Raw genomic sequence first — 72,089 nt, 5'->3', positions numbered from 1 at the left:
ATCTCTCCTAGCCTAGGCAGCAGGAGATAAAGAGTCTGTGTCATCTGTGTGGGTAAGATGATATTTATGTAGTGCATGGGGGTCATTTGTTAAAGGGGAAAATGGCTCATTACTGTAGCTGCATGATTAGGTGATTCATCCCATGAGCAGAGTTTCTCTGCTCACACTGATTTACTCCCAGTACAAATTACAGCCGGCATCTATTAGTGCCATTAAGGTGCTTGGCCCTATTGAGCTATCTGGAATAAAATACTAATAAACACCATGACCTAGCCTGGGAGATTTGGATTCTGTAAATTTACTGAGAAGGAAGAGGCGGACATGCCTTTGTAGTTGTCATTGTTCAGTAATATTTTGATAAACTCTCTTTGTGTATCTTGTGGATAAAATTCTAGGCATTTAACTGCAACCTCTTCTTTGATGACCAGTTACATGCACTGAGGCATGTCTGAAATATGTAGCTATGTGTGTTTGTGTGCGTACGTGTGTGCGCGTTCGTGAGTTTTAGTCCACCGGCATATGAACGTGGAGTGATATCATCTCTCACACAGCGAGCACGTATGGTCCTGCATTACTCATTCATTAACTCAGACCACACATTTTAACTAGAAAGCAATTTTGAGGGGCAAATATTCTCAGACTGATCTGCTAGTCTCTCTCCATGCCAATCACTGTTTCTCTGTTCATGTACTGTACTGTGTGCGTGTGTGTGTGTGTGTGTGTGTGTGTGTGTGTGTGTGTGTGTGTGTGTGTGTGTGTGTGTGTGTGTGTGTGTGTGTGTGTGTGTAGGTCAGTCTGTGTGTGTGTGTGTGTGTGTGTGTGTGTGTGTGTGTGTGTGTGTGTGTGTGTGTGTGTGTGTGTGTGTGTGTGTGTGTGTGTGTGTGTGTGTGTGTGTGTGTGTGTGTCATTAACATCTGCTATCATGAGTGCTTAGCAACATGGCGACAGGCGATGAGAAAATAAGCAAGGATGGTCAGTGACACCTGACAATGTACTAATGTACTGTAGAAGGGCAACCTCTATAGGTTGGTTACAGAACTGCAGCTCTGTCCACACACACACACACACACACACACACACACACACACACACACACACACACACACACACACACACACACACACACACACACACACACACACACACACACACACACACACACACACACACACACACACACACACACACACACCTCCTCACCTTCTAGTGGATAGGGAGCAGAGAGCGAGCGAGCATGAGACGGAACCTTCTCCTGAAGTCTGGGCTCCAGTCTCCGCACCTGAGAAAGGGGGTGTGATGTCTACCAGGGCATTAGCTAGTCTGTTTAATCACAGCATCTCAACTACCAAAGGAAACAAACAAACAGGTTAACCAGGGGAGAGAGGCAGACAGCGGGAGTCTCTCTCCGGGTCTCTGACTGTTTCACTCCATCACGGTGGAGAAGAAAGGGAGTTTGGTGTTTTTGGGATTATGGGTATCTCTTTATCTTTCAATCATTCTCATTCAATTTATAATTTGGAAGGTTGTATAAGAGGGTGTTGGTGTATCTGTTTCTCAGGCACAGAATTCTGTTACCGTACAATAATCGTGGAAATGAAACTGTGTGTACATGTATATATGTGTGTGTGTGTGTGTGTGTTTGTCTGTGTGTGTGTGTGTCATTTGTGGATGCTGCTCTTCTAAGTCCCCATGGAAACTGCCTCGGGCCCCCCTGCTGACATCACTGGGCCTCACTCACCGCCCTATTTCACATCAAATACTGTTCATCAACACACACTCCACTCCCTCCATTTCACACACGCTCGCTTCCTCTCTCACTCACACACACTAACACACACACACTCAAACACACAGCTAAAATACATCTGGTGGCATTGGGATGCTGAGAGAGCTGAATGGCAACTGATGACTATCATCATTAACAGCTACAGTACGTGAGCCGGCAAAGCGACTTACAATCATTTCAATCAATAAAAAGATCAACAAAAACCAAGTCTGGGACGCATTACAAACTGCTTCATTGGTGCGAGCGCGTAACCGCTATTGGCATTTTTTGTTGTTTTATAATAAAACACAGGAGTGTTTCTGTGTGTTTTTTTTTGTTGCGAGGGTTTGAGACAGACGAGAGACAGAGAGAGAAAGACAGAAGAAACCACCCAGCTGGGCTTTGTCACAATAACATCTCACAGTTCTGTCAACACAGGCTGACAGGTGAGAGAGAGGAGGAAGATAAGATTCCTCCTGCCCGCCTCTCTCTCTCTCTCTCTAGCTTTCTTTCTCTCTTGTCTCTCTCTCTCTTTCTGCCTCTCTCTACCCCCTTTTTTCTTTCTCAGTCCACTGCCTATCTGAAGTGAGGTGTCTTAGAGCGACCCTTCAGACAAACTGAATTGAGGAGCTGTTTAGTATGGGTAATATGTACAATGTTCTCAGGTATATTACATTGTATTGAGAAGCACCTGAGAAAAAAGGACAGACTAATCCCCAGATTTTCAACCCAGCAAAGTGTAAAACCGTGACTCATTGGGTAGTGAAGTGAAGATGATAGTTTTGAAAAAAAAGAGAGCGATTATTTCTGAGTCTGACTGGAAAATGGATGATTCAGGGAACAGGGTGGTATGATTCATGGCACCTCTTCAATAGGTGGAAATATTGGAAAACTAAATCAGGAATAGCATGCTGAAAATTGATTAGACCATTCAAATGAGTGTGTTATGTATTTCAGACACTATATCCACACCTTGCCCACATGTACACACTAGCTTTACAGCGAGATCAGTTAATACAGTTACCAGTTCTTTCAGACTATGAGTCAGAATATTGTTCAGAGGGATTACTTCAAAACCCTCTTTCTCGAACCTAACTGAGTTACTCAAATCTGTTTTGATCTTCCATTCTACACAGTAATTGCAATAATGTGGGAACTGAAATCTCTCTCTCTCTCTCTCTCTCTCTCTCTCTCTCTCTCTCTCTCTCTCTCTCTCTCTCTCTCCTGAGATCTAAAGTGTGACTGGAGGGCAAAACCAGGCAGAATGAAAAACAACAGTGCTGCTGAAGACACGGACAAAGAGCTTTCCCCCTCTCCCGTTCCCTGACATGGCTAATAAATCACAGAGGTGCAATCAATCATCAGGCATCAATCGCGCCTCAAGATCGATTCCCATGCCCTTACCTCTGGAGGAACATGAAACACACACACACACACACACACACACACACACACACACACACACACACACACACACACACACACACACACACACACACACACACACACACACACACACACACACACACACACACACACACACACACACACACACACACACACACTAGCATATAAACAGTCACTCACTGACGTGTCAAATCATATGACGGACTCTTCCTTTACTAACACCTTACTTGTCTTGGCTCGCGGAGCAGATACTTAAATCTCAATGTGACATACCTGGTCAGAAGAAGGTTCAAATAAATGCCTATACACTCTTAGAAAACAAGCTGGTAAGTAGAATCATAATGGGGTTCTTCGGTTGGTCCTCATAGGGTAAACCTGTGCAGAATCCTCCAACCGGGGAAAGTTCTCGGAATTTTGCAACCCTAATAATGACACATGACTTGACAATGGATGAAACGGTAAAATATAAGAATAACATATTCCCCCAGTCACATTAGCCAAACTATGGCCATATTAGCCAATTAACTTATTCCTGCTAAGATTACGGTTAAAAACAGATTAAATGAATGTTTCCACTGTCACAGATCTCCCTAGTACTGATGCTCATACTGTTCACCGGTTCTGGAGGTTTACGTCACCGGCTTTCAAGGCTTCACTGAACAGGATTCATTATCATCAACCCCGAACTGTCTTGTCTGATTACACACACCTGGTTCCCATTTCCCCTGATTAGTATGTTATATATGTTCCCTCTGTTCCCTCTGTTGGTTATTGTTCCCATGTCTGTTGGTGGTGTGAGTACCTATAAGTTGGTGCAGCTGTTATGCTGTGGGCTTTATATATTGTGTATTACGGGTATCGTCCCGTGTCATTCAACGAGGTTTACCCTCGCTCTTTTGTTTGGGTACAGCCCAGTGTTTTGTATATGTGTTTGCTTTGGGTGTAGAAACAACTCCTATTGTATATTCCTGTGCCTGTCTCCAAATCTTTTATACTAGCGTGACAGAATAACCGACCCGCAAAACGGAGACAGCAGGAAAGACAGAGCTGGCGACCATTGTAAGGACAGTACAGCACCGCGAGGACTGTCTCTCCAGACTCCGTATCACCATGGACAGTGTGCAGACAACCATCCTGCGCTTGGAGGGGAGTGCGCAGTCCCTCCGGTCTCCAGCACCGATTCCGGTACCAACTCCCACACCACAAACTACCTCCGTTCCATCGAAGCCGTTCCGTGGAATACCCCTGTCCCTCCTGGAGCGCTTCGACGGCTCACCAGCAAGATGCAAGGGGTTCCTTCTACAATTCAACCTGTACCTTGCTTGCAGTGCCCAGGCTGTTTCCGGAAGAGACAGGGTTGTCACCATCATCTTGGCACTGACCGGACGGGCTCTGGACTGGGGTGCCTGGGCTGTCCAGGAGACGTGCGGACCCGAGGTCGAGTCCTACGAGCGCTTCACCTTCCTCTTCCGCTCGGTGTTAGATCATCCTGTGGAGGACCGAGAGGAGGGTGAGCGTCTACTCCAACTACGCCAGGGATCTAGGACCACCTCGGAGTTCGCCCTGGAGTTCCAGACCATTGTGGCCTCCACCGGATGGAACGAGTTGGCTCTGGTCACCGTTGGAGTTAGCCTGTCGTGATGACAACCCGTGATGACAACCTGTTATTCGACCAGCTCATCAGCATGGCAATCCGATTGGACAACCTCCTGCAGCCCCGAAGAAGACCTGCGCAGAATTCAGAGTCCATGGCTACCCCTGCTCCATGGCCAGATCCGATGGAGGTAGGATCGGCACGTTTGCTGAGGCAGAGTGTAGGAGAAGGAGGAATCTGGACCTATGCTTCTATTGTGGAGAAATTTCTCCCCGACCTGCTCTCTATCCACTAGAAGGTGAGGAGGTGACAAGCCAGGGAATTCTCCTGTGCAAACCCAGGTAGAAGGTATAGTCTCCTCTCCTTGTCTGTCAAATCAACCAGTGTGTTTTCCCATTAAATTCCCCGAGTACCCTAGCCCTTCACTCCCGTTAGATCTGATTGATTCCAGAGCTGCTGGGAATCTCTTAGATAGCGCACTGGTCACTGCATTACGCATTCCGTTGGTTCCCCTAGTCAAACATTCCAGTTAGAGCCCTGGATAATTGTCCAATAGGGACAGGGCTCATATATCACATTACTGTTTCTTTGCTAAACCATGACACTCATTCAGAACAGATCACTTTCTTGATTATAGATTATTGATAATAGCACCCCATTGTTTTAGGTGTCCCCTGGTTAAGTTTGCATAAGCCGGTTATTTCCTGGTCTGAGAGGAGACTGCTCTGTCAACACCACTACGGTGGAAAGAGTACTAGGATCTGCACCGGATTTTCTCAAAGACCCAGGCTACACGCCTGCCTCCCCATTGCGACTGTGCCATTGACCTGTTGTCTGACTCAGCCCTCCCAAGAGGACATGTCTCCTCTTCTATGCCGAGGCCATGGAGACCTATGTACAGGAGAGTCTCCAGCAGAGTTTTATCCACCCCTCTAAGTCACCAGCATCCTCAAGCTTATTTTTGTCAAGAAGAAAGATGGGGGACTGCACCCCTGCATTGATTATCGAACATTGAACCAGGCCACTGTCAAGTTCAGCTATCCTTTACCCCTCATCCCAACCCTCATCGAACAAATGCACGGGGTGAGGTACTTCCAGAAGCTGGACTTGAAGAGCGCCTACAACCTGGTGCACATTCATGCAGGCAATGAATTGAAGACTGCTTTGTCTACAGCCACGGGTCATTATGAGTAACTTGTAATATCCTTTGACCGGTCTAATGCTCCTTCAGTCTTCCAGGCCTTCATCAATTAAATGTTTCGGGACATGCTTAGATTGGGTGTAGTGGTCTATATAGACAACATTTTGATCTAATCTGCTGACCACGTCCAGCATGTCTCGTTAGTCAGGTCTGTGCTGAGAAGACTGTTGGTATATGATCAATATGTTAACCAGGATAAATGTTTGTTTTTCCAGCAGTCTGTGTCATTTTTGGGCAGAGGGAGTGGAGATGGAGGAGCAACGTGTCAGCGCAGTCCGGTCATGGCCCATCCCCAACTTTATGAAAGCAGTCCAGCGATTCCTGGGCTTCGCCAACTATTTCTGGAGGTTCATCCGTTGGCTTCAGCACAGTGGTCTCGCCTTTGCCCCTGCTAAAAGGTGGTCCCCAGTGGAGTCGGGGCAGTGCTGTCCCAGCCCACCGGAACCCCTCCAAAGCTGATGCCTGCGCTTTCTACTCTAAGCAGCTGAGCCCCACCCAGAGGAACTACGACATAGGGCACCGGGAACTCTTGACGGTCAAGAAGGCTCTGAAGGTGTGGAGGCACTGGCTGGGGGGGGTCCAAGCACCCTTCCTGGTGTGGACGGACCACCGCAACCTGGAGTACATCAGGGCAGCGAAGTGTCTAAACCCGAGACAGGCCAGATGGGCTCTATTCTTCACCAGGTTCCAATTCAAGATTTCCTATAGGCCAGGCTCGAAGAATGTGAAGAAGGATGCCCTGTCTTGCCTCTATGACGCAGAGGAGAGGCAGGGAGAGGAGACCCCCATCATCCCTCCGTTCCGCATTATCACGCCAGTGGTATGGGACATGGACGCCGACATACGGCAGGCCCTGCGTCCGGAACCCGCACCTGCACAGTGCCCGGAGAACCATGCCTACATGCCCACAGGTGTGAGGGACCGCCTCCTTTCCTGGGCGCACACGCCGCCTGTGTCGGGTCATCATGGAATAGGCCATACCATCACCTGCCTAACGGAGAAGTACTGGCCCACCTTGGCTATAGACAGTTTCCGTCTCTTCCTGCTCGATCTGTGCTCAGTCTAAGACACCCAGACACCTCCCTTATGGAAAGCTCCTTCCCCTGCTGGTTCCACACCGACTCTGGTCTCACCTCTCGGTGGACTTAGTCACTGACCTTCCCCCCTCCCAGGGGAACTCCACCATTCTCATTGCTGTGGACCGGTTTTCCAAACCTTGTCGCCTCCTTCCTCTGCCTGGGCATCCGTCGGCCACGCAAACCACGGAGGCTCTTTTTACGCACGTCTTCCAGCACTATGGGATCCCGGAGGATATTGTGTCAGATCGTGGCCCTCAGTTCACCTCACGGTACGGAAGGCGTTCATTGAACACTTGGGGTTCACGGTCAGCCTCACCTCTGGGTATCAGCATCAAGCAAACAGAGAGGTTCAAACATGAGGTGGGCAGGTTCCTGCAGTGTTGCTGTCAGGATCGGCTGGATATTCTACCTTTGGCGGAGTCCGCACAGAATTCCCTCCGCCACTGACCTCACTCCTTTCCGGTGTGTGTGTTGGGGTATCAGCCGGCCCTGGCACCTTGGCATCCGAGCAAGACCGAGGCTCCTGCAGTGGACGAGTGGTTTTGGCCGCACATCGGCACACGGATCATGCCAACCACCACCGCAGTGAGGCACCCATTTTCTTCACCGGCGACCTAGTCTGGCTCTCCACCCAGAACATGCCCCGCCGGAAGCTGAACCCGCGGTTTGTGGGGCCGTTTAAAGTCCTGAGGACGGATAATGAGGTAACATACCATAATAACCGATCTTTCATGTATCTCTTCTCAGGCCAGATTTGCCTGGTCCCCTCGCTGAGACTGGAATCCGTGAGGCCCCGTCTCCTCCTCTGGACATTGAGGAAGGTCTGGCGTACTTGGTCCGGGCGGTCCTGGATTCAAGGTGTTGGGGGGAGGCATACCTGGCTTCTCCAGTACCTCATCAACTTGGAGGGGTACGGCCCAGAGGACTGGTGCTGGGTTCCTGAGGTGGACATCCTAGATGCTTCGCTGACCAGGGAGTTTCACCCTCAGCGCCCAGACCATCCCACACCCCTGTGGTCATCCCCAAGGCTGGTGTCGTCTCGCTGCAGCACGTCAAGGGGTACTGTCACCGATCCCCCAGTACTGATGCTAATTCTGTTCCAGAGGTCTACGTCACTTGCTTTCTAGGCTTCACTGAGCAGGATTCATTACCTTTCGTTACTAGTCTAACGCTCTAACCACTAGGCTACCTGCCACCTCTGTTCCATCTGTCTTTGTCGGTTATTGTTGCTATGTCCGTTGGTGGTGTTAGTACCTATGCACTGTTATGCTGCGTGCTTTATATATTGTGTATAACGGGTATCGTCCTGTGTCGTTCAACAAGGTTTACCCCAGCTCTTTTGTTTGGGTACATCCCAGTGTTTTTGTATACGTGTTTGTTTTGGGTGTATTAAAAACCCCTATGCTGTATTCCTGCGCCTGCCTCCAAATCTTTTATACCAGTGTGACACCCACAAGTCAGCGTTGCGGTTAATGCATAAGAAAGTCACTAAATTAATTTTTTGAGGGGATCAAATTAAAAGCTTTTTAAATACATAGCTTTTCCATTCGGTTTATTGACAATTCATTGAAAATGTATGCCCATTTTTTTTGCAGTGGAATTTCAGCTTCAGACTTCAATTGGAATTGAGTAAGAGTAAACCTTGCTCATCTACTAGACACAAGCAAACACTATCTGAATCCAGGTCTACACCACACAAACTTGACAATAGATGAAAGGAAAGAAGAGGAACACTTCCTCCCTGCGGAGGCACATTAGCCATTGGCAATGATAAGATGCTGATCCCACGGCTCAACTCCACAGCAAAACTTCTTAAAAACTTGACTGGCTCCTTTGGTCCTGACTCTCAGAAGAGTCCTAAACTAGCACATTGATACTTTGTGAAACGATTGCCCGCCGCCTTTCCGTCCAGCGAGACGCCCGCTCTATCTGGGCCTCGGTCTGCGGGGGAATTTGTGTTCAAACACTCAGATCCAAGCCCTGAGGATTGTGTAGGACTTTTATTTTTAAAACCGCTCCATAATTTAATTACTTCAGCTATTAATTAAATCACCCTGACTTCAGTTTGAACTCGCAAAAGGGCTACAGATTCTGGAACATTCGAATTTGCCTTGGCTGCAAAACACTATATATATATTTTTTACTTGTGTCTGTGAGTCTTCCTCGGCTTTCAAAGAAGGATCTGATACTTCAGCAAGGGAGACTTATTCTAAAGCCAGCATCATTTAATAGGATGGGCATTCATATTAATTTACTGTCTCAGAGAGAGTGCTGAAGACATATGTAATAATTATACACCATAATATGTCATATAATCTGCTCGAGACCTTCAACAAGACATCTGAGGCACATGGCTCATATGCATACATGCATGCATATCAGCATCACTTAAGTTGTTTTTTGGGGTATCGGTACGTAATTTTAATATTTACATTTTTTACAACTTCACTACATTCCCCAAGAATATAATGTACTTTTTACTCCAAACATTTTCCCTGACACCCAAAAGTACTCGTTACATTTTCAATGCTTAGAAGGACAGGAAAATGGTCCAATTCACACACGTATCAAGGGAACATCCCTGGTCATTTCTACTGCCTCTGATCTGGAGGATTTCACAAAACACAAATGCTTCGTTTGTAAATTGTGTGTTGGCGATCCGTAAATACATTTTAAAAAACAAGAAAATTGTGCATTCTGGTTTGCTCAATATGAGCAATTTGAAATGATTTTTACTTTAACTTTTATTTTGATACTTAAGTATATTTGAGCAATTACATTTACATTTGGAACTTAAGTATATATAAAATCAAATACTTGAAGAAATGTACTCAAGTAATGTTTTACTGGGGGACTTTCACTTTTACTTGAGTCATTTTCTATGAATGTCTCAACTTTTATTCAAGTATGACAATTGGGTCCTTTTTTCACACCACTGCATATAGGAAAAGCATATGTTCTCTCTCTCAGAGAGCTACAAATGGCTTCCAGGCTTTCCATCAGTCAGTCTCTTGTTACATTGTAGCAGAACACTCTGTGCCTGCTACAATGTCAAAGACGAGCTGATTTATTTCCATGGACATAACATTATAGCTCCTGATTAACACACACTGGCCGACTCACTTGCGAACACACCCACACACACGCACACACATACACACCCACACACATGCTCAAATGCAGGCATGAGCATGCAGATGCATACATACACAAATGCAGACAGACACACACAAACACTGCGGCTGGTTTCTATCTTCACTGGCAATTTTCCCCCTGCCTGTCAGAGCAGCGGGGTATTGAGAATAATGAAGAGGGAACATTGAGGGCATTGACTGACAGGTGGAGTAATACACATGAAGAGGTGACCAGACTGGGCTGCTATCAGAGCAGCAGGTAGACATCCCGGAGAGAATGTAAACAAGACTCCTCTCCATATGTCTCGCCTCATTCCAGGCATCTGGAGGAGAGGTGGAGAGCCGGGTTACAGGAGGATGAAAGAGTGGGGGAAGTGGAGGAGTGTCGTGTGGTGAGGGCGAGATTGACAGCAGGGAGAAGAGAGATGTCACTTCTGAGCACCTGTACTACATTTTCAATGTTGATGACGCTCCTATCTGGTGCCACTCATAAAGTATCTCATTCTCCATAGCTCACAAAGTCAGCCGTATGGTATTATTGCCAGTGTCATAGAATATGACTGCATTTCATAATGACTGGAACAGAGAGAGAATTCTGCCGTCCCAGGATATTTTGGGATTTATTATGGATCCCCAAGGCAGCGGCTACTCTTCCTGGGGTCCAGCAAAATTAAGGCAATTTATACAATTTTAAAAAACATTACAATACATTAACAGATTTCACAACACACTGTGTGCCCTCAGGCCCCTACTCCACCACTATCGCATATCTACGGTACTATATCCATAACGTGTTTTTTTGATCTGTTACTTGATGTGGAATAGAGTTCCATGTAGCCATGGCCCATGTCCAAGATGGCGTAGCAGTGCAGACATGTTCTGTCATTGTCCCGTGTAAATTGTATTTTTTAAATGTATTTATTATTTCAATATATTTCAATCTCTTCAATTTTTTTAAAATTAAATATACCTTCCGGAAACACGCCTCACCCAATGTGATACAGATCAGCTACTTTTAGACCGTATAGCTAGAACCTCCATCAGAAGCTAGCCATCAGATGCTTACCAGCTAAGTATCTACTAGCTATTTAGTCATTGTTGGCCACTGCTAGCGGCATTTACCTTTAGCTCAGACACCAGTCGGTTTTAGCCTGGACAATACCCGCCAGTTTGCACAGCACGATATTAACCCTGAGCATATCGGACTGCTTTTCTCCACTACATCACCAGATTCCTGCCATAAGCTCTGGACCATTACTCCAGATCATCGAAGCTAGCTAGCTGCTACCAAGTGGTCCAGCCCCGAAGCTAGCCTTGAGCCGGGCCCATCTCCTGGCCTGCTCAGTGGACCCTATGATCATTCGGCTACACAACTGATGCCTCTCGGACTCTTCACTAACACGACTATAAGCCACTACATCAACGGATTCCTGCCATAAGCTCTGGACTTTTGCATCGGATCATCACAACTAGCTAGCTGCTACCGAGTGGCTTTCACCAGTTAGCCTCGAGCCAGGCGCATGTCGTGGAATTATCAGAATTTGTTGGTAACATTTGTAAGATGTTTAATATTCATCAAATGTGTGTAAGTTATTTCTCATAAGAATGTATTTTGTTGTACTATAGTGGTGGCCATTGGCAGTTATCTGTTCCATTTCAGGACTAAGTTGCATGGGCCGCTGAGAGGGGAGAGGTCAAAGTGTCATCATGTGTAAACATATCTTTTACTCCCTACCTTTCCCAGTGGGGAAAGGAGGGTTTGCAGTGTCTGGAATCATTCTATGCTCCCTCTTATGTTGTTTCTATCTTAACCTATAGCCTCACCCCCTCTCCGTGAGTTTGTCCAGGAGTTTGTATTTAGAGTGGGTTGTATATGAATGACAATTTGATATATGCCAGTTGATATGGAGGAATTGGTTTATGGTTCTGTGGTTTGGGAAAGGAGACAAAGCTGAACGATGAATTATGTCTATGCTATCTGACTATGTGTGTTTTTGCTATTAAAGGAACTCTGTTGCATTGTAAATGGAATCTCAGAAGATTCACTGGGAGACACTGAATTTATCTGAGAGTCACAGGATTGTGATAAGAGCTCATATAATTAAAGATGGACTTTTATAACTAACTCTGACGTGTGTGTGTGGTTTGCTCTCTCTAATGTCAATATGCCTTGTATACTGTTGTTTAGGGTAGTTGTGATTGTTTTATTTTACTGTGGAGCCCCTAGCCACACTACCACGCCCAGAAATCAACTCCTTTAATTCTCTGTCCCCAACACAATAGACGACCAATTTTGATAGCCATGAGCCATACCCTCATCCTACTCCTCCTCTGTTCATCTGGTGATGTAGAGGTTTAACCCAGGCCCTGTGTGTCCCCAGGCACTCTAATTTGTTGACTTCAGTAACCGTAAAAGCCTTGGATTCATGCATGTTAACATCAGAAGCCTCCTCCCTAAGTTTGTTTTCCTCACTGCTTTAGCACACTCCGCCAACCCTGATGTCCTTGCCGTGTCTGAATCTAGGTTTAGGAAGGCCACCAAAAATTCTGAGATTACCATACCCAACTACAACATTTTTCCGTCAAGATAGAACTGCCAAACGGGGAGGAGTTGCAATCAACTTCAAAGATAGCCTGCAAAGTGCTGTCATACATTCCAGGTCTATGCCCAAACAGTTTGAGCTTCTTATTTTAAAAATCTCCAGAAATAAGTCTCTCACTGTTGCTGCATGTTTTAGACCCCCCTCAGCTCCCAGCTGCGCCCTGGAAACCATATGTGAATTGATTGCCCCCCATCTATCTTCAGAGTTTGTTCTGTTAGGTGACATAAACTGGGAAATGCTTAACACTCCGGCCGTCCTACAATATAAGCTAGATGCCCTCAATCTCACACAAATTATCAAGGAACCCACCAGGTACAACCCTAAATCCGTAAACACGGGCACCCTCATAGATATTATCCTGACCAACTTGCCCTCCAAATACACCTCTGCTGTTTTCAATCAGGATCTCAACGATCACTGCCTCATTGCCTGCATCCGTTATGGGTCTGCGGTCAAACGACCACCTCTCATCACTGTCCAACGCTCCCTAAAACACTTTTGAGCAGGCCTTACCTCCAACGCTCCCTAAAACACCTGTGAGCAGGCCTTACTAATCGACCTGGCCCGGGTACCCTAGAAGGATATTGATCTCATCCCGTCAGTAGAGGATGCATGGTTGTTCTTTAAAAGTAATTTCCTCACAATCTTAAATAAGCATGCCCCATTTAAAAAATGTAGAACTAAGAACAGATATAGTCGTTGGTTCACTCCAGACCTGACTGCCCTCGACCAGCACAAAAACATCCAGTGGCGTACAGCACTAGCATCAAATAGTCCCCGCGATATACAACTTTTCAGGGAAGTCAGGAACCAAAACACACAGTCAGTTAGGAAAGCAAAGAGCTAGCTTTTTCAAGCAAAAATTTGCATCCTGTAGCTCCAACTCCAAACATTTCTGGGACACTGTAAAGTCCATGGAGAATAAGAGCACCTCCTCCCATTTGACCACTGCACTGAGGATAGGAAACACTGTCACCACCAATAAATCTGCGATAATAGAGAATTTCAAGAAACATTTATCTACGGCTGGTCAAGCTTTCCTCCTGGCTACCCCAACCCTGGCCAACAGCTCTGCACCCCCCGCAGCTACTTGTCCAAGCCTCCCCAGCTTCTCCTTCGCCCAAATCCAGATAGCAGATGTTCTGAAAGAGCTGCAAAACTTGGACCTGTACAAATCAGCTGGGCTTGACAATCTGGACCCTCTATTTCTAAAATGATCTGCCGCCATTGTTGCAACCCCGATTACTAGTCTGTTCAACCTCTCTTTCGTATCGTCCGAGATTCCTAAAGATTGGAAGGCTGCCGTGGTCCTCTCCCTCTTCAAAGTGGGTGACACTCTAGACCTGAACTGTTACAGACCGAAATCAAACCTGCCCTCCCTTTCTAAAGTCTTCGAAAGCCAAGTTAACAAACAGATCACTGACCATTCCGAATCCCACCGTACCTTCTCCGCTGTGAAATCCGGTTTCCGAGCTGGTGACGGGTGCACCTCAGCTATGATCCAGGTCCTAAACGATATCATAACCGCCATCGATAAAAGAATGTACTGTGCAGCCTCTGTCAATACCCATATTCTTATCGGTAGACTCAACAGCCTTGGTTTCTCAAATGACTGCCTTGCGTGGTTCACCAACTACTTCTCCGATAGAGTTCAAGGTGTCAAATCGGAGGCCTGCTGTCTGGACCTCTATTGGGGTACCACAGGGTTCAATTCCTTTCTCTGTATTTATCAATGATGTCGCTCTTGCTGCGGGTGATTCCTTGATTCACCTCTACGCAGGTGACATCATTCTGTATACATCTGGCCCATCTTTGGACACTGTGTTAACAAACCTCGAAACAAGCTTCAATGCCATACAACACTCCTCCCGTGGCCTCCGACTGCTGCTCTTAAACGCAAGTAAAAATTAAATGCATGCTCCTCAAACCGATCGCTGCCCGCACTCACCCGCCCACCTAGCATCACTACTTTTGACGGTTCTGACCTTGAATACTACAAATACCTAGGTGTCTGACTAGACTGTAAACTCTCCTTCCAGACTCATGTTAAGCATCTGCAATCCAAAATGAAATCTAGAATCGGCTTCCTTTTTCTCAACAAAGCCTCCTTCACTCACACTGCCAAACATACCCTTGTAAAACGGACTATCCTACCGATCCTCGACTTCGGGCGATGTCATTTACAAAATAGCCTCCAACATTCTACTTAGCAAACTGTATGCAGTCTATCAGAGTGCCCATATACCACCCACCACTGCAACCAGTATGCTCTTGTTTGCTGGCCCTCGCTACATATTCTTCGCCAGACCAACTGGCTCCAGGTCATCTTTAAGTCTTTGCTAGGTAAAGCTCTGCCTTATCTCAGCTCACTGGTCACAATAAAAACACCTGCTCAAGCAGGTATATCTCACTGGTCATCCCCTAAGCCAACACCTGATTTGGCCGCCTTTCCTTCCAGTTCTCTTCTGCCAATGACTGGAACGAATTGCAAAAATCGCTGAAGTTGGAGACTTCTCTCACTAACTTTAATATATATATCTCTCTCACTAACTTCAAGCATCAGCTATCTGAGCAGCTTACCGATCGCTGCAGCTGTACACAGCCCATCTGTAAATTGCCCATCCAACTACCTACTTTAACCCCATATTGTTTTTATTGACTTTTTTTTGCTCTTTGCACACCAATATTTCTACTTGCACATCATCATCTGCCCATCTATCACTCCAGTGTTAATTTGCTAAATTGTAATTACTTCGCTACTATTGGCCTATTTATTGCCTTACCTCCTTATTCCATTTGCACACACTGCATATAGATTTTTCTATTGTGTTATTGACTGTACTTTGGTTAACCCATGTGTCACTCTGCGTTGTTGTTTTTTTGTCACGCTGCTTTGTTTTATCTTGGCCAGGTTGCGATTGTAAATGAGACTGTGAAGAGACCTCTGGTGGCATGTCTTGTGGGGAATGCATGGGTGTCCGAGATGTGTGCCAGTAGTTCAGACAGACAGCTCGCGCATTCAACATGTCAATACCTCTCATAAATACAAGTAGTCATGAAGTCAATCTCTCCTACACTTTGAGCCTGGAGAGATTGACAGGCATATAATTAAACGTATTCCTTTCCACCCTCTCTGAAACTAACTGCAACCCTTTAAGTGTTGCAGTCTTTTCAGTCGCTGAGGTAGCTGATGTGTATAGTGTCGAGTCATTCGGATACATAGACACTCTGGCTTTACTCAAAGTCAATGGCATGTCGTTAGTAAAGATTGAAAACAGCTGCCCTGGAGAATTTCTGATTCTACCTGGATTATGTTTGAGAGGCTTCCACTAAAAGAACACACTCTGTGATCTGTTAGACAGGTAACTCTTTATCCACATTGTAGCAGGGGGTGTAAAGCCATAACACATATGTTTTTCCAGCAGCAGACTATGATCGATAATGTCAAAAGCTGCACTAAAGTGTAACAAGATAGCCCCCACAATAATTGTATCATTAATTTCTCACAGCCAATCATCAGTCATTTGTGTGTCCTTCCCTATAAGCAATCAATCAGCAATCAATCAGTCATTTGAGTGTCCTTCCCTATAGCGTGCTGAAAGTCTGTTGTCAATTTGTTTACTGTTAAATAGCATTGTATCTGGTTGTGCACTATTTTTTTGAAGTTTACTAAGGGTTCGTAACAGGCTGATTGGTCGGCTATTTGAGAAAATGAAGGGGACTTTGCTATTCTTGGGTAACGGAATGACATTAGCTTTGTAGAGTTCCACATATTTATTAGACAGTAAAGAATAAACAAAACGTGACTAACAATGCAACTAAACTTAAATAATATTCCATAACCCACAGGTGGGAAAAATGCTACTTAATAAGTATGATCCCCAATTAGTTACAACGATAGCCAGCTACCTCTAATTGGGAATCATCCAAATCACCAACATAGAAAATCAAACCTAGAACCCCACATAGAAAATATAAACTAGAACAACCCCCCAGTCACGCCCTGACCTAAAACAAAAGCTTTCTATGGTCAGGACGTGACAGAATTCAAAAGTACAATTCTTGTCTTTCATAATTTAATAATAATAATAATATAATAATGATAATGGTCCGTCTGTAGCTCAGTTGGTAGAGCATGGCGCTTGTAACGCCAGGGTAGTGGGTTCGATCCCCGGGACCACCCATACGTAGAATGTATGCACACATGACTGTAAGTCGCTTTGGATAAAAGCGTCTGCTAAATGGCATATATTATTATTATTATTATTATTATTATTATTATTATTTCATAATTTGGTCCAATATACTTGGATGTCAGCGTTTGTTACTGGCATGTCATCCCTAAGTTTGCTTAACTTTCCAATGAAAAGTAATTAAAGTAGTTGGTAATATCATTGGGCTTTGTGATGAATGAGCCATCTGATTCAATGAATGATGGAGCCGAGTTGGCTTTTTTTCCAAACATTTGTACTATCGTTCTTTATATAATTTATCTTTGTTTCACAGTATAGTTTCTAGTTTAATTTAGTCACATGATTTCTTAATTTGCAGTAGGTTTGCCAATCATTTGGGCTCCCAGACTTATTTTCCATACATTTTGCCTCATCCCTTTCAACCATACCATTATTAAATTCCTCATCAAACCAAGCTGATTTATCCGTTTTTACAGTTTCTTAGTGGGTGCATACTTATTAGTAACTGGAATAAGCAATGTCATAAATGTGTCAAGTGCAGCATCTGGTTGCTCCTCATTACACACCACAGGCCAGAAAATATTCTTTACATAGTTAACATATGAGTCACTATGACCTCTTATACACTATATTAGGCCCAGTATTTGGAATGTGGTTTTCCTAGATATGGCTATTACATTGTGATCACTACATCCTATGGATTTGGATACTGCTTTAAAGCAAATTTCTGAAGCATTTGTAAAGATTTGATCAATACATGTTGATGATTTAATTCCTGTGCTGTTTGTAACTACCCTGGTAAGTTGACTGACAACCTGAACCAGGTTGCAGGCACTGGTTACAGTTTTCATTTTTTTCTTGAGTGGGCAGCTTGATGAGAGCCAGTCAATATTTAAATCACCCAGAAAATATCACACACACTACTGTTCAAAAGTTTGGGGTCACTTAGAAATGTCCTTGTTTTAGAAAGAAAAGCACATTTTTTTTGTCCATTAAAATAACATAAAAGTAATCAGAAATACAGTGTAGACATTGTTAATGTTGTAAATGACTATTGTAGCTGGAAACGGAGGCCCATTATCAGCAACCATCACTCCTGTGTTCCAATGGGGCGTGGTGTTAGCTAATCCAAGTTTATCATTTTAAAAGGCTAATTGATCATTAGAAAACCCTTTTGCAATTATGTTAGCACAGCTGAAAACTGTTGTCCTGATTAAAGAAGCAATAAAAACTGGCCTTCTTCAGACTAGTTGAGTATCTGGAGCATCAGCATTTGTGGGTTCGATTACAGGCTCAAAATGGCCAGAAACATAGACTTTATTCTGAAACTCATCAGTCTATTCTTATTCTGAGAAATGAAGGCTATTCCATGTGAGAAATTGCCAAGAAACTGAAGATCTCGTACAACGCTGTGTACTACTTCCTTCACAGAACAGCGCAAACTGTCTCTAACCAGAATACAAAGAGGAGTGGGAAGCCCCATTGCACAACTGAGCAAGATGACAAGTACATTAGAGTGTCTCGTTTGAGAAACAGATGCCTCACATGTCCTCAACTGGCAGCTTCATTAAATACTACCTGCAAAACACCATTCTCAATGTCAACAGTGAAGAGGCGACTCTGGTATGCTGGCCTTCGAGGCAGAGTTCCTCTGTCCAGTGTTTGTGTTCTTTTGCCCATCTTAATCTTTTATTTTTATTGGCCAGTCTGAGATATGGCTTTTTCTTTGCACCTCTGTCTAAAAGGCAAGCATCCCGGATTGTGTTTTTCTTGCTCTTATTTCCTTTCTTTCTGACTAAAAGAGGCACTGGATGGAAGGAGATGTTGAGCATTTGCCATACCAGGCGGTGATGCAACTGGTCAGGATGCTCTCGATGGTGCAGCTCTAGAACCTTTTGAGGATCTGGGGATCCATGCCAAATCTTTTCAGTCTCCTGATGGGGAAAAGGAACTGATCGTGGACTATAGAAAAAGAAGGCCTAACAGGCCCTCAAGAACATTGATGAGGCGGGTTGAGAGTTTCTAGTTCCTTGGTGTCCACATAACCAAAAAACTATCAAACTATGTACGGCCCAGTACATCACTGGAGCCAAGCTTCCCTGACATCCAGGACCTATATACTAGGCAGTGTCAGAAGAAGGCCCAAAAAACTGTCAAAGACTCCAGTCAACACAAGTTCTCTATACCTCACAGCAAGTGATACCGCTTGACCCCCCCCCATAGTCACTGTACAAATTACCTCGACTAACCTGTTCCCCCACACATTGATCCGGTATCAGTACCCCCTGTATATAGCCTCATTATTGTTATGTAATTTTCTTGTATTACTTTTTGATTTCATTTGATTCGTTTATTTAGTAAATCATTTTATGGGCTTGTAAGTCAGCATTTCACAATGTTGTATTCGGCACATGTGATAAATACAATTTGATTTGATCCTGTTGAGGACGACAAGCACGCAGATGAGCTTCCCTGAGACGTTTCTGACGATTTGTGCAGAAATTCTTCGGTACTGCAAACCCACAGTTTCATTAGCTGTTCAGGTTTCTAGTCTCGCAAGATCCCGCAGGTGAAGAAGCCGGATGTGGAAGTCCTGGGCTGGCGTGGTGAAATGTGGTTTGCGGTTGTGAGGCCGGGTGGACAGACTGCCATACTCTGGAGGTTGGAGGCGGCATTTGGTAGAGAAAGTAACATTTAATTTTCTGGCGACAGCTATGGTGGACATTCCTGCGGTCAGTATGCCGATTGCACGCTCTCTCAAAACTTGAGACTGTCACACCCTGATCTGTTTCAATTGTCTTTGTGCTTGTCTCCACCTTCCTCCAGGTGTCGCCCATCTTCCCCACTATTCCCTGTGTATTTATACCTGTGTTCTCTGTTTGTCTGTTGCCAGTTCATTTTGTTCGTAGAACCTACCTGCGTTTTGTTTCCCTGCTCCCGACTGTTTCTTGCTCCTGTTTTCTAGTTTTCCGGTTCTGACCGTTCTGCCTGCCCTGACCCTGAGCCTGCCTGTCGTCCTGTACCTTTGCCCCACTACTCTGGATTACCGACATATGCCTGACCTTACCCTGAGTCCGCCTGCTGTCCTATTCCTTTACACCGTCTCTGGAATATTGACCCCTGCCTGCCTTGACCTGTTGTTTGCCTGCCCCTGCTGTAATAAACTATGTTACTTAGACACAGTCTGCATCGGCGTCTTACCTTAAACGTGATAGTACGAACTGGCCCCGCCTGACCCAGCAGACCCTGTCCAGATCCGCAATGCCCTCGCCTCCCAAGAAACCATCATTGTAAGGCACGAAGAGATGCTTCATTGTCTGATGGAAGGGTTCCAGGCCATGGCCAAACGTCAAGACCAAGCATTGGACACACTCATCGCTTTAACCATCCAGATAGATGGTCGGCTACGGGAACGTAGGAGGGAGAAGAGGTCTGATTGTGGTCCCAATCGCTCACTCAAGGATCCCACCTTGCATCTGATGAACTCCGATGATACAGCTCGGCAGTGCTAGGCTGTCTCCAGTCGAACGCGTATGCAGACTTGACACCCAGAGCTGTCTGTATTGAGGTCATTATGTGTCTACCTGTCCCTTCAAGAGACCTAGCTCATTTGTTGGAGTGAGTACTCTGGTGGGTCTTATCGATCATTTTCTTCTCCCCTTACTCGTCCCCCTCTCCATGCCATCCTGCTGTGGGGCGACCAGTCCAAGTCTCTCCAGGTACTCATCGACTAGGGGGCCGATGTGTGTCTTATGGACGTTAATTAACCTGGCGTCCGAGCTGGGCATCCCCACTCAACCCCTGTCCATTCCTATAGATGTTAGCGTGCTGGATGGGCACTCTGTAGGTCGGGTCACCCACCATACCACCCCCATACAACCTACGAGTGTCAGGGAACCACAGCGAGACGATCCAATTCATGCTAGTTGAGTCTCCGCAGGTTCCGCAGGTTTCTCTTGGCTCCAGTGATACAATCCCTCTATTGACTGGTCCACTGGTGCCATCGTGGGCTGGAGCCCATCCTGCAACACTCATTGCCTGAAGACAGCTCTGCCTGCCTCGGGATGTCTTCCTGTGGGCTTGGAAATTGCCTTGGACCTCTCCACCAGCCCTGCGAAGTACCAGGACTTCCGGGAGGGGTTCAGTAAGCACCGGGCCACTTTGCTTCCGCAGCACTGACCGGTATCCAAGATGGATACACCCCCAGAAGCCGAGACCTTTTCCCCCCCACTCCAAGATCATTAACCCCTCTGTTGTTCGTCCTCTGTTTCCCCATACCCTCCGTATACTTAGTAATTCTCCTGTGCCTACAATCAAAACCATGTCTTACAGCCCTTTATGTCCTGTTTCCCCCTTCGCACACACCCCTATTAAAGCTATAATGGCCGACTGAGTGCACCGAACTCATCTCCTCTCAGCTGATGGGGGTACGCTGCTGATAAAGATTTAAAAACAACTTTTGATGAAGGGAAAATGCCATGTTTGTTCTCTTCACTCCTGTGCTCTAACCACACCAATAATGAGTGTGAGAACATCTTCACCAGCAAGGCTCAACAAGAGTTAGGATTCCTTTAATGCCGACCTCACACACAGCTAGACTCGGAAGGACACACACGCGCACACACGATAACGCACACACACACAGTTAGATTTGCAAGGACACGCATGCACACACACTCTGCAGATCCACTAATATGGATATCAGAGGCAGTTCACTACTAATTGTAATGAACATGCTTTCCCAGCCCTGTAACTGATAAACAACCCAGTTCTGTGTGCTGCTTTTTGAAGACTCCCTACTCTTCCATAGGCCCTTCTGAGACTCATAAAACATTTATACCAGTCTGGAAAACTTTATTATAACTATATTTACACATACAACTGACCTCAAAACAACCCAATACATTTAGGAGGGGGCAATATGAAGTTCAGACTAAGCTACTGTTTTATCAATAGATTCTCAGCTATATATAATGTTCTGTGGTTATTATCTTAACATTAAATATAGATAGTTAAATGTCGAACAATTGTTCCAGTTCGTAACCATGGCAGAAATGTTATTATTTAGGAGAAAAAGCAGCCACGGCTGTTAAGATATAAAGGACTACCGTTGAAGAGAGTGTGGAAATTATGCACACTGGTTCCCATAAATTAGAGTGGGAAAGGAAGTAGATTCGATTCTGACTGAGGACAGCAGTGTGGAAAGTTTTAACTAAGTAAAGATACAAGGTGATTTTATGACACCATTTCATTGAATCGAACACAATTTCGTACGTGTTTTAGAGCCAACAGACAGCCATGGATGTCTGCACTGAGCAGACTGCAGGAGCAGAAATCAGACTAAGCACTCCAGTTCAAAGTTCAGAAGCTCTTTCATGTTTTATACTCTCCATTATTATCCAGTGACTTAATAATGAGTGCTTTAATTATGAAATTGGCGGTTTCTTTGTCAGTAATCTGTCTCCTTTGCTATTCTCCACTTAAGCCATTTTGGTCTAACAGATATTAAAATATGTACCTAATAGGCATTAATATTGGATGAGGTGGGAATATTCTAACGTATGCCCCCACTGGAGGCAAGTCAGGATTTCACTCCGCCACAATATATGGATGCGGCGATATATGGAAGAATATTAATTTGTGTCACCTCATTATTATTACTCTCTCTCATTATGTACTGTCTGAGTAGCGCTGTGGAGGGATTCTGAAGAGGTACCAGCCACATTAGCAGGAAAAACAACAACGCCGGATGGCGGTCACCCTCCCACCACCAAGGAGAGAGGGGTGGTAAGCTGATAAATACCATGAACCAAGGGATCTGGTGCAGTGACTGTATCCAGCACTTTACTGTGTCACATTGGTGGCCGTTCTCATTAAAAACGCATTAACTCCCCATCTCCAAAGCCGCGGATGCCTGCCCGCCGCAGGGACCTATTTAAAGTGGCATCAGGAATGGAGAGTGAGAATTCCGGGCTGGCTTTCTGGCCGAGGAGAGGAGGGGTCCTGGAGACAGAGGAAACTAGCCCTGCCTGTCCCCTCTGAGACCCTGGTGTGAACATTTAATTGATACCGCCAATTAAAGGAGCTCATCTAACCTTGGTACTGGGGAAAATACCGGAGTAAGCATTTACTGTAGATAATTAGTAAATAAGTGTATGGGGGAGGAAAGAAGGAGAGCGGAGGGTGGAGGACAGCTTCAACACATAAAGGCACTGCAGATTGAGGACAGGAGGGCGGAAGAGAGAGAGGGATGTATGGATGAGCGGAGGGAGTGGGGGAGAGAGGGAGAGAGGGAAAGAGGGAAGGAAAGAAAAGCGAAATGAAAATGGGTTGAAGAGGAGACAGGAGGACAGAGGAGATGGCAAGAGAATGAGAGAGAGAGTAAGACAATAAATAATAAAAGATGGGGCCTGGATGACAATAGGATAGATACATGCTCAGGGGAATTAGGTAGAGAGATGGAGATGGCAGCAGAGCGCCACAAAATGTCTGACAGGGAGATAAGTAGATGTACGGCGTGGGCCAGATGGAAGTAAAATGACAAAACTATGTTTATGCTCCGAATGGTTGTCTTATGCAATAGAGAAGGGTTCTTAGAACTCTCTCTTTTACTTCTGACTGAACTGAGAGGAGTCTTTGAAGCCTGGGCTGGCAACTGTTTAAGAGATGGCTTGGTGATAAAAACTGTCTGAGGAGATGCAAACAAAGCTCTCCCTCCCCCTCCATTTGGCAAATTTGGCCATAATTCTATCCTCCTGATTCCTGCTTACTAGCAAAAACTAAAGCAGGAAGTACCAGTGACTCGCTCAATACAGAAGTGGTCAGATGATGCGGATGCTACGCTACAGGACTGTTTAATATTCATCCAATGGCATTGAGGAGTACACCACCCCAGTCACCGGCTTTGTCAATAAGTGCACCGATGACGCCGTCTCCACAGTGACCGTATGTACATTTCCCAACCAGAAACCATGGATTACAGGCAACATCTGCACCGAGCTAAAGGCTAGAGCATCCACTTTCAAGGAGCAGGACACTAATCCGGACGCTTATAAGAAATCCCGCTATGTCCTCAGACGAACTATCAAACAGGCAAAGTGTCAATACAGGACTAAGATTGAATTCTACTACACCGGCTCTGACGCTCGTCGGATGTGGCAGTGCTTGAAAACTATTACGAACTAGAAAGGGAAACCCAGTGACGCGAGCCTACCAGATGAGCTAAATGCCTTTAATGCTCGCTTTGAGGCAAGCAACACTAAAGCATACAATGAGAGCACCAGCTGTTCCATACAACTGTGTGATCACACTCTCCGTAGCTGGTGTGAGCAAGATCTTTAAACAAGTCAACATTCACAAAGATGCGGGGCCAGACGGATTACCAAGATGTGTACTGAAAGCATTCGTAGATCCAAGTGGCAATTGTCTTCAGTGACATGTTCAGCATTTTTCTGGATGTTTCAAACAGACCACCATAGTCCCTGTGCCCATGATAGTGAAGGTAACTTGCCTTAATAATTACCGCCCCGTAGCACTCATGTCAGTAGCCATGAAGTGCTTTGAAAGGCTGGTCATGACTTACATCAGCACCATCATGCCAGAAACCCTAGACCCACTCCAATTCACATACCGCCCCAACAGATTCACATTGACCACAGCTTAGTGTTCAACACCATAGTGCCCACAAAGCTCATCACTAAGCTAAGGACCCTGCTACTAAACACCTCCCTCTGCAACTGGATTCTGGACTTCCTCACGGGCCACCCCCAGGTGGTAAGGGTAGGCAACAACAGATCTGCCAAGCTGATCATCAATACTGGGCCCCCTCAGGGGTGCGTGCTTAGTCTCCTCCTGTACTCTGTGTTCACCCACGACTGCGTGGCCAAGCACGATTCCAACACCATCATTAAGTTTTCTGACGAAACAACAGTAGTAGGCCTGATCACCGACAATGATGAGACAGCCTATAGGGAATGAGGTCAGAGACCTGGCAGTGTGGTGCCATGATAACAACCTCTCCCTCAAGGTGAGCAAGACAAAGGAGCTGATCGTGGACTACAGGAAAAGGAGGGCCCAACAGGCCCCCATTAACATTGACAAGACTGAAGTGGAGCTGGTTGAGTTTCAAGTTCCTTGATGTCCACATAACCAATAAACTATCATGGTCCAAACACACCTAGACAGTTGTGAAGAGGGCACGACAACAGTTTATCCCCCTCAGGAGACTGAAAAGATTTGGCATGGGTCCCCAGATCCTCAAAAAGTTCTACAGCTGCACCATCGAGAGCACCCTGACCGTTTTAATTACCGCCTGGTATGGCAACTGCTCGGCATCTGACCAAAAGGCACTAACAGAGGGTAGTGCGTACGGCCCAGTACATCACATGGGGCCAAGCTTCCTGCCATCCAGGACCTCTATACCAGGCGGTGTCAGAGGAAGGTCCCCAAAAATTGTCAAAGACTCCAGTCACCCAAGTCATAGACTGTTCTCTCTGCTACCGCATGGCAAGCAGCACCCGAGTGCCAAGTCTTGGACCAAAAAGCTCCTTAACAGCTTCTACCCCCAGGCCATAAGACTGCTGAACAAGTGAAATAATCAAATGGCCACCCAGACAATTTACATTGTTTTTACACAGATACTCGGTGTTAATTATCTATGCATAGCCACTTTACAAATGACCTTGTTAACCTGTACTCCCACACATTGACTCGGTACTGGTAACCCCTGAATATAGCCTTGTTATTGTTGTGTACTTTTATTGTGTTACCTATTCATTGATTTGATTAGTTTTACATGAGTTTATTTAGTAAATATTGTATTAACTCTGTTTCTTGAACTGCATTGCTGGCTAATGGCTTGTAAGTAAGCATATCACGGTATTCGGTGCATGTTGCATTCGGTGAATGTGAAAAATAAAATTGGATTTGTACATCTGGCTGATTTAGGTAGGAGGTAGAGTGAGCTGTCCAGGTAAAAAAAACATGCAACATCAACAGCTCGCTGCTTGTCTAGCTGGTGGGCTGAGGTGGGCTGAGGTGGGCTGAGGTGGGCGGAAGTGGAGGTTCTGTGGCTGGAAGAACAAAAGGATGGGGCCAGAGAAACAGCTGCAGAAAGCTGCTGTATAGCCTGATGGTAATGAGATGATGGAACGCATTTCTTTTCTTGACGCCTATGGAATTTCCTCACTCAATTAATAGTAAAACTCCCATCCTTCTAAACCTCCTTCATTTTGTGATGATAATATGGGTACTTCTTGCTCTGAGGGCTGTGAGTTCCCATGTGGACTCCCGGAGAGCTCTGATAGAGGTGAGAGGTCTCTAACTCATTCTTTCATTGTTTACTGCTTATGTTTGCATACAGGTTCGTCTCTAGAGACTCCTATGTCAGTATAGACCTGGTGGACAGAGACAGGTGAAATGGTTTCTGACACAGGGGTCAGTGTGTGTGTTTTGTGGAAATGTACCTAATGTAGCCTGACAGAGACTGATAGCCTCAGTGCTATCTTCCATGTTGTACACTCTCCTTTTCACCCGGAATAAAGTGTGGTCCAAAGGTAAGAGAGAAATACAAGACTTGGAGCCAGAAAAAATGGAGGGGAAGGAAACCCAGGAAAATAATACAATATCTTCTGGCCATTCTGCTGCCCTAGGCAAGACAAAAATACTCCTGCCCCCACTAGAATAGTCCCACTAAGAAACATTTGAAAAGACATTTAAAATACTCATTTTTTTCCAGGCTTTTAAAGCTAGGTTTAATTTAGGGTCTGAATGAAATGTGAAAATACGTATTTTCCGGACATTGAAAATACGTATTTTTCAGGGGTTGAAAATCAGGTTAATTTTTGGTTCTTTATGATAGTTGAAAATACCTTTTTTAGACATCGATGTTTGGACCAAATCAAGGCTGGTCCAGACCGGGCAAAATCTGAACTAAACGTAGATGTCTGCACCAAAGAAACATGTCCAGAAGGCGTCAGCGTCTATCCGTGCGTACTGACGTATAGCCTACAGTGTCACCTGAAATGTCATTTTAGGAAGGCCCTTCTATGTGGTAGGCCTACCATTTGTAAAACACCAAAAAAATAAGGACCCTGAAAAGTTGTTCAAAAATGACATTGGCGGTGTAACCTACCATGTCAGCCAGCAATGACATTTTATGAATGCCCATCCATCTGGTAGGATGTGCATTCACCATTTGTAGAACTGGGTATTGCGACTAATCAATTTGGCTACTTAAGCGCTGAATGCCACCTGCCGGAGGACCTATCCTGATTCTATTTGCAATGCATTTACACAGCAGAAAATGCAGAAAGAAGTCCATTTAGCCCAGGGTGTGAAACTCCTGGACATTCACAGTTTAGATGCTTTCATCCAGAGAGACTGACAATCGTGAGTTGGGATACATTTTTCGTTGTACTGGTCCCCCATGGGATTCGAAACCGTAACCCTGGCATTGCAAGCACCAACTGAGCCACACAGGACCTGCTAATCCATTATAACAATCATCTTTGTAAACAGGGCCAGAACAATGAGAGTATTTGCAGTGTGTCTGCCATGGGAAAAGGATCCCACTCATCTTTTACTCCAAAGCTCACTTAACACCCTGTAAACCCTATAAATCACACACACGGAGAGATTAGACCCCTCGGGAGACGTTCACCCCTTGTAGGAAGGCTCCAGCTAAAACCGCCCTATTCTACCACATCGCCAGAGGTTATTTACATGAAGGGCAAAGACTCTAGTAAATTGCCCTGGAGGAGGGGCAGAGTGACATTCACCCAAATAGTTGAAGGACAAAAACCTTTGAAAGGGAACAAAGATAAGCCTGGTGGGTCATGATATTGTACAAGGTGGCCACGGGAGAGGCTCCTAAAAATACCTGGCCTCGCAAGCCGCCTGATCTCACGAGCTTACGGGAATGTCCATGTAAGCTTGGATATCAGTCTGGTAATTATGAGGCTAATGGATACCTGTGTCAAAACCAAATGCTCAGTATTGACAGTGTTGGAAATAATAATTAGAAGGCCAGAGATGACAGAAAAAGAGAGAGACCGTGCCTCCCGAGTGGCGCAGTGGTCTAAGGCACTGCATTGCAGGACTTGAGGTGTCACTACAGACTCAGGTTTGATCCCAGGCTGTGTCACAACTGACCGTGACTGGAAGTCCCATAGGGCGGCACACAATTGTCCAGGTTAATGGAGGGGTTGGCTGGGGTGGATTTCCTTTGCTCATTGTACTACAGCAACTCCTAATGGTGGCCTGGGCGCCAACAGGTGACTCCGTCATCAGTTGAACGACGTTTCCTCCGACACATTGGTGTTAAGTGTGGATCGAGTGTGGTTTGGTGGGTCATATTTCAGAGGACGCGTGACTCTCCTGAGCCTGTTAGGGAGTTGCAGTGAAGAGACAAGATGAAAAAGGGAGAGACTCCCTAATGTTGTCGGGGTGGGCCTCTCTGGTCTACTTATTGCCCCCAGTCAACAGAGGGTGCCTATAGGCCCACCTGATAGTCACACCCAAAAAGCTTAGGTTTCGTTCATCAAGGTTTTAGAACATTTGGTAAAGCGACATTTGTATTGTCTTCATTATTGTTCACAAAGTGAATTGCACACTTCAATTCCAGATAACCTTCATCGAGACATGTTGATGACTCCCTGTGCCAGCACCATGGAGAGCATGCAAAAAGAGCCACGACATGAGTCTCTCCATCCATCACACCCTGAGACCACACTGAGGTAGGCCGCTGTCATGAGATTTGACGCTCATTTCCTTTGTAGTTCTTTCTCTGCAAGAAAGACATCTCTGCCCAAACAAACAAGGTAATTTCGCATCACCCCAATTTGATATTTGTGGTTTAGTTGGTCCTACTGTAAATTGCTGGGGGAAATGATTTTGACGCGTCATGTGTTATTGTGTTGGATCAGGGCTATGTATTGCAATGCAATCTTGTGAATAACATGTTTATTCTTCGCAAACAGACACCTGCACACTAAAATAATTTGTGACAGTCTTTTCTTAGAAAGGAACTGCAGGGTTTTCCTTGAAACAGGAAAACTCTGTGGTGGTCCAAAATGAGAAACCAACATGAACTGAAATGTTTATTTTATTGCAAACAATGACTGCTACCAAGGGAGCTACCAAGTTGCTGTTGGTAAGTAGCATGTCATTTATAGCTACATTGTTAAGTAATGCTGCTGTAAAACGTGACTAGACTTGTTTCAAACCTGTAACATGAGTGTTCTGCTGAGACTAGGCTACAAGAGCAATGACTATACTGACGGGTGAAATGTGGGTCCTTTTCCTTCCAGACACGCAGCCCAAAGAAGCAATGAAGCTTATATTTCTTTCTTCTACAGTATGTAAGACTATTTAATCAATTTGATCTCAAAGTGGATTATTCTGTGTTGCAGCTCCCTCTGTAGAGTAGAGACTTTTAATTAAAAAAAAAGAATAAAGGAAGATAGTGCCATGCGAATGACTGGAACTTTTGGAGTCTTTCTGTTGAGGGTACATATATATATATAAAGCAGTTTTTGTCTGGTTGGGGTTAGAGTAAATAAAGCTTTTATTGCTTTGATTCCTCAGAAGATAGGGTAAGCCGTGTAATATGGTGTAATATAGAGTCTCAGGGGACTGGAGCGTACTGGAGGAAGGGAGCAAGGTGAGGAAAATCAAAGGGACTTTTTCACAATCTACACCAATAGGGAGTATTGGGACACACCTGACATGGAGTTTCTTATTACATGAGTTGTGCCACTGGTTGACGTATGATAGGCTATGATATTGGCTCTATACAACTGCGTGATGCAATTGAATGCAAAAACAGTTACCTTAAAGAAAGAGTAAACACGCTTTGTATAGTAATGTGGTCAGTAATGTGTGGTAGTACAGTTAAATGCACCTCAAAACTATTATTTGTACTTGTGCCTTATGAAAGTTGGCAATATGGCAGGGATTTACTTCACGGAATTAAATTGTGTCTTGTCGCTAACTAATGTTGAGCATCAAGTGTAACCAACTGTCATTTGCAAGGTCACTAAAATGTCCTCAGCTTCATAGTAGACTCTTACCCTTTTCTATTCCTACGCTCATGAAGGGTGGTCCTCAACTCTTCCCATAAACTGTCATTCAAATCCTTGAATGCCAATACCAAACTCTCCCTCAAACATGAAAAGACATAAAATCATTGCCCTGTGACATGTGATTGTTATGCAGGTGAATGAGGACCCAAAAGCGACTTAACAGAAACAGAGTTTATTCCAGTCTTAACAAAAAACGATTAATCCTGAATTCTTTCACTGGTAATGTCCAAACAGGAATAACTGAAATCCTCTAGTCAGTAGAGGGGAGCAATTTATAAAAACAGGAGATGCGACCACAGACTGCAGGACCCTTCGCTATGAGGTTGGCGCAGGCCGTTTAGCTGATAGAGACACCTGCTCACACGCAGCATCTGAAGAAGGCAAAAACACGACAGGACGGAACAAGGACACAGTACAGCAAACAAGGATCCGACAAGGACAGAAGCGGAAACAGAGGGAGAGAGCTTCAGAGTTCCTCCAGAAAAGGGACTCTAATCAGAGGGCAAAATAGGGGACAGGTGTGAAAGAGTAAACCAGATAGTTAGGAGAATGAGGAACAGCTGGGAGCAGGAACGGAACATAGAGAGAGAAATAAGAGAGAGAGAGAGAGGGAGAGAGATAGAGAGACGGGGAAAGAACCTAATAAGACCAGCAGGGGGAAACAAGGGAAAGAGAAGAGAAAGCACAGGGACAAGACATGACAATCTATGACAAAACATGACAGTGATCACTGTTAGAGTGATTGAGACACAGTCGCTCAGCACCACGATGGAGGAACAGAAGAGGTGGAGATGTTCTGGCCTAGAGCCTAAATCGCTGCCCTTCACCTGTTGATTGGACCACTCCTTGCTCCAGTTTCCCTGGTCCAGGAGGAACAACAGCCTTGCAGATGGTGTGAGAGATAGGGGTGCTCCTGGGATGCCAGCAAGGCTGTTTGGTCGGCATAAGCCTCAGTCCACATTTTCAAACGTTATAGCCTTATTCTAAAATGGATAAATCTTCATGAATCTAACACAATACCCCACAATGACTAAGTGAAAACAGGTTTTTATACATTTTTGCCAATTTATAAAAACAAAAAAAACAGAAATACCTAATTTACATAAGTATTTAGACCCTTCGCTATGAGACTCGAAATTGAACTCAGGTGCATCCTGTTTCCATTGATCATTCTTGAGATGTTTCTACAACTTGGAGTCCACCTGTTGTAAATTAAATTGATTGGACATTACATGGAAAGGCACACACCTGTCTATACAAGGTTCCACAGTTGACAGTGCATGTCAGAGCACATATCAAGCCACGAGGTCGAAGGAATTGTCAGTTTAGCACTGAGATAGGTTTGTGTCGATGCGCAGATCTGGTGAAGGGTGTCTGCAGCATTGAAGGTCCCCAAGAACACTGTGGCCTCCATCATTCTTAAATGAAATAACTTTGGAACCACCAAGACTCTTCTTAGAGCTGGCTGCTGGCCAAACTGAGCAACAGAGCTTCAGAGTTCCTCCAGAAAGAAAACAATCTCTGTAGCACTCCACCAATCAGGCCTTTATGGTAGAGTGGCCAGACAGAAGCCACCCCTCAGTAACAGGCACATGACAGCCCACTTGGAGTTTGCCAAAAGGCACCTAAAGGACTCTCGGACCATGAGAAACAAGATTCTCTGGTCTGATGAAACCAAGATTGAACTCTTTGGCCTGAATGCCAAGCATCACGTCTAGAGGAAACCTGGCACCATCCCTACGGTGAAGCATGATGGTGGCAGCATCATGCTGTGGGGATGTTTTTCAATGGCAGGGACAGGGAGACTAGTCAGGATCAAGGGAAAGATGAACGGCGCAATGCACAGAGAGATCCTTGATGAAAATCTGCTCCAGAGCACTCAGGACCTCAGACTGGGGCCGAGGTTCACCTTCTCAACAGAGCAACAACCCTAAGGACACAGCCAAGACAACACAGGGGTTGCTTTGGGACAAGTCTCTGAATGTCCTTGAGTGAATTCTAAACAAGGAACCGACAGGACAGGAACGGAACACAAAGGAATAAATAGGGACTCCAATCAGGGAAAGGATCGGGCAGGTGTGGGAAGACTAAATGATGATTAGGGGAATAGGAACAGCCAGCCAGAACCCAGACATGGACCCGATCTAACATCTCTGGAGAGACTTGAAAATAGCTGTGCAGATACGCTACCCATCCAACCTGGCAGAGCTTGAGAGGATGTGCAGAGAAGAATGGGAGAAACTCCCCCAAAACAGGTGTGCCAAGCTTGTAGCGTCATACCCAAGAAGACTTGAGTCTGTAATCACTGCTAAAGGTTCTTCTACAAAGTATTGAGTAAAGGGTCTGAATACTGTAAATGAGAGAATTCTATTTTTGCAAAATAAAAATACAAAACTGTTTTTGTTTTGTCTTTATGGGTTATTGTTTGTAGATTAATTAGGGGGGGAAATCATTTAATTTATTTTAGAATAAGGCTGTAACGTAACAAAGTATGGAAAGAGTGAAGGGGTCTGAATACTTTCTGAATGCACTGTACGTACACTGTTGGGGTTGGGATTTGCTGGTTAGAGAATGTTGTGGGGGGGTGCGGTCAGTGTGTTCATGCAAGGACGTATTTGAGAGCCATATCAGCCAAGCAACTGGGAATCACACAGCATCTATCTACACTGAGTATACAAAACATTCAAGACACCTGCTCTTTCCATGACTGACCAAGTGAATCCATGTGAAAGCTATGATCCCTTAATGATGTCACTTGCTAAATCACTTGTTAAATCCCCTTCAATCAATGTAGATGAATGGGAGAAAGGTTAAAGTATGATTTTTAAGCATTGAGACAATTAAGACATGGATTGTGTATGTGTGTGAATTAAGTGCAGGGTATGGTGGTAGGTGCCAGGCGCACCGGTTTGTGTCAAGAACTGCAACACTGCTGGGCTTTTCAGTTTCTCCTGTGTATCAAGAATGGTCTACCACCCAAAGGACATCCAGCCAACTGTAGGAAGCATTGGAGTCAACATGGGCCAGCATCACTGTGTAATGCTTTTGACACCTTGTAGACAAATGGAGGCTGATCTGAGGGGAAAGGGGGGGGGGCTTCTCCGTCCAATGTTACACATATGAATTTCATGAATTCCGTCTGATGACTCACAATGGGAAATGCACTGGAACAGTCAGGGGCGGACTGGGACAAAAATTCAAACACTGGCATCTTAGCCACACCTGCCCACATCATCGCGCTCCCTTACAGCGCTCCACATACCAGTGGTACCTTAGTTGGGGAGGATGGCTCATAATAATGGCTGAAATGGAGCAAATGGAATTGGCAACAAACTCATATCATTCCACTTATTCTGTTCCAGCCATTACCATTAGCCCGTCTTCCCCAACTAAGGTACCACCAACCTCCTGTGTTACACACACAGGAGTACTAATATAAACTACTATTTGAGAAGGTCCGGTCACATATTTCTTAGACAGAAAAGGTCTGGATGGATATTCCTTGCGGAGAGAAAGAAGTTCAGTTTTAAGGCTAATGTTCTACACATTTTGTCATGTGTGGTAGCAATTCTATAGGAAGAGAGATTGCAGATTCTTTCAAACAATAACTTTATTATAAGATTAGCAAAAATGGAGAAATCAACCAGCCACTCAACAGTGCATTGTTGAAAGCCCAACGAATATAGTTGGGTCTCAGCTTTTATAGAAAAGGTACAACCTCTTTGGTCTGCGTGGCAGTTAGCAGATGTTTGGAAACAGGGGTGGAACATGGTGTGCAAGGCAATTGTTTTGTCTGTGCAAATCAAGATGGCCAGAGGTTCAACCGTATAACTGTGTTTTGTCACAGTTCAAACTATAATATGCTCCTTCCTCTAAGTTTCCACCCAGCTGACTTCCTGCAGACAGTAATCCCACAGGATGTCTCACATGCTGCGGTCGCATCCAACCGGATCTTAGCTATATGCACAGTCTTGTGACTAGGTCACACAAAGACAAGTTTGTATCAGGTAAAAAAAAACACTAGCATATAACAAGTGACAATTCTCTGAATAGTTTAATATGGGATAGCATGTCATTTTCCCCGACACATGTCTTATGTGTGCTATGACACGTGATTGGAGGTCCTTGGGCATGTAACCTGGCCATGAAAACTGCAATATATAGATATCTGGTTTGCTACCTTACCTATCTAGCTTACATGGCCAGCAGTTGATCAACTGGACATTTCTGACAGGTTAAAAACAGCTCTCTAGGGTCAGTCAGTGAATGAATGACATAACAAGAGGAAAACCGACCACAAACTACAATGAATACCTAAATATATATATACATTTTTTTTGGGGACCCACGGTCTATATTGATGCCGTTCTGGGTCCAGATCTAGACTGCTGTCCGCCAATTGAGTATGGCTGCAGTACACTATAGTACAGCATTTCTCAACTTTTACTGTACCAGTGACCGGTGTAACATTGTCCTCCTCCTTTTTTAACCAGCTCTTTTTAACCAGACAAATACAACATGTAAAAGCACCACTGGAGACACAACTAACCACTATAACTGTGCCTCTGTTGCCTCCCGGTTGTGCAGTGTCTCTCTGGTTTCTTCCTACCTCCACCGCATTCCCCTCTGAACTGTCTCTGCTAAGCCTAGCATAATTTCCAACAGCACTGGTACTAGAAGACCAGGGGACCACACTGCCTGTCTGGACCCAGCAACATTCTAGTGGTGAATGAATAAACACATTTATTAGATAAAGAAGAAAAAGTACTGACTTCTGCAGCAGCTGCGATGTCTGTGCTGCTAAGACTAGCATCACTGGGACTAGAAGACCAGGGGACCTCAATGCCTTTGCTGGACTCACCAACATCCTGGGGTAACACTTTATTTTAAGGGTTCATATTAAACCATTTAAAGGCATTTACAAACGGTTTTCTCACCATTCTTAACCATTCCTCCTACGTTTGTACATGTTAGTAAGCTAGGTATTAACATTATACAGTATACAGTGACAGCACCATGTTATGGGTATGCTTGTCACTTGCAGAGACTGGGGAGTTTGTTAGGATCAAAATAAATATGAAAGGAGCAAAGCCCAGGTAAATAGTTAGGTTTTCCTCTATCTCAGTCTTCTGAAAACCTTACCATGGGATAGGGTTTTAGATTACACAAATGTTAATGCAAAAGACAAACCAGAATGGCTTTCCTGAGTGGTCTAGTCTCAACCCTTTCTTAAATGTGCTTTAAAAAAATCAGAGACAAGGTTTAAATATTGCTGTCCACCAAATTGTTTGAGTAATTTAGTCAAAAACAATGGATATATGTTTTCCATAAGAGTTGTCTAAAGTTGGTAGAGCTTCCACCAACTATTAACTCAGAGGGGTGGAGACTTATCCAATTATGATATTTCAGTAAAAAAAAAAATGTCGGATCATTTTCGATAACTTTCTTTCACTTACAAAATGTGGAGGTGGGTGTGTAGATCTAAATCTAATTTAAGCCCTTTTTCAATTTCATTATAAAGCAGCAAAATGTCGGGAAAAAAAGGGCTGTAGATTTTCCATAGGAACTGTAATACCTTATAACTACATGTTTCAAATCAGCGCATGTCATGTGTTGCCCCCTGCCCACTTAGATAAGTGTTTCAATATTAGGCTACATATAATTCAATAGAAGAAAACAGAGAGAGAAGGAGAGAGAGACTGACACTTCTTTCATATTTTGGCTGAATAATACAGCCAATGGCTGCATTAAGGAAGTGGAAGTTCCTCTCGCGCACCCTCTCTGTTTTATTCTATTGGATTCAATATAAAACCTTCTTTGTCATAGAATGACGCCGGGATTAGTTTATATCGATTAGGATATATTTTCAGCATTGTGCTTCAGCAATGTGCATATCTTTCTGTCAAGAAGTGACAGACCTTTCAGTGTATTAAATAGGCGGGACTACAAGCTGATTTGCTGGGCTGAAGAGACAGATTCAGGAGTAAAACAAATGTTTTTAACAATTGAAAAACACAGGAATGCTGGCCTTCTTGGTAGAGTTCCTCTGTCCAGTGTCTGTGTTATTTTCCCCATCTTAATCTTTTATTTTTATTGGCCAGTCTGAGAAATGGCTTTTTCTTTGCAACTCTGCCTAGAAGGCCAGCATCCCTGAGTCACCTCTTCACTGTTGACGTTGAGAAAAGTGTTTTGCGGGTACTATTTAATGAAGCTGCCAGTTGAGGACTTCTGTTTCTCAAACTAGACACTCGAATGTACTTGTCCTCTTTTTCAGTTGTGCACCAGGGCCTCCTACTCCTCTTTCTATTCTGGTTAGAGCCAGTTTGTGCTGTTCTGTGAAGGGAGTAGTACACAGCGTTGTAAGAGATCTTCAGTTTCTTGCTACTGTTCAGAAATGATAGCCGCTGCAGCAGAGGACAGTGATGCAGTCGAGGTAGGAAGAAAACAGAGAAAGAAACTCATGCACATGGACACAAATCATGTAGGCTACTGCTGCCAGTTTGGGTGGATTTAGTTGAACATTTAGACACTAGGTTACTTGCAGTATAGACTAACAAGTCGTTAGATTGGCTTTTTAACACATAGGTAAGGCAATAGCAATCTACTAGACATTTATACAGTGCTTTTTACTAAACACAACACAAGTAATTATTTATTACAATAAAGGTCAATTCAGGGTCTGCGTTTTTCAATAGTTTTAACAATATTTATTCGCTCCTGATTCTCAGTCTCTTCAGCACAGAAAACGGGTTCATCAGCTTGTAGTAATGAGTGACTCTGGAGGCTGGAAAGTCCCTCTTTCTATTCTGGTTAGAGCCAGTTTGCCCTGTTCTGTGAATGGATTAGTACACAGCGTTGTTCAAGATCTTCAGTTTCTTGGCAATTTCTCACATGGAATAGCCTTCATGTCTCAGAGCAAGAATAGACTGACGAGATTCAGAAGAAAGTTCTTTGTTTCTGGCCATTTTGAGCCTGTAATCGAACCCACAAATGCTGATGCTCCAGATACTCAGCTAGTCTAAAGAAGGCCAGTTTTATTGCTTCTTTAATCAGAACAACAGTTTTCAGCTGTGCAAACATAATTGAAAAATGGTTTTCTAATGATCAATTAGCCTTTTAAAATGATAAACTTGGATTAGCTAACACAATGTGCAATTGGAACACTGGAGTGATGGTTGCTGATAAATGGGCCTCTGTATGCCTATGTAGATATCTCCCTGGCATATTGCATCATTTATGCAGCAGCATGCAAGACATTTTTGAACGCACCTTGTTGTGCTGTGCTCACTTGAACAGGAAGGCTGCACGGCGGTCCTTCGTGGGCAAATTTTGTAATCAAAGTCTGGCATTTATGCTGCTTTCAAGACAACTGGGAACTCTGAAAAAAACAAGGTTGAATCATGATGACGTCTTTGAAATAACACATATGTAATCACTTAGTAATCAAAAAAGTGTTAAACAAATCAAAATATATTTTGTATTTGAGATTCTTCAAAGTAGCCACCCTTTGCCTTGATGACAGCTTTGCACACTCTTGACATTCTCTTAACCAGCTTCATGAGGTAGTGACCTGTAATGCATTTCAATTAACAGGTGTCCCTTGTTAAAAGTTCATTTGTGGAATTTCTTTCCTTCTTAACGCATTTGTGCCGATGAGTTGTGTTGAAACAAGGTAGGGGTGGTAAACAAGAACATTGCACTATTTGGTAAAGACCCAAGTCCATATTATGGCAAGAACAGCTCAAATAAAATGTAAAAAACGTTATAAGTTTCTGTAACGGCGTTCGTTCGTCGAAAGAGAGTCAGACCGAAATTCAGCGTGGTGGTTACTCATGTCTTTAATGAAACAAATGACGATACATGAAATAACTGTATATAAATACAAAAACAACAAACGGAACGTGAAACCTAATTACAGCCTATCTGGTGAACACTACACAGAGACAGGAACAATCACCCACAAAATACAGTGAAACCCCGGCTACCTAAATATGGTTCCCAATCAGAGACAACGAGAATCACCTGACTCTGATTGAGAACCGCCTCAGGCAGCCAAACCTATGCTACACACCCCTAATCAACCACAATCCCAATGCCTACAAAAACCCCAATAAGACAACACAATAACCCCATGTCACACCCTGGCCTGAACAAATAATTATGGAAAACACAAAATACTATGACCAAGGCGTGACAGTTTCTTTAAGTGCAGTCGCAAAAGCCATCAAGTGCTATGATGAAACTGGTTCTCATGAGGAACGCCACAAGAAAGGAAGACCCAGAGTTACCTCTGCTTCAGAGGATAAGTTCATTAGAGTTAAAAGCCTCAGAAATTGCAACATAAATAAATGCTTCACAGAGCTCAAGTAACAGACACATCTCAACATCAACTGTTCAGAGACTGCGTGAATCAGGCATTCATGGTCAAATCTATGCAAAGAAACCTCTACTATTGAATTTTTTAATTATTTCACTTTTATTTAACCAGGTAGGCCAGTTGAGAACAAGTTCTCATTTACAACAGCGACCTGGCCAAGATAAAGCAAAGCAGTGTGACCAAAACAACAAAACAGAGTTACACATGGGATAAGCAAACGTACAGTCAAAAACACAATAGAAAATCTATGTACAGTGTGAACAAATGTAGTAAGGTTAGGAAGGTAAGGCAATAAATAGGCCATAGTGGCGAAATAATTACAATTTAGCATTAACCCTGGAGTGATGTATGTGCATATCATGTTGTGCAAGTAGAGATACTGGGGTGCAAAAGAGCAAAAATAAATAAATAACAATATGGGGATGAGGTAGTTGGGTGTGCTATTTACAGATGGGCTGTGTACAGGTACAGTGATTGGTAAGCTGCTCTGTTAGCTGATGCTTAAAGTTAGTGAGGGAGATAAGACTCCAGCTTCAGTGATTTTTGCAATTCGTTCCGGTCATTGGCAGCAGAGAACTGGAAGGAAAAGCGGCCAAAGGAGGTGTTGGCTTTGGGGATGACAAGTGAAATATACCTGCTGGAGCGCATGCTATGGGTGGGTGTTGCTACGGAGACCAGTGAGCTGAGATAAGGCGGGGCTTTACCTAGCAAAGACTTATAAATGACCTGGAACTGTTTGGCCATAATGACCATTGTTATGTTTGGAGGAAAAAGGGGGCGGCTTGCGAAGCACGCGGGTGGCAGCATCATGTTGTGGGAGTGCTTTTCTGCAGGAGGGACTTGTGCACTTCACAAAATAGATGGCATCATGAGGAAGTAAAATTATGTGGATATATTGAAGACAACATTTCAAGACATAAGTCAAGAAGTTAAAGCTTGGTCGCAAATGGGTCTTCCAAATGGACAATGACCCCAAGCATACTTCCAAAGTTGTGGAAAAATGGCTTAAGAACAAAAAAGTCAAGGTATTGGAGTGGCCATCACAAAGCCCTGACCTCAATCCTATAGGAAATGTGTGGGCAGAACTGAAAAAGCGTGTACGAGCAAGGAGGCCTACAAACCTGACTCGGTTACACCAGCTCTGTCAGGAGGAATGGGCCAAAATTCACCCAACTTATTGTGGGTAGCTTGCGGAAGGCTGTCCGAAACGTTTGACCCAAGTTAAGCAGCTTTAGCCTTTAGCTCAATGCGGATGCTGCCTGTAATCCATGGCTTCTGGTTGGGGTACGTACGTACGGTCACTGTGTGGACGATGTCATCGATGCACTTATTGATGAAGCCAATGATTGATGTGGTGTACTCCACAATGCCATCGGACGAATCCCAGTACATATTCCAGTCTGTGCTAGCAAAACAGTCCTGTATCTTAGCATCTGCTTCATCTGACCACTGTTTTTATTGATCTAGTCACTGGTGCTTCCTGCTTACATTTTTGCTTGTAAGTAGGAATCAGGTGGATAGAATTGTGGTCAGATTTGCCAAATGGAGAGCGAAAGAGAGCTTTGTATGCGTCTATGTGTGTGGAGTATAGGTGGTCCAGAGTTATTTTTCCTCTGCTTGAAAATTTAACATGATGATAGAAATTTGGTAAAAACGGATTTAAGTTTCCCTGCATGTAAGTCCCAGGCTACTAGGAGTGCTGCATCTGGGTGAGCATTTTCTTGTTTGCTTATAGCGGAAAACAGCTCATTCAATGCTGTCTTAGTGCCAGCCACTGACTGTGGTGGTATGTAAAACAGCTACAAAGAATACAGATGAAACTATCTCGGTAGGAAGTGTGGTCTACAGTTTATTATGAGAAACTCTACCTTAGGCAAGCAATAGCTCGAGACTTCCTCGATATCGTGCACCAGCTGTTGTTTACAAAAATACATAGACTGCAGCCCCTTGTCTTACCAGATACTGTTCTATCCTGCCGGTACATCGTATAACCAGCCAGCTGTATGTTGATGTTGTCGCTGTTCAGCCATGACTCCATGAAGTACAAGATGTTACAGTTTTGAATGTCCCGTTGGTAGTTTAATCTTCTGCTTAACTCGTTGATTTTATTGTCCAAAGTTTGCACGATTGCTAGCAGGGAGTGGGGGTTTTATTTGATCGCCTGCAAATTCTCAGAAGGCAGCCGGACTTACGGCCCCTCTTTCTCCGCCTCCTCTTCACGCAGATCGGGGTATGTTCCCGAGGAAGCAGCGTATCCTTCGCGTCGGGCTCGTCAGAGTCGTGAAAGGAAAAAGATGATTCTGCTAGTTCGTGGTGCAAACAAAAAAACACAATCGGGTGGGGGCACGTAAAACATCTGCCATCTTCTCCGGGCAGCCATGGCAGTATACCACTGCTATCAATCATGTGAAAAGGATGCGATTGTATTGGAAGAAATATGCAACACATGATGTATAGTTGTTTTCTGTGGGAGTGGTTAGGCAGCAAATGGGTGAAGACGGAGCCACTCAAAGACACTTTTCACATCTTCTGGCTGACCAAGTAGGCAGAGAGGTCTCAAGGTTGACAGCTCTCTGATGCATGACAGTGAAACAGGATTTCCGTTGGCGTTCCGTACAGCGAGGACAACACTTCTATACACTCAGTTCTGTTCTGGTGTTTTTTTAGAGACAGCCCCGCTGATGGACTTGTCAGCAGCCACCTGACAAGTGTGTTTGTGTGTGGATGAGTGGGAGTCGAGTTCTGTTGTTTACCACATTCTGTTCTGACCCTCTCTCTCCCATGCAGCATTCAATCAACTACGATATTCAGTTGAAACCCTTAGCTAATGTATTATTTCAGTCCAAGGGGTAAAGTTTCTTGACAAATTTTTTTTTTTCACCTTTATTTAACCAGGTAGGCTAGTTGAGAACAAGTTCTCATTTGCAACTGCGACCTGGCCAAGATAAAGCATAGCAGTGTGAACAGACAACACAGAGTTACACATGGAATAAACAATTAACAAGTCAATAACACAGTAGAAAAAATGGGCAGTCTATATACAATGTGTGCAAAAGGCATGAGGAGGTAGGCGAATAATACAATTTTGCAGATTAACACTGGAGTGATAAATGATCAGATGGTCATGTACAGGTGGAGATATTGGTGTGCAAAAGAGCAGAAAAATAAATAAATAAAAACAGTATAAAAACAGTATGGGAATGAGGTAGGTGAAAATGGGTGGGCTATTTTCCTATAGACTATGTACAGCTGCAGCGATCGGTTAGCTGCTCGGATAGCTGATGTTTGAAGTTGGTGAGGGAGATAAAAGTCTCCAACTTCAGCGATTTTTGCAATTCGTTCCAGTCACAGGCAGCAGTGTACTGGAACGAAAGGCGGCCAAATGATGTGTTGGCTTTAGGGATGATCAGTGAGATACATCTGCTGGAGCGCGTGCTACGGATGGGTGTTGCCATCGTGACCAGTGAACTGAGATAAGGCGGAGCTTTACCTAGCATGGACTTGTAGATGACCTGGAGCCAGTGGGTCTGGCGACGAATATGTAGTGAGGGCCAGCCGACTAGAGCATACAAGTCGCAGTGGTGGGTGGTATAAGGTGCTTTAGTGACAAAACGGATGGCACTGTGATAGACTGCATCCAGCTTGCTGAGTAGAGTGTTGGAAGCCATTTTGTAGATGACATCGCCGAAGTCGAGGATCGGTAGGATAGTCAGTTTTACTAGGGTAAGCTTGGCAGCGTGAGTGAAGGAGGCTTTGTTGCGGAATAGAAAGCCGACTCTTGATTTGATTTTCGATTGGAGATGTTTGATGTGGGTCTGGAAGGAGAGTTTGCAGTCTAGCCAGACACCTAGGTACTTATAGATGTCCACATATTCAAGGTCGGAACCATCCAGTGTGGTGATGCTAGTCGGGCATGCGGGTGCAGGCAGCGATCGGTTGAAAAGCATGCATTTGGTTTTACTCACGTTTAAGAGCAGTTGGAGGCCACAGAAGGAGTGCTGTATGGCATTGAAGCTCGTTTGGAGGTTAGATAGCACAGTGTCCAATGACGGGCCGAAAGTATATAGAATGGTGTCGTCTGCGTAGAGGTGGATCAGGGAATCGCCCGCAGCAAGAGCAACATCATTGATATATACAGAGAAAAGAGTCGGCCCGAGAATTGAACCCTGTGGCACCCCCATAGAGACTGCCAGAGGACCGGACAGCATGCCCTCCGATTTGACACACTGAACTCTGTCTGCAAAGTAATTGGTGAACCAGGCAAGGCAGTCATCCGAAAAACCGAGGCTGTTGAGTCTGCCGATAAGAATATGGTGATTGACAGAGTCGAAAGCCTTGGCGAGGTCGATGAAGACGGCTGCACAGTACTGTCTTTTATCGATGGCGGTTATGATATCGTTTAGTACCTTGAGTGTGGCTGAGGTGCACCCGTGACCGGCTCGGAAACCAGATTGCACAGCGGAGAAGGTACGGTGGGATTCGAGATGGTCAGTGACCTGTTTGTTGACTTGGCTTTCGAAGACCTTAGATAGGCAGGGCAGGATGGATATAGGTCTGTAACAGTTTGGGTCCAGGGTGTCTCCCCCTTTGAAGAGGGGGATGACTGCGGCAGTCAATTGTCAAAAGCACAGTCAATTGTCAGATACTGTATTTTCACAATATACATAGAGATTACTTTGCTCTGGATAATAGACACTTTAATTTACATACAGCTAGCTGCCTTTGAAAGCAGTGCAACAGTTTTGTAGTTCTAAATCCTATATCAGTATATTCGTCTACTGAGACCCATCTACTGCAGTGAAGCCAGGAGAGACAGATGTGTGTCAGATGATCCAAAGCACAGATAAGGTCTATAATCACCTCCCTGTAGGACATTAAGAAGATATTGTCACAGCGCCAAGATGATCATAGTTGACACTGCAGAGATAGTGTGGAGTGGCATGGAGTGTAGAAAGATAAAGGGTGCCAAGGTGCGCATTCATCCACATTCATCCTCCGCTCTTTAGTTTATACAGTGTATTCAGAGAATGTACAGGAAAGTTAACACACACTTATGCATAGGCTATAATCATGTCCTATTGAATAGTCTACACACAAAGACCAGTCCGTGTAGCCGACTGTCATTTCTATGGACCTGTCGTCCAGACTCAGAATCAAGAGGCTCCCAATATACTTTCCTCAACCTTTTTCAATTGCTAATTGTACTGCATACATTTACAGAACCATACTTACTCAGTTACTATCTGATAGGCAGTATATTGTAAACTACACTGAGTGGACAAAACATTAGGAATACCTGCTCTTTCCATGACGTAGACTGAACAGAATCCAGGTGAAAGCTATGATCCTTTAGTGATGTCACTTATTAAATCCACTTCAAATCAGTGTAGATGTAGGTTAAAGAAGACAGGTGAAATAAGGATTTTTAAGGCAAAACTATTTAAAGTGCCTTTGAACGGGATATGGTAGTAGGTGCCAGGCGCACCGATTTGAGTGTGTCAAGAACTACAAGGCTGCTTTGTTTTTCATGCTCAACAGTTTGCTGTGTGAATCAAGAATGGTCCCCACCACCCAAAATACATCCAGCCAACTTGACACAACTGAGGGAACCATTGGAGTCAATATGGAGCCAGCATACCTCTGGAACGCTTTTGACACCTTTGGAGTCCATGCCCAGACAAATTGAGACTGTTTTGCGGGCAAATGGGGGTGAAACTCAATATTAGGAAGGTGTTCCTAATGTTTTGTACACTCAGTGTATAACTAGTGAAAAGAAAGCAGTCCGTCTTCAATGAGAGTATACGAAGGTCCACGCTCAAAGTCTGCTGTTCAATGGACGACAGAAACCCTGTCTCTTGTCTCCACTCTCCTAATGAATTGGTTTTACCCTGGTTGGGAGCAAATTACCCTTCCTCCCTTCCTAATTTTTCAATTTGCTATGTCATTTATATTTAATTGAGGATCGCTTTGGGCCATATTAGTCCCACAAATAGGATGATATACTTTATTGAAGTGCAGCTTAATAAAGAGGAACTCGTAACCCAAACATCAATTGTGGCCCTTGGAGGGAGACTAGGGCTCTCTGGTAGATTGGGGTTATTGTATAAGAGGCTCTAATTATTTATTGGAGGGCAATCCTGGTTGCGGCTCCACTACCTAGTCCCACAAATAGCATGATATACTTTATTGAAGTGCAGCTTCATAAAGAGGCCCTCGTAAACAAAACCTCACGTGTGGCCCTTGGATGAGACTAGGGCTCTCTGGCAGATTGGAGGTATCGTATAAGAGGCTCTAATTATTTATTGGAGGGCAATCTTGTTTCAATGTGTTGTAATGAGAAAAAAAAAGAGTGTTGTGTCACTCTGCTAGTGTTTGCAACTCATATTCTTTAACCAAATAGGAAAAGCTTGTTTTCACCCGCCGAGACCTGGGCCTGCATAGGAATGTAAAGGTATTAGTGTTTTTAAACATCAGAGCACCTTGCAGGAAGGTGGCTTTTCTTTTTGTTTGGGGAAGTGTAACTTTGTTCCCTTTAAAAACAGCAGCAGGCATGGCATAATCGTATTCTGTTGTGTGCATAAAGACCAACCCTGCCCCGATATTCAAGCATATGGGGCCACATTCAAAAGCTTTAAAAGTTGTCAAAAAGATGTGTAAAATACAGTTGGCTCACAAAGTCTGTTAAACTTTAGTTTTCGTTGTCTGCTTTTTCCTTTGGATACCTGAGCTAGCTATATACACCCAGCACGATAGAACTTCACAAATCACTGTGAAATCACCAAAGCCTTAACCTCCTGTCTCTGGGTGGAGTGGCTGGTTATTTGCAGGGCTGATTTCAAATGACTTTTTGGCAGCAGATCTTCCCTTCAGCCTGTCGACAGGATTCCTTAGGGACAGAGGGGCCACACATCAAAACGCCATTAGGCCCCCGCCAGACGAGCGTGTGCCCAGACTGTCAAATTTGGGCCGAGCCACAGCCGCCCTACCACCCTCTACCATCTCCATGTGTCTTTTGCCCTTTTCGTCACCCCAACTCAACCGTTAGATGCAAAACTACACAACATGAAAAGGAAATGTTTCTTTCCTTGTCTTACAAAACACCTTGGTAGACCAAACAATTAAACACCACCTGGGCCGTGACCCTAGCCCCAGGTGAACTGAGTGAGAGACACAGTGGTGTTAGACGGGGAGTCTGTGAATAAATCGATTAGGGAGCCTTTGACGGATGGTGTTTGTAGGGGCGCACGACACACCAGAGAATTAATTTGGCTTGGTGGAAAAGCCGTGCCAGGACCATTCGTCTCGGCACAAATTTTGGCAATTTCCCGGGTCAAGGGGCTCAATTAAGGAGTGTTCCCAACAGTTTGGGGGGAATAAGGTGTGTTGAGGAATACGCAGCACTAACGTATCAGATGTATGCATTAATGATGAAAGATTTAAGGAAAGATAGAGGTAAATAAAGGAATAGCTGAAGGTGTATAAGCTCTGATCACACCAGGTAGATTGCACATGGAGGTAAAGTCATTTTCTATATAGTACACTCATGTTAAACGAAACAACATCATTTAGCTAGTCAATACCTTGCTCTCCTACATGTGCAACAGTGCCAATAGCTGAGTTGCATCCTGCATTTCTGAATCCCCTGTCTGATGAGTTCCACCCCGTCGTAATCCCCACCCTCTTATTCAATGTCTCTCTAGATGATTTATGTGGCAGGGTCACTGTATGACCTCTAAACCCGCCCCATCCATACAGCACCTGTCACCAAACCCAGCCATGTGTGCAAAATGGCAACTTTTCATCCTCCCTAAAAAAAATCAATGCAGTGGAAAAGTAGGAATGTGATAAGTAAAACAGGTGTGCGCTCTGAATTTGCTAACGAGGGAGCTGAACTGCACGCGCCACTGACCACAACATCTGTCACGCAGCTGAATTAGATTCTACCCCTGGAACACAGTTTGCAGAGTGAGAGGAGATGATGGGAAGCTTCGATTGGATACAAATTAAATGGGGGGGAAACAGAACCCCTGGTACGCAGAGTGTAGGGGGCTGGTGACATTATAAGGGGGCACATGGGGGGGTGCCGACCCATACCTGTCAGAGACCAGGATGGTACCGCTTCTGACCCCTATACCCTCCCCTAAGAGATGCAAATGAGCTCATCAGCCTTAACGAGGCCTAATCGGAGGTGTTTGCTTGTCCCTGAAGGTCGGCGGGCAGTTTACAGAGCCAGCACTGGGACAGCTTGCCACTTCCTGTTGGCTAGGGTCAAAATCAAAGTTGATTGGTTGCGTACATATATTTGCAGATGTTATCGCAAGTGCAGCGAAATGCTTGTGTTTCTAGCTCCAACCGTGCAGTAGTAATACCTAGAAAACAATACGCACATAATTCAAAAGTAAAAATAAAGAAATGAAGAAATATCAGAATGAGCAATGTCATATATACAGTGTCTTCGGAAGTATTCAGACCCCTTGACTTTTTCCATATTTTGTTGTGTCACTGGCCAAGTGGAATTATGATTTTAGACATTTTTGCTAATTGATTCAAAATTAAAAGCTGAAATGTATTTCTTTTTTGGCAAGCCTAAAATAGTTCAGGAGTGCTTAACAATTCATGGAAGTTGCATGGACTCACTGTGTGCAAAAAGTGTTGAACATGATTTTTTTATGATTACCTCTTCTTTGTAGCCCCCACACACAATTATCTGTAAGGTCCCTCAGTTGAGCATTGAATTTCAAACACAGATTCAACCATAAAGAGGTTAAGGAGGTTTTACAATGCTTCGCAAAGAAGGACACCTATTGGTATATGGTTAAAAAATGTAAAAAGAAGAAGACATTGATTATCCTTTTGAGTTATACTGAACAAAAAAATAAACGTAACATGTAAAAAGTGTTGGTCCCATGTTTCACCAGCTGAAAGAAAATATCCCAGAATTTTTCCATAAACACAAAAAGCTTATTTCTCTACAATTGTGACCACAAATTTGTTTACATCCCTGTTAGTGAGCATTTCTCCTTTGCCATGATAATCCATCCACCTGACAGGTGTGGCATATAAAGAATCTGATTAAACGGCATGATCATTACGCAGGTGCACCTTGTGCTGGGGACAATAAAAGGCCTCTAAAATGTGCAGTTTTGTCACACCACACAATGCCACAGATGTCTAAGGTTGAAGGAGAATGCAATTGGCATGCTGATTGCAGGAATGTCCCCCAGACCTGCTGCCAGAGTCATGAATGTTCATTTATCTACCATAACGCCATTTTAGAGAATTTGGCAGTACGTCCAACTGGCCTCACAACCACAGACCACGAGTAACCATGCCAGCCCGGGACCTCCAAATTCTGCTTCTTCACCTGCGGGATCGTCTGAGACCAGCCAGCCGGGGAGTATTTCTGTCCGTAATAAAGCCCTTTTTGTAGGGAAAAACTCATTCTGATCGGCTGTCCAGTCATGTGAAATCTTAAATTAGGGCCTAACAAATTATTTAGGCCCGGTGGTAGCCAGCTAGTAACAGTGACTAAGATTCAGGGCAGGGTACTGGGCAGAGGCCAGCTAGTGGTGCCTGTTTAACTGTCTGATGGCCTGGCAATAGAAGCTGTTTATCAGTCTCTCGGTCTCAGCATTGATGCACCTGTAGTCTCCTCCTTCTTGATGGTAGCGGGGTGAACAGGCTGTGGCTCGGGTGGCTGAGGTCCTCAATGATCTTCTTGGCCTTCCAATGACACGAGTGCTGTAGATGTCCTGGAGGGCAGGCAGTGTACTCCCGACGATGCGTTGGGCTGACCGCACCACCCTAGGGAGGTGCAATTGCCTGGTACAGCAATTGTGGACGGCGCAATTGCCGTACCAGGCGGTGATACAGCCTCACAGGATGCTCTCAATGACGCATCTGTAGAAGTCTGTGAGGGTCTTAGGGGCCAAGACGAATTTCTTCAGCCTGCTGAGTTTTAAGAGACGTTGTTGTGCCTTCACCACACTATCTGTGTGAAGGGACCATTTCAGGTCGTCAGTGATGTGCATACCGAGGAACTTGAAGCTTTTGACCCTGCCCTGTCGATGTGGAGGTGCTCTCTCTGCTGTCTCCTGTAGTCGACGATCAGCTCCTTTGTTTCGTTGAGGGACAGGTTATTTACCAGGCACCACTCCACCAGGGCTCTCACCTCCTCCCTGTAGGCCGTCTCATCATTATTTGTAATCAGGCGTACCACTGTTGTCGTTGACAAACTTGATGATTGAGTTTGAAGCTGAAAGACCTTGAAATGTGTCCATTTCCAAAAGCAAAAAGATTTCAGGCTATGATAGATGGCACAATGGAGCAAGGCATCCATTTTCTGTGTGTGTGTTGTTTTGGGGGTGTGGGGGGGGGGTAGTACTTTGATAAGACTCTCAACAGTCATGGGTGAGGACTGTTCATAATTGTATTGGAAACCAGGGCAGTCTGGCTGACAGCAAAGGTTGCACAGTCAAGGGTTGAGGATCCATACAGCTATTCCGTTGCAACATACCCACCTACTGGGTATAGAGGATAAGTGCATCCTAGAAAAATAATGGAAGCCACCTTACCCACAAAAGAAGTTCCATTAAAAAAGGAAATAACGTTGGCGTTAAAAACGTGCGAAATTGGCAGAACAATGGAATAAATACAATTTGATTTAAAACATATTGATACAAAAGTTCGGCATTGTAACAAATTTGGTGTTTACGAGAAAAATAGTTTGTAGGTTTAATTTGTTTTACGAATATATTTCTAAAGAGTCGCCAACACAGTACAGTAGTTTGTCAAACACCACCTGTATTCCCAGCGCCAGTTACTCTCTTTCCTCATCCTCACGCCACTCTGTAAATGTCCCTCCCTTCCCTCATTCATACTCCTCTTGCCGAACCTCCTCAATTTCTGCTAATCTCCCCCGCTACTTTTTTCTCTCACCTTTCTCTAGCTCGGTGGTCACCAACCGGTGGATCTTCAAGTCATTCCTAGTTGATCATCGTTATAAAGTCTTGCGCTTCTTTTACTGTTTGTGTTGTGATGTTGAGAATGGGTGCCCATGATTCAGAAGACCTGCGCACCGGTTGGCGGACCCGGAGATCTGTGGCTGAATAGTGTGCATATTGCGATGGCCAATCCGATAGATCAAATTACCGGGCCTACGGCTTCGACGACCCCAGCCATACTAAAGTTTGATACACCAGTACGTGGTATTTCATAACTTTTAAAACCATGCCGAGAGAGACTGTCAAAGAATACAGCAAAGAGCTGCTGTTTTTATGAATGAGTTCATGTCTAAGTTTATTCAGTACCGCCAACACTGTTTTTATTGAACACTATTACAAAACATAAAAACGCCAGTCTCCCTACTGGGGGATTCTGCAACTTCGGGCATTTGGGCTCTGAAAACTGTCAGAAATTAGGCGTAGACAATGTCATTTCCATCATGTCATTAAACATCCATTTTGGTTGAAAATGAAATCATACAATTGATTTATAACACATGTGTACATTCATTGATTAATTGAATATTAAGTGATTTAAGGTTTTCCTAATAATAATTCAACCCGACCCCACCCATCTATAAACTTACATTTGTGACTTCTGAAAACATTTATGTATCATGAAAAATAAGATATTTCCACCCTACCTTTTTATGATAACGACCATATGATTTCCCTATCTAAAACAAATCAATCAATGTAAATTATACATAATATACTCATTTACCTCACATATGGGTGTGGTGGTAATGACATCTATGTAAATATATAGATATATATATTATGAAAACAATATTTTATTGCAAACATTTTAAACAACAACCACTGTTAAACATTTAATTAATATAAGACAAAGTCAGATTCCAAAATTAGCCGATGGGCAGAGCTCAATGAAGTAGGCCTGTGTTTTTGAGAGATGGGCCCAGATAGCAGAGGGGTCATAGAAGAGCTCATTGAGCAAAGTGAAACTGTATCATTTGTGGTATATCCAACACAGGTGTGGAGGGTCACCTGCTTGTGAGAATCATCAAAGTGAACTGCCTGGATTTCACTGGTGTATTTGCACAGGTAGTTCTCTGCAAAGTCAATATGCACTCTGATCTCCTCTTTCCACAGATTCTCTTTTAATTCTCTGTTTGGAGTATTGATGTCAAAATGTATAGGTGTTTCCCCAACTTCTCTTTCAATACCTTGTACCTTCAATACCTTGTACCTTCAATACCTTCTTTCTCTCTCTCTCTCTCTCTCTCTCTCTCTCTCTCTCTCTCTCTCTCTCTCTCTCTCTCTCTCTCTCTCTCTCTCTCTCTCTCTCTCTCTCTCTCTCTCTCTCTCTCTCTCTCTCTTCAGCTTTGTTTTTCCACTCAAACCACCATGTCTGCTAACCAGCATTAAAGTCAGATGTTTAAGCTCTTTTGCTTGGCAAAGGGAGAACTCTCTGTACATGCACACAAAGACTCAATAAGGTTCTCAATGTCCCTGCAGCTCATCACTTCGTGCTACTGTGGTTTTCTGTCATGAACTGGAGGTTCCCATGGGATTGCCGAGGCATGTGTCCCTATCCTGGACTGTTGTCTTGACAACCCAAAAAGGACGTATTTGCAGAATTCATAGTAGGACGTTTGGATCTCTGAATATTCCCTCTTAAACTTCTGATAAAGGTTCTGAATTGTGCCGTTCAAGAAGCGCTTCTGCTTTTTCTTCTTGTTCCCCGTTAGTGTGTCCTTTTCCCCTGTTGTTGCTCTACTGTTGAAATCACGTTCTCTTGAAAAAACTTTCTTAATGAGGAATTTGTCCTCTGATGGAAATGACACCACTGCCAAGACAGGTATATTAGGTGTAAAAAATTAACAATAAACGGCATACTCACAAATATTGATATAGATTTTATTTCATGGACTCTTTTTTTTCTCTAATAGATAACATGTAATGTGTAATTATTTATGCTTTCTCATAGAAAAAAACATAGTAGAAGCTCAAAGGTCTGGGTCGGGGACAAGGGCAAAACAGTGATGTTCGAGTAGCAAAAGAAGTTGATAGAGAGGTGTTAAAAAATTCTGAGGTGATTGTAGTGTGAACTTAACATACAAATGACCTTATATTTTTATTATTGAAATAAAATCCTAAACATGTACCCCGAGGACATAGAAGTGCCAGGAGTTACAGAATCACCCTACAATGACTACCCAGGTGTATTGATATACCTGCATTTCTATTACTGTTAGCAGATCGTCGCGTCTATTTGAATTAATATTGAGGAATATTTCACTTTCTTTGGACATAGGAACAACATATATTTGTTGTGCGACTCGAGTTTCGCCATCAGGTGGAAGACTGTGTCCCCTCTCTGGTCAGTCTCACCAGAGGAAAGGAAGGAGAGAGCAGGGACAGTGAGAGGCAAACCCTCTGCTGCTCTCTCCCTCCCTGCTGATGTGACTAATGCCGAGTTCAAAACAACAGGCAACTCGGAAATCTCTGACTTCCGGAAAATAGTTTGGAGCGGTCATCCATGTCGGAAACTCACACATCTTTCTAGAAATCCGAATTGAAGATCACTCATTGACCCCGTTTTTTTTTTCAGAGAACGCAATTGTCTCGATAGCACCATGACCATCAGATTCAGGTCCCATCAGTCCAGTAAAATAAAAAGCAAATTATTTGCAAATTATTTCAATTTATGCTCGCACTTGCGAGCTTTGCCTCACAAGTGCTACTCCAACTGATCTATTTTATTATCAAAGCTTGAGTTTTTTTTAAATATAATATGGTCTGAGAAGAACAATATTGTCAGGCCAGGCATATAGCCAATATGCAGTGATAATGTACTAGGCCTACAGCACAAACCTCATTCCTACAGAACTGTTTTTATTAGGTTAATGTTCCATTTTTTAAGTCATGTTTAAAAAAAATCTGGGCGGTAAGATCTCGGCTTGCTTTTTGACTACGAAAGTGATCTTGATTCAGAAAAGGTTGGTGACCACTGCTCTAGCTCTTCACTCCCCTCTCTTCCTCCTCACTCTCTCCAGCTCAGCCCCAGTGTCTGAACGATGAAGGAGAAGACGTGTGTATCCTCCAGGATTGCCTTAGTGGTAGGCTTTCCCACCCCGTGCCCACTGCGGGTGTCACCCGAACCATAAGAGGCTGATCATGCCCGGGGCTGTTGCCCACACCGTGCTGCAGTGTGGCACAGTACTTCAGGGTGTGGAGGGGCACCACCCGGTCGTCATGGTCACCAGTCAGTAGGAGCATGGCAGGGTAGGCAGCGCCAATGTGAGGTGGAGGCATGGCCGATGGTAAACTTGTGGAACTTGAGCATGTCCATCACCCCAACCTTAGCCACACAGGTCCGGACACTGATTCAAACCCGCTGGGTTTGAAAGTGTGTGTGTGTGTGTGTGTGTGTGGACCCAGAGACATGACTCTCTCTGTGTGAGAGAGTGAGATAGAAAGACATGTCTTACACTTGTTATATGATTAATTACACTTCTAAAACAAACCCAACTCACACACACGCACACACACACACACACACACACACACACACACACACACACACACACACACACACACACACACACACACACACACACACACACACACACACACACACACACACACACACACACACACACACACACACACACACACACACACACACACCAACTTGCAATCGTTCCTAAATGGCCATAGACACCAGTAGACTTGTAAAACATTTGCCTGCCGACAGTACTTAGCACCTCTGAACAGTGTGACTGGCTCATACGTGGATGTACAGGGAAAAAAATGAAAAGTGAAGTTGTGAAGTTGTTTGCCACTGACAACAGTCGGTAAGTTCATCACCACCAGGTCGGCATGCAACAGGTACCGCTTTTGTTCGAACAAAAGAAGGAACAGGTGTGATAAATACCTATCGGCAATCTATCGGCTGTGAGATTCTCCATGCTATAGAGAGAGAGAGACCTGTCTTACACTTAAACATACCCGACTCACTCTTTGACATGCACACACACACGCACGCGCACGCACACGCACGCACACACACACACACACACACACACATAAACACACACTCACACACACACACAACAGCAACATCCAATCTATCCTAAATAGCCACTTAAAATAAGGAAGTACTCTTTAGTTCTTTAGTTGGATTTGTACAATGCAATATGGTTGGCAGTCTTTTAAAATGATGTAGCTAACTACTGTTTAATGTGCTGTGTAATCACTGAATTAATTGTAGCTAAGTAGAAAAATACAATTTGATGGACTTTACATTAACAATTATTCTGAAAATATAAAACATTTAAAGAGAATGCGGTTATGATTGACCGAACTAGGAGACCATTTAGAAAGATGGCCTTAAATGCCATCCCCTCTCCATACCCACGAGCAGTCCCCCGTTGGAGGCGCCTTTGATGGCTATGCGGCTGGCTATGGTGTAGTTCTCCTGGATCAGATACTCTGCTGCACACCGGAAGTCATCAAAGCAATTCTGCTTGTTCCCCAGGGTACCACCTAGACAGAAGAAGGAATTCAACTCTAGAAGGGATGCTGCCATAGTCCATAGATCACATGTCATTTAGCAGACACTTTTCCACACTATCCTGGCCTTGCTAGCGCCATGCTCTGCCAACTAAGTTACAGAGAGACTGGGGCCGAGTATCAACAGCCATAGCTACAATAATTTTCATTCCTCATCTTACCCCCCCAAGCATGACAGGTGAAGACAAAACAGTGGAAAGCTGTGCTAGTGAATATAAAACTAGCGAATCACAGCCCCCAGCCTGTTGCTTTATTTAACCTATTTCAATGCATCTTTAGGTGGGGAAGATACAGTACCTTTGTGCCAGGTCTGTCTGTACTCCCCTCCTCCTCAGATGTTGGCTATAGCCAGGATTCCCCCCAGGTGTCTCACAAACAGCAGGTATGGAACACTGTCAGAGCGAGAGAGACAGCGAGGGGAGGGGTGATGGACGTCACATCCACGTCACTCAAATCACACCGACTCAGAATACGGTGCACTTGGATGAATTCTATACTTGTGAATTCCTGGAGGGGAAAGATTCATCATGTTCTGTTGGAGGTCCATGCGTTGTGATACCAACTTGTAGTATGGTTTGATGGAGTTCTCAAAGCCTCCATATCCGTACAGGAAGACAGGGTGTGATCCGTCCTTCTTAAGAGCCCGGGCATGCACCAGGAACATGGGGATTTTAGTTCCATCCTTACTGGGGTAAAACTCCTGAAACACACAGCAATGTTGCCATAGTGAAAGTGTCAAGATACTGTTAAGTTATTACTGTAAGTAGTTGTAATCTGCTGTTGTCTTACCTGGTTGGTCTCATGGTTCATAGTCCTCCTGTTGAATACCCTTCACCTCCACCTGTCTGAACACTGTGGGTTCTGGAGACGCTTGGCTCAGGTCACAGTGGTAAATCACACCGGGGAGAGACATGACACATAGGGGTTAGAGGTCCTAGAGAGGTTAAAGGTTATAGATAATAGGGACGTTGGCAGGGATTGTACCCAAACCGTGGTATTGAAAGCTAGTCATCCTTTGTGTTGAATGTAAGCCACTACATACTAGCAGTGTGAATATTAACCCTAATGCCAATGAAAATCCCATATCCTTTTCATGTCTAACACCACAAAATAAGTTGACTATCCCCTAGGAGACAATCCAGTACCTGGCGTGGTGAAGGAGGTGAACTTGTAGAAGAAGTCGGAGTGTTTCTTCTTACAGCTGAGGCTCACCACAGTGCCAACGTCCAGAGGCAGATCTCTGACCAGACCACCAGTGGACAGCTCATACAACTGCAGGATGTCCTTCACGTCATGGACATAGTTGACCAGCAGGTGGAGCTGGTTCACACAGGCCACAGAGCCTATAAGGAAGACAGACAATTGCTACATGTAGGCTACTTGGGTTCCTTCTGAGCATATCAACACGTCTAGAATCAGTTATTTCTGTTTAAATCTTGAACCATTGGCAGCTAAATAATGAAACTGGCCTTGGATTATAAGGAAGGCATAACGCAACAATAACCTGACATATATAGGATCCAATTTCATGGCAAATTATTGCAAGGGGGATGCAATTTCTGTTTTGTTTCACAATGTTGAAGTACACTGTGTTAGGCATTCTTCACACGCTGTTCTTTCTCTCGTCCAATAGATGGCAGTCTGCTTTTTGTAATTGTAGTACAGCATGGGACACAGACTTCCTGTTTAACTCCTTTCCCCTCTCATATGGACTTTGTCTAAGACACAACAACTACACTGGATATTCTAGTATAGGGAGTTCAACCAAAACGAAGAAGTGCAATGCTAGTAAGTCAAGTCGAGTATAAATAGAACAAATGTCAATAATGTAGCTTGAATTTGCTGATTTCCAACAGTGTGCGTATGTACAGTACACGCTGTTAACGTTATACTCACATGTGTGTATTGTTCTAGGAATGGCGAGAGATAGAGAGAGCCACACACCCACTGCCCTTAATACACTGAGCATACATCGCAAACCACCTGGTAGAACCTCCTAAAACCTTCAAAGCACACCCTCAACCACAGATACGGCAGTAAACATCTGTGGCCCCACTTCCAGTACTGATTCAAATCCCTCAGCTAACAGAATGATAGGCAGATGACACACCACTGCTCTAATGATATTAGTCAATATGGTACCAATATGGTTTGGTGAAGAACATCCTTGTGGTACGTCAAAGGCTCAAACTTTAAATGAGAGGTAACTCACATATGACCCATTCCTGCCCGACTACGTTGAAGACGCGTGCCAGATCTGACAATGCCTGGAAGTATCTTATGAACTAGGTCTGAAAGAAATTGCTTGCTACGTCACAAACATCTCGCAGGTGATAGATTTTAAAACGTGATTCATTGAGACAAAGTTGCATGCCACGGCGAAAGTGGGTTAACCAAGACCACGAAGTTTCCACTCACTGTGGTTGATAGACTGACACATAAATATTCAAATCTAAAAAGTGAAACTTGGCAAGTAGCCTGACCATACCAAACGTATTTGACCTCCTTTAGCGGTCTCCAACCCTGATCCTGGATACTCACACAGAAACTCACATTTGAGTTTCAACCCAGCACGAAAAACACATTTGGCTTATCACAAAATCCTGCACACCCTGTAGGTCTCCAGAACCAGGGTTGGATACCACTGCTCAGGTTTCTCTTACCCAGGACGTCTTTGTCGTGCTGGGGTAGATAGGTCCTCCAGTGCTCCTTGCTTGGTGTCGCCAGGTCAATGTTGATCAGGCAGTAGCGAGGGGCGTCCAGGTTGGTGCGGAAGGTGAACACACGGCCCTCGTTGGCGATGTAAGAGTACTGCGCCTCAAAGTTGTGCACCAGCTTCACCCAAGGCAGCAGGTCTATAGGTACAGATGCAGTCAAATATATTGGCACACATGCAACATACACGCGAGTGCAATGGAGCAGAATGTAGTTGAACGGCTATATTTACCCTGTAGCAAACTTGCCACAGGTGAGATGAAGTTAGAGTAAATGACAATCCCTTTCCTCCAACCACATTAACTTGTGAATCATTTAGTCCATTTATTTACTTTGAAGTGAAAAATCTGCATCTGTACTGGACAATAAGAGCTAGAACTGAGACACACCTATGACGTCAGGTATTCATACAGGGTCTGATTAAAATGGCAGGGACAGACCTGTGGTGCCATTGGGTAGCTTCTCCGGGTCACAGTATCACAGCTGGTTGAATTGCTCACAGCCTTCTGTGATGTTGAGCACTGCATACCTGCCGTCATCCGACACCTGGAGAGAGCGAGAGAGAAAGAAGATGCAGGGAGATAGAGAGAGTAAGATTGTGAGTGAGGGGGACAAGGAGGGCGAGGGAGAAAGAGGATGCAGGGAGATAGAGAGAGTAAGATTGTGAGTGAGGGGGACAAGGAGGGCGAGAGAGAAAGAGGATGCAGGGAGATAGAGAGAGTAAGATTGTGAGTGAGGGGGACAAGGAGGGCGAGAGAGAAAGAGGATGCAGGGAGATAGAGAGAGTAAGATTGTGAGTGAGGGGGACAAGGAGGGCGAGAGAGAAAGAGGATGCAGGGAGATAGAGAGAGTAAGATTGTGAATGAGAGGGACAAGGGGGGGAGAGAGAAAGAGGATGCAGGGAGATAGAGAGAGTAAGATTGTGAGTGAGGGGGACAAGGAGGGCGAGGAGAAAGAGGATGCAGGGAGATAGAGAGAGTAAGATTGTGAGTGAGGGGGACAAGGAGGGCGAGAGAGAAAGAGGATGCAGGGAGATAGAGAGAGTAAGATTGTGAGTGAGGGGGACAAGGAGAAGAGAAAGAAGATGCAGGGAGATAGAGAGAGTAAGATTGTGAGTGAGGGGGACAAGGAGGGCGAGAGAGAAAGAAGATGCAGGGAGATAGAGAGAGTAAGATTGTGAGTGAGGGGGACAAGGAGGGCGAGAGAGAAAGAGGATGCAGGGAGATAGAGAGAGTAAGATTGTGAGTGAGGGGGACAAGGAGGGCGAGAGAGAAAGAGGATGCAGGGAGATAGAGAGAGTAAGATTGTGAGTGAGGGGGACAAGGAGGGCGAGAGAGAAAGAGGATGCAGGGAGATAGAGAGAGTAAGATTGTGAGTGAGGGGGGGACGAGAGAGAAAGAAGATGCAGGGAGAAGGAGGGCGAGAGAGAAAGAGGATGCAGGGAGATAGAGAGAGTAAGATTGTGAGTGAGGGGGACAAGGAGGGCGAGAGAGAAAGAGGATGCAGGGAGATAGAGAGAGTAAGATTGAGTGAGGGGGACAAGGAGGGCGAGAGAGAAAGAGGATGCAGGGAGATAGAGAGAGTAAGATTGTGAGTGAGGGGGGGACAGGAGAAAGAGGATGCAGGGAGAGAGAGAAAGAGGATGCAGGGAGATAGAGAGAGTAAGATTGTGAGTGAGGGGGACAAGGAGGGCGAGAGAGAAAGAGGATGCAGGGAGATAGAGAGAGTAAGATTGTGAGTGAGGGGGACAAGGAGGGCGAGAGAGAAAGAGGATGCAGGGAGATAGAGAGAGTAAGATTGTGAGTGAGGGGGACAAGGAGGGCGAGAGAGAAAGAGGATGCAGGGAGATAGAGAGAGTAAGATTGTGAGTGAGGGGGACAAGGAGGGCGAGAGAGAAAGAGGATGCAGGGAGATAGAGAGAGTAAGATTGTGAGTGAGGGGGACAAGGAGGGCGAGGGAGAAAGAGGATGCAGGGAGATAGAGAGAGTAAGATTGTGAGTGAGGGGGACAAGGAGGGGAGGAGAAAGAGGATGCAGGGAGAAAGAGTAAGATGTGAGGAGACAAGGAGGGCGAGAGAGAGAGGGGGAAGGAGATTGTGAGTGAGGGGGACAAGGAGGGCGAGAGAAAGAGGATGCAGGGAGATAGAGAGAGTAAGATTGTGAGTGAGGGGGACAAGGAGGGAGGAGAAAGAGGATGCAGGGAGATAGAGAGAGTAAGATTGTGAGTGAGGGGGACAAGGAGGGCGAGATGCAGGGAGATAGAGAGAGTAAGATTGTGAGTGAGGGGGACAAGGAGAGAGAGAAAGAGGATGCAGGGAGATAGAGAGAGTAAGATTGTGAGTGAGGGGGACAAGGAGGGCGAGAGAGAAAGAAGATGCAGGGAGATAGAGAGAGTAAGATGACAAGGGGGACAAGGAGTGAGGGGGGCGAGAGAGAAAGAGATGAGGGAGATAGGGTAAGATTGTGAGTGAGGGGGACAAGGAGGGACAAGAAAGAGGATGCAGGGAGATAGAGAGAAAGAGGATGCAGGGAGATAGAGAGAGTAAGATTGTGAGTGAGGGGGACAAGGAGGGCGAGAGAGAAAGAGGATGCAGGGAGATGCAGGGAGAGAGAGTAAGATTGTGAGTGAGGGGGACAAGGAGGGCGAGAGGGAGAGAAAGAGGAGGATGCAGGGAGATAGAGAGAGTAAGATTGTGAGTGAGGGGGACAAGGAGGGCGAGAGAGAAAGAGATGCAGGGAGATAGAGAGAGTAAGATTGTGAGTGAGGGGGACAAGGAGGGCGAGGGAGAAAGAGGATGCAGGGAGATAGAGAGAAAAGAAAGACGAGGGAGAAAGAGGCAAGGAGGGAGATAGGATGAGAGTAAGATTGTGAGTGAGGGGGACAAGGAGGGCAGGGAGAGGGAGTAAGAAAGAGGATGCAGGGAGATAGAGAGAGTAAGATTGTGAGTGAGGGGGGGGGACAAGGAGGGCAGGGAGATAGAGAGTAAGATTGGAGTGAGGGGGACAAGGAGGGCGAGGGAGAAAGAGGATGCAGGGAGATAGAGAGAGTAAGATTGTGAGTGAGGGGGACAAGGAGGGCGAGGAGAGAAGAGGATGCAGGGAGATAGAGAGGGGGATAGGGAGATTAAGATTGTGAGTGAGGGGGACAAGGACAAGGGAGGAGGATGCAGGGAGATAGGAGAAAGATTGTGAAGATGCAGGGAGATAGAGAGAGTAAGATTGTGAGTGAGGGGGACAAGGAGGGCGAGAGAGAAAGAGGACAGGGAGATAGAGAGAGTAAGATTGGAGAGGGGGACAAGGAGGGCGAGGGAGAAAGAGGATGCAGGGAGATAGAGAGAGTAAGAGAGTGAGGGGGACAAGGAAGGGAGAAAGAGGATGCAGGGAGAGAGAAAGAGGATAAGATAGAGAGAGTAAGATTGTGAGTGAGGGGGACAAGGAGGGCGAGAGAGAAAGAGGACAGGGAGATAGAGAGAGTAAGATTGTGAGTGGGGGACAAGGAGGAGGATGCAGGGAGATAGAGAGAGTAAGATTGTGAGTGAGGGGGACAAGGAGGGCGAGAGAGAAAGAGGATGCAGGGAGATAGAGAGAGTAAGATTGTGAGTGAGGGGGACAAGGAGGGCGAGAGAGAAAGAGGATGCAGGGAGATAGAGAGAGTAAGATTGTGAGGAGGGGGACAAGGAGGGTGAGAAAGAGGATGCAGGGAGAAGAGAGTAAGATTTGAGTGAGGGGGACAAGGAGGGCTAGGAGAAAGAGGATGCCAGGAGATAGAGAGTGATGCAGGGAGATAGAGAGAGTAAGATTGTGAGTGAGGGGGACAAGGAGGGCGAGAGAGAAAGAGGATGCAGGGAGATAGGGCTCTGAGGGGGACAAGGAGGGCGAGAGAGAAAAGAGGATAGGTAAGATTCCTGATTGAGGGGGACAAGGAGGGCGAGAGAGAAAGAGGATGCAGGGAGATAGAGAGAGTAAGATTGTGACCAGGAGAGAGAAAGAGGAGTCACTTGGCTCTGTGAGTGAGGGGGACAAGGAGGGCGAGGAGAAAGAGGATGCAGGGAGATAGAGAGAGTAAGATTGTGAGTGAGGGGGACAAGGAGGGCGAGGGAGAAAGAGGATGCAGGGAGATAGAGAGAGTAAGATTGTGAGTGAGGGGGACAAGGAGGGCGAGAGAGGAGGGCCAGGAGATAGAGAGAGTAAGATTGTGGTGAGGGGGACAAGGAGGGCGAGAGAGAAAGAGGATCTAAGATTGTGAGTGAGGGGGACAAGGATCATTGCTATGAGGGGGACAGAAAGAGGATGCAGGGAGAATGAGTAATCGAGGGAGAAAGAGGATGCAGGGAGATAGAGAGAGTAAGATTGTGAGTGAGGGGGACCCTTCTGATGACCAGGGAGGTGTAAGATTGTGAGTGAGGGGGACAAGGAGGGCGAGGGAGAAAGAGGATGCAGGGAGATAGAGAGAGTAAGATTGTGAGTGAGGGGACTGCATGAGGGAGAAAGAGGATGCAGGGAGATAGAGAGAGGGCGAGGGAGAAAGAGGACAGGGGGATCAGTGTGGATGACTGAATTTGACGCTTTAGCACTAGCTGATGCTATCCCTACACAAACAATGCTGAGTCATTACTTCGGCACAGACGGAGATCATAAGCTCTTGAGAAAGAGTCAAACAAGGTGGAGGAGAGAAGTGAGGGAGCTGAGAAAAACTGCCAGTTTAATAGCAGTAGATTCCATGAGAATCTCGACCATCACGTAAAGGAAAACAATTCTCTTTAAACTCACTGTTACTCCCTCTGCCTGGATGGTCAGGAAACTCAGCCACCAGGATGTCCTCTGATTGGTTGGCGTGATCACTAGAGTTTCTGATTGACCTGTGCTCTGTGGAGCTAAATGCAGAAAGCTGTGTTTTCAACGTTCTGCTCTACAACATCCAGAAAGTATTCAGACCCCTTCCTTTTTCCACATTTTGTTACGTTACAGCTTTATTCCTAAATTAAATCCTCCTCACACAGGAATGGCAAAGTGAAAACAGGTTTTAAAAAATGTTTGCAAATGTATTAAAATTAAAAAACCTGAATAACTATTCAGGCACTTGTCAGGTGCATCCTGTTTCTGATTACTGCAACTTGGAGACCACCTGTGGTCAATTCAATTGATTGGCTGGGCTCCCTGCCTGTAAGCCATTAAAGGAATTGTCCCCTACAGACAGGAATGTATAAGAGTCACAGAGGGTACCAAAAATGTCTGCAGCATTGAAGGTACCCAAGAAGACAGTGGCCTCCATCATTCTTATATGGAATAAGTTTGGCAAGACTCTTTCTAGAGCTGGCCGCCCAGCCAAACTGAGTGTTCAACCTTCCCAAGTTCTCTCACGTCAGAGCTCCTCCGTTCCTCTCCACTGGCTTCCAGTTGACAACAATCTTTGCATCCACTACAAGACCATGGTGCTTTGCCTACGGAGCTGTGATGGGGAACGGCAAATGCAGTACCTCCAGGCTCTGGATCAGGCCCTACACCCAAACAAGGGCTCTGGTTCATCCACCTCTGGCCTGCTCTGAATTCCCTACCACTGAGGAGGAAACCCGCATCAGCCCAGTCAAAACTGGTGCTCTGGCAGCATCAATGGTGGAACATTTTTCAGAGGCCAGGACAGCGGAGTCAATCACCACCTTCCGGAGACACCTGAAACCCCACCTCTTTAAGGAATACCTAGGATAGGATAAAGTAATCCTTCTCACCCCAGGACCTTAAAATATGTAGATGCACTATTGTAAAGTGGCTGTTCCACTGGATGTCATAAGGTGAATGCAATTTTAAATGGAACTGATAAGTAAGCGTCTGCTAAATGACTTAAATGTAATGTAAAATGTAATTAACAACATGAGTTCATAAGAAGAAATTGAGTGACAGGACAAGGAGGAATAAAATGTTAATGAACACCATTTCTACTGGGTAGCAACAAATGAGTTGTGGACTGTGTAAACACATAAGGTCATTAGCCTATGGTTGACCCAACCTGAAACTTAGCTCTGGGGTTTTTAGATAAGGCAGTGAGTGCATTCCTAGGGTTTCTGTTAATTAAAACTGTCCGTTCAGTGGTGATCGATAATGTTGAGGGGTCAAAAGTGATCTGGGAGTGTGTTAGTAAGTTAGAATGAACTTTTCACCTTACTTTGTCCTGTCGAGAGGAGGGGGTTCGGTTAAGGCAGTGAAATGACGTCATGATCTGTATTTAAACTGATGCATGTGTTTGAGTGGTAGCGCGCTCCGAGAATAAATTCTATTACCTATTATTTAAAGACTGGTCTGCGTCTATTTTATGCAAACAAGAAATCTTACAAATTCTCGTAAAATAGATGAAGGGCTTTCAATTGATGAAAGCACATCGGCATAATTAAATTATAGTAACAGAGGTTCACCTTCCAACAGGACAATGACCTTAAGCACACAGCCAAGACAACGCGGGAGGTGGCTTCGGGACAAGTCTCTGAATGTCCTTGAGTGGCCCAGCCGGACTTGACCTGATTGAACATCTCTGGAAAACCTGACAGAGCTTGAGAGGATCTGCAGAGAAGAATGGGAGCAACTCTCCAAATACAGGTGTGCCAAGCTTGTAGCATCATACCCAAGAAGACTCAAGGCTGTAATCACTGTCAAAGGTTCTTCAAACAAGGTATTGAGTAAAGGGTCTGAATTCTTATGTAAAAGTGATATTTCAGTTTTTGCTTTGTCAGAGGAGTGATCATGACAAACAATTGAATCAATTTTAGAATAAGGCTGTAACGTAACAAAGTGCAACAAGTCAAGATGTCCGAATAATTTCTGAATGCACTGTATACTATGTTGTACTGTATACAGTAGATTTCATGAGTGTGTGTGTGTGTGTGTGTGTGTGTGTGTGTGTGTGTGTGTGTGTGTGTGTGTGTGTGTGTGTGTGTGTGTGTGTGTGTGTGTGTGTGTGTGTGTGTGTGTGTGTGTGTGTGTGTGTGTGTGTGTGTGTGTGTGTGTGTCTCACCATCAGCCTTGCCGTCCTGCCGGGGGTAACACTTATAAAACATTGTGGGTCCAGGCCAGGCAGCTGAACTTCACCCTGTCTAGGACATCAGGCAGCGTCATGAGGTCTGTCACCCAGTCGGAGCCACTGGAGCTCAGGCCAGGCCATTACGCAAAGTACTCGCACTCCTTTGACAAGCTCCCCACTGAAAGGAGAAGGAGAGCGAGGTAAGGAGAGAGGAAAAGGAAAAATAGATATTACATTGTGTGATATTATAATGTATAATGTAAAGTGGGCCTATCATTTGTGTTTTTTAGTCAAGGATTTGCCTGCATTTGGCTCCATTCATTGTTCCCTCTAGCCCTACCAGTCTTCCAGTCCCTGCCACTGAAAAACATCCCCATAGCATGATACTGTCACCACCATGCTTCACGGTAGGTTTGGTGTTAGACAGGTGATGCCTGGTTTTCTCTAGACATAGCGGTTTACGTTGTCGTTTCACCAGACCACAGAATCTTTTGCCTTATGCTCGCAGTCTTTCACATGCCTTTTTACAAACTTCAGGTGTGCCGTCATTCTCAGGAGTTGCTTCAGCCTGCTCACTCGCCTATAAAGCCCAGATTGGTGAAGTGATGTAGAGACTGTTGTCCTTCTGGCTGGTACTCCCATCTCAACCAAAGAACTCTGTCATTTCGTCAGTGGTCAATGGGTTCTTGGTCACCTCGCTGACCATGGTCCTTCTTCCCCAGATGCTCAGTTTGGTCAGAAAGCCAGCTTTAGGGAGAGTCTGGGTAGTGACAAGGCTGAGGAGTAAGTTTCACACATGCAGTTATTGCGTAGTTAACTCTTTTTGTGCATTTTCTTGTAAATAAGTGTGCAGGCTTTTGTTCCAGCTCAGCACTGAATCCTTTTGATTAGTCCTTAACTTGTTGACGCTACCCATTCCGGTAGCGGGATAATTGTCCTTCAGCAACCGCTGAGTAGCATAGCGCCACAGTCAAATAATATTACAAAAAAATATTCATATTCATGAAATCACAAGTGCAATATTGCAAAACACAGCTTAGCCTTTTGTTAATCTACCTGTCGTCTCAGATTTTGAAATGATGCTTTACAGCGAAAGCAATCCAATCGTTTGTAAGTTTATCGATAACATAGCATAACATTATGTACACTAAGCATTAAGTAGCTAGGTCACGAAAATCAGAAAAGCAATCAAAAAAATGGTTTACTTTTGATCTTTGGATGTTTTCACTCACGAGACTCCCAGTTACACAACAAATGTTCCTTTTGTTCCATAAAGATTATTTTCATACCCAAAATACCCACGTTTGTTTGTCGCGTTAGGTTCAGAAATCCACAGGAAAGAGCGGTCACGACAACGCAGATGTATATTCCAAATAATATCCATAATGTCCACAGAAACATGTCAAATGTTTTTTATAATCAATCTTCAGGTTGTTTTAAAAATATATATTCGATAATATATCAACCGAGTGTGTAGCTTTTTCAATAGGACCGGGTGGAACAATGGTCACTTTACTCTATAGCGCAAAACTCACTCTGAGAGCCCCCACCTATCAACTTATGCAATGCGATCTTTCACGCTCATTTAAAAAAAATAAAAGCCTGAAACTACGTCTAAAGACTGACACCTTAGGGAAGCCATATAAAAAGGAATCTGGTTGATATCCCTTTAAATGGAGGATAGGCATGCATAGGAACAGAGAGGTTTCAAAATAAGAGGCGCTCCCTGATTAGATTTTCCTCAGGCTTTCGCCTGCAATATCAGTTCTGTTATACTCACAGACAATATTTTTACAGTTTTGGAAACTTTAGAGTTTTCTATCATAATCTGACAATTATATGCATATTCTAGTTTCTGGGGCTGAGAAATAGGCAGTTTCAAATGGGTATGTTTTTTAGCCAAAAATGAAAATACTGCCCCCTACACTCAATAATTTAAACTGCTTTCTAACCGGTTTCCTCTCTTGTAGCGGCAGCTGTATTTTAGTTCCTAATCTGTTCATTTCCCATAGAGAACGACAGAGGCCTTTAGTGGCCAAAAGGCAGTATGAGCATGGACAGGACCACGGAGGGCTTCCACCATTTTAATGGAGTCAACTGTGTGGGGCTTCCAACTTCATTGGCTGATCCCTCCTGGTGACAAAGATGAGTCCTCTATCTCGATGTTGCTTCCTCTCTTGTAGGAGCAGTTGTATTGATGGGTTTTCTGAAGGATTTGGTGCTTTCACCAAATTATGCCAAAAAACGGTTGATTACCCGGACAACGGCGCTAAAGACCGCGCCACACTCACAGGAAAACACACTGCAGCTCCAAATTCGTTAATTAAAATCACAATTTAACCATCTATTTTTGTGACTACCTGGACCTACCAATTTCTTTATAAGTATTGAAACTAAACCATATGGATTTGAATGAAAATGATTTGAATAAGCATGAAAATGTGACTGTAAGAAGCGGACATAATTTAAAAATAGGCTACATATCACATTAAACAGCATAAAAACAATCTAAATAGGTCATGAAGCAGACAGGGCGCCTAAGAAGGAATGATAATGAATTATTTAGGCTATATTATTGCAATTATTTCAAAGCTATAGCAAGTGGTGTAAAGTACTTAAGTAGTACTTTCAAGTATTTTTACTTAAGTCGTTTTTGGGGGTATCTGTACTCACTATTTATATTTTTGACAGTCTTTTACTTTACTAAATTCCTAAAGAAAATTATATACTTTTTACTCCATACATTTTCCTTGACACCTAAAAGTACTTGTTACATTTTGAATGCTTTGCAAGAAATTCACACACTTATCAAGAGAACATCCCTGGTCATCCCGACTGCCTCTGATCTGACGGACTCACTAAACACATGCTTCGTCCGTAAATTACAATAAACAAGAAAATTAGGCCGTCTGGTTTGCTTAATATAAGGAATTTTATATTATTTACACTTTTACTTTTGATTCTTAAGTATATTTCAAACCAAATACTTTTAGACTTTTCTCAAGTAGTATTTTACTGGGTGAATTTTACTTTTACTTGAGTCATTTTCTATTAAGGTATCTTTACATTTACTCAAGTATGAGAATTGGGTACTTTTTGCACCACTGGCTATAGCCTACAAAGAAATACATTGAAGCATTTGCAAGTGCGAGACAATATGCTGGTAGGGACATAAAGCCCTCAGCATTTAAACAACATTTCGTTATATTAAATCATTATAGTCTACAACACATATGTCAGAGTCAAGGCCCGCGGGCCACATCCGGCCCGCGAGAAGGTTTTTTACGGCCCCTGGGATGATCTTGATTTATTATTAGAACCGGCCCGCAGACCGCAGCAAGCCGGCAGCCCGCAGATCTTTTACACGCACCAATACTACATTTCCCACAATGCAACGGTGACGCACCGAGCAGTAGGCTGCTTCATTTCAATATTTATTGGCACAGCAGTTGTCAGCATCACAGTAAAATTAACTTTCAGATACCCATCAAAAATGGCAAAACGGAAGGTGGACACTGAGAACCGGGGGTTTCAAACAAGGTGGGAGTCGGAGTATTTGTTCACGGAGGTAGCTGGAAAACCTGTGTGTCTTCTGTGTGGAGAAAGTGTGGCGGTACTGAAAGAGTATAATCTGAGACGACATTATGAAACGAAACACGCGGACAAAAACAAGAATATGGACATGGAACAAAGGCTACAAAAGGCAGAGGAATTAAAACGAGGCCTCAAATCTCGACAGGCTCTGTTCAAAAAAGCCAAATCACAAGGCCAGGCTGCTGTCAAGGCCAGTTTTATTTTGGCAGAAGAGATCGCTAAATCAGCCCGGCCATTTACGGAGGGGATTTCATCAAAAACTGCATGATTAAAGTTTGTGACGAAGTTTGCCCAGAAAAAGGCAACTCTTTTTAAATGTGAGTCTGAGCAGAAACACCATTGCCGAGAGAGTAGACCAGTTGTCCATCAATCTAAAAGAGCAGCTTGTGAAAAAGGGAAAAGATTTCATTGCATATTCCTTGGCTGTGGATGAGAGCACCGACATTTCTGACATTGCCCAGTTGTCAATTTTCATCCGCGGAGTGGACTCCAGCCTAAGCGTGACAGAGGAGTTTTTGGCTTTACGTCCTATGCATGGCACAACTACGGGGCATGATTTGTATGAAGAGGTGTCAAGATGTGTAAATGAGATGGAGCTGCCTTGGGAAAAACTTGTGGGTTTGACAACCGACGGAGCACCTGCGATGTGGACACAGGAGCGGACTGGTGGGGAAGATACGGAAAAGATGCAAGAGGAAAACGCGACAGGTGAGCTGACAGCTTATCATTGTATCATACACCAGGAAGCGTTGTGCGGTAAAGCCTTGAAAATGGAGCATGTAATGAGCATCATCACGCGCACAGTTAACTTTATCAGAGCCAAAGGTTTGAATCACCGCCAGTTCAAGGCATTTCTGACGGAGTTAGAAACGGAGCATGGTGATTTGCCTTATCACACAGAGGTGCGATGGCTAAGCCAGGGAAAGGTGCTTCAAAGATGTTTCGAGCTTCGTGAGGAGATTTGTCTGTTCTTGGACAGCAAAGGGAAAGACACAACACAACTCCGAGACGAAATGTTTCTGTGTGAAATGGCTTTTCTGTGTGACATTACGAGTCATCTGAATGCAATGAACTTGCAGCTGCAGGGTCGGGATCGTGTCATCTCTGATATGTACAGTACAGTGAAGGCATTTAAAACCAAACTGACTCTGTGGGAGACGCAGATGCGGAAAGAAAATTTGAGCCACTTTTACCAGTGCGTTCCCGAGCGCACAGTTGGCTGATAAAATAGGTATGCTTGCCGCTGACTTTCGACGCCGATTTGCTGACTTTGAAGCACAAAAAGCAGGTTGGAACTGCTCGGTAACCCATTTGCTGTTGACGTGGAAAGCTCACCACCAAACCTCCAAATGGAGTTGATTGACCTCCAATGCAATGATGCACTGAGGGCAAAATATGCGGCAGTGGGTGCTGCGGAGTTCGCCCGTTTCCTCCCCGACACAATGCCCCAGCTGCGCATCCAGGCTGCTCAAACGTTGTCTATGTTTGGCAGCACATACCTGTGTGAACAACTGTTTTCTTTGATGAACTTGAACAAAACATCACACAGAAGTCGACTTACTGCTGAACACCTCCACTCAATTCTGAGGATTTCCTCAGCTCAGAGCCTTACCCCGAACATTGATGAACTTGTGGAAAAGATGGGACACCACCAAGTATCACCCTCAACCTCAAACAAGTGAACATTACTGTGCAATCACATATTTAGAGTTTTTACTCAGTTCAAGTTTAAAAGTTAAAGTTTAATATTTGTTTTCACTGCATGTTACTTCTCCTTAAACAAAGTGTTGTTTTTGATTAATAGATTTTTGCACTTTATTTTATTGTATTTCAATCCAATTATATTTTAAAAATATTTCAGTTGAGTGGATGATAGAAAATTGCTATTATTGTTTTTTTCTTTGAAGTAAATTTAGCCCACTTTTGCTAAAATAGAAAATATAGGCTACTGATGGTGCCTTGAATACCGGTTTCTTTCATTTAATGTTCATGTTATGGGGATTTTTATATAAAGGAAATTTGTCTTTTGTGTCTGTTGAAAATTAAAGATTACTGACAGAGCCATAAGAAAATATTGCTTTATTTATCTGATCATATTGGAATATATTTGTTAGGTTTTCAGTAGGTTCAATTAGGTTCACTAGACTATATGCGTCATTTAAAAAATGTTCAATTAACATTCGAACAGTCCGGCCCTCGGCTTGTAGCTAAATTTTTTATTTGGCCCTCCGTCCATTTGACTTTGACACCCCTGGTCTACAACATGCGCAAATATTTTATTTCTTTAACTAGGCAAGTCAGTTAAGAACAAATTCTTATTTACAGTGACGGCCAAATCCTAACGACGCTGGGCCAATTGTGCGCCGCCCTATGGAACTGTGACAGATTTGATACAGCCTGGAATCAAACCAGGGTTTGTAGTGACACCTCTAGCACTGAGATGCAATGCCTTAGACTGCTGTGCCAATCAAGAGCTGTGACTTACTTAGAATTAAATACAAATTAAATGAAAAATGACTTATTAGTGCCTTTTGAATTTTTAAAATGAGACATGAGTTTGGCCAGTCTTTGTCTTCAGGCTCATGCGATGGTGCCTGGACAGACAGCCAGCAGTGGAGAATGCTAAACACCCTTTCGGCCTCTCTTGTCACTCTTTATTTTTCTATAGGTAGGCCTAAAGGTTTTTAGGCAAAATAACCCAATCAAAACGGAAAGCTCCTTGAATGTGGGAATATGCCAGGGAAGCAAAGGGAAATGACAGTGCATCATTACTTTAAGACATGACGGTCAGTCAATCCGGATAATTTCAAGATCTTTGACCTTTTCTTCAAGTGCTGTCTTAAAAACCATCAATCGCTATGATGAAACTGGCTCTCATGAGGACAGCCACAGGAAAGGAAGACCCAGAGTTACCTCTGCTGCAGAGGATAAATTCATTAGAGTTACCAGCCTCTGAAACAGCAGCCCAAATAATTGCTTCACAGTTCAAGTAACGGAAACATCTCAACATCAAGTGTTCAGAGGAGACTGCGTGAATCAGGCCTTCATGGTCAAATTGCTGCAAAGAAACCACTACTAAAGGACATCGATAAGAAGAAGAGACTTGCTTCTTGCTTGGCCCAAGAAACACGAGCAATGGACATTAGAACGGTGAAAATCTGTCCTTTAATCTGATGAGTCCAAGTTTGGTATTTTTGGTTCCAACCGCTGTGTCTTGTGAGATGCAGAATAGGTGAATGGATGGTGTGGTTCATACTGCATGGAGGAGGAGGTGTGATGGTGTGGGGGTTCTTTGCTGGTGACACTGTCAGTGATTTATTTGGAATTCAAGGCACACTTAACCAACCTGGCTACCACAGCATTTTGCTGCGATACGCCATCCCATCTGGTTTGCGCTTAGTGGGACTGTCAACAGGACAATGACCCAACACACCTCCAGGCTGTGTAAGTGCTATTTTACCAAGAAGGAGAATGATGGAGTTGTAAGGGTTGATGAACTGGTGGTAGTGAAGTCAGATGCAGGAGAGCAGAAATAGCTAATATCCGGAGCAGTTTAATTTAAAAACCAACGGCAAATAAAAAATAACCTACATGGGTACAAAACCCGACGCGCACCAGTAACATAGTGCACAAACACTTACAAACAAACAATTCCACACAAAGACATGGGGGGAACAGAGGGTTAAATACACAACACTTAATGAGGGAAATGGAAACCAGGTGTGTAGGAAAACAAGACAAAACAAATGGAAAATGAAAAGTGGATCGACGATGGCTTGAAGACCGGTGACGCCGAACACCGCCCGAAAAGGAGAGGAAACGACTTCGGTGGAAGTCATGACAGGAGTGCTGCATCAGATGACCTGGCCTCCACAATCACCCGAAGCTGGTTGAGAGAATGCCAAGAGTGTGCAAAGCTGTCATCAAGGCAAAGGGTGGCTGCTTTGAAGAATCTCAAATATAAAATATACTGTATTTTGATTTGTTTAACACTTTTTTGGCTACTACATGATTCCATATGTGTTATTTCATAGTGTTGATGTCTTCACTATTATTCTACAATGTAGAAAATTGTAAAAATAAATAAAAACCCTTGAATGAGTAGATGTGTCCAAACATTTGACTGGTTACTGTCTATACACAGACAGGACAATTACAATATGATACACACTAGGCATCAAAAGGCAGACCATATGCTATCCTACTTTCATCTCACCCACGTATTGTATGTAGTCTTATGACTCACTTTTGAGACATGCTACTAATTAGCTATTTTTATAGTGAGAACTTCACACTGCCTATGGAGTTTATATGTTTCAAATTCTTACCAAGTTGCATATAGTAAGTACCTGAGGACCATACTGTGGACAAGCTTATGCCACGAAGCTAGCACCACTTAGTCGTGAGCCAGGTGCATCTCCCGGCCAGCAAACTAAATGCTACAATACCTCTTTCGCCATCTGGCTTGGATTCTCTGTCGACACGGCCCCAGCCGCGAACTCAGGCTCTGTGTGTAGTTAATCCGACCCTCTCTGCCTAGTCATCGGCATTTTACCTGCTGTTGTTGTGTTAGCTGATTAGCTGTTGTTGTCTCATCTGTTGTTTTAGCTAGCTCTCCCAATCAACACCTGCGATTACCTTATGCCTCGCTGTATGTCTCTTTCAAATGTCAATATGCCTTGTATACTGTTGTTCAGGTTAGTTATCATTGTTTAAGTTTACAATGGAGCCCCTAGTTCCACTCTTCATACCTCTGATACCTTCTTTGTCCCACCTCCCACACATGTGGTGACCT

The 72,089-nt window shown here is 44.4% G+C and overlaps 1 pseudogene; it reads right to left on the bottom strand.

Annotated features, from left to right (window-relative positions):
- Nucleotides 1–51,320: 51,320 nt before the first annotated feature.
- On the bottom strand, nucleotides 51,321–63,737 carry LOC124012192 (annotated as a pseudogene).
- Between the last annotated feature and the right edge of the window lie 8,352 nt (nucleotides 63,738–72,089).

The sequence above is a fragment of the Oncorhynchus gorbuscha genome, linkage group LG24, assembly GCF_021184085.1.
Source record: "Oncorhynchus gorbuscha isolate QuinsamMale2020 ecotype Even-year linkage group LG24, OgorEven_v1.0, whole genome shotgun sequence".
Lineage (NCBI taxonomy): Eukaryota > Metazoa > Chordata > Actinopteri > Salmoniformes > Salmonidae > Oncorhynchus > Oncorhynchus gorbuscha.
Note: the sequence above shows the minus strand (reverse complement) of the source record. Positions and strands in the feature narration are given on the sequence as shown.